The sequence below is a fragment of the Canis lupus genome, chromosome 27, assembly GCF_003254725.2.
Source record: "Canis lupus dingo isolate Sandy chromosome 27, ASM325472v2, whole genome shotgun sequence".
Taxonomy (NCBI): domain Eukaryota; kingdom Metazoa; phylum Chordata; class Mammalia; order Carnivora; family Canidae; genus Canis; species Canis lupus.
In genome coordinates, this window is record NC_064269.1 from 19263170 (window position 1) to 19335258 (window position 72089).

At 38.7% G+C, this 72089-nt stretch overlaps 1 protein-coding gene and 1 long non-coding RNA gene across 13 annotated transcripts in view; both read right to left on the minus strand.

Annotated features, from left to right (window-relative positions):
- Window positions 1–10545: 10545 nt before the first annotated feature.
- Window positions 10546–32128, minus strand: LOC118352579 (uncharacterized). Of its 6 annotated transcripts, none has more exons than XR_004809896.2 (5): window positions 31468–32122; window positions 26923–27120; window positions 20645–20958; window positions 13881–14002; window positions 10546–12127 (listed from the first exon to the last, which is right to left on the minus strand). It is a non-coding gene; the product is annotated as an uncharacterized LOC118352579 (long non-coding RNA). The 6 variants fall into 6 exon arrangements; XR_004809895.2 differs by having other exon boundaries at window positions 10546–13066; XR_004809894.2 differs by lacking the exons at window positions 10546–12127; window positions 13881–14002 and having other exon boundaries at window positions 15947–20958; window positions 26923–27117; window positions 31468–32128.
- An 18240-nt stretch (window positions 32129–50368) lies between these two features.
- The window catches only part of CCDC91 (coiled-coil domain containing 91), a 332348-nt gene continuing 310627 nt past the window's right edge, over window positions 50369–72089 (minus strand). For all 7 annotated transcript variants that reach the window (XR_003140462.3, XR_007406415.1, XR_007406414.1 and 4 more), the window contains one exon: window positions 50369–51483. Coding sequence is in view for 4 of the 7 variants with exons in the window: in XM_049102557.1 (XP_048958514.1) it covers window positions 51373–51483 (111 nt within the window). In the remaining 3 variants the exon portion in view is untranslated. The remainder of the gene's footprint in view (window positions 51484–72089) is intronic.

The following is a 72089-nucleotide window of genomic DNA, read 5'->3' on the forward strand; positions in this document are numbered from 1 at the left end:
TTAAAGCTTTAACCTTGAAAAACAGAACTTTCCTCTAAAAAGATTTAGGTCTATGTATCCACACACATATACACAGGTAAAAGACTAGCATAAAATGGTTTCATGAGGTAGGAGAAAGGGGAACCTCTATAGATGTTCAGTAAATACTTGATTGATTTAAAAAGCTTGTCCAATAGAACACAATAGTCTTGTAATATTATATGAAAAGAGTAATGTGGAAAGTTGTGTAGTAGACACTAATTATTAAGGCATTTGGTGAAAACAAAGGATAATGATTTTTTTTAATAGAGCTGGTTAATGATTTCAACGACAGCAGGATATTCCAGATGATGCGTTAAAACACAGCAATGTGCTCCTGATATTTAAAATGGAACAGCTATTAACCATTTTCTCAGTTCTGCCGATACACATGGTCATGAAAAATTGTGCAAGGTTTATTGCAAATATATCTTGTAAGTGAAGTTACATGAAGCAATAAAACGTAGCAGTCCTTGCTTTACTAGGCCACTCTGGACTTTACCAAAACCCTCTTTTTCTTACACAGCAGCCATTAAGGGGGCAGCCATAACTTTGTGTAATGTAATTAAATGGTAAAGGACTTTTAACATTCTTTATAGGCTTATGAAATATTATTCCCCTGGATCTTTGAAATCTGAAAGTAGCAGCACATTGGCAACTCACAATATTGAAGATTCTTTTAATTAGTCACTTGGCTTTAGAGAGAAACAGAGAAAAACAGAGAGAAACATTAAGAAAAATGTTAAGCAATCAAAACTCTTTGCATTATTTCACTAAGTGCTGTGAGAATTGGTTACTTTGGACAAGCCACGGTAGATAGGGTTGGAAATTTTCACTTCTGTGACCACTTGTGAATCTTCCAAGGTCTTCTTGATATTCTGGGTTCGGATCCTATGTCTTTATCTTGTGTAATCATAAACAGTAATAGCTGGGAAGACCATCTACTCCTGCCCTGTACTCTTCTTTTCTTTTTGGAAATTTGCAGAATACAGAGTACAAAGAATTGAATGGTAGACATTTATCCTTACCAATGGCAACTAAACACTACTAACTTTTTGCTTTGTTTGCTTTCAGCTTTTTTCCTATGAATATATGTTAAAAGACACTACACTACTGTATGATTACACTATCTTCTTAAAAGAAAAAAAATTAAAAACTTACAAATGAAAATAAGAGTACTCTTTAATTTGTATCTCTTTTGCAAAATAGTCTCCATTTCTAAGAGATAATCAGTATTATAAATTGGTATCTAGCCTTTAAGACTTTTTTGAAAAATTCTTTTACATATTTGCATAGAGTAACTATGGCATCACTTTGTATATATTCTAAAATTACATATAAATCATATCAGGTTGTTTATTTGTGATATAATTTGTTTTACTTACTAAATAGTATGCTTTTGAGATCTGTACTTATTGCTACATGCAGCTATAATTCATGTGTTTAAATGGCTGTATTATAGCCCAACATTAAATTCCATTTTATTTTGATGGATATAGATATTGATGATATCAGATTTCCTTGGGTTAGTACATCTGCTATAGCCTTATCCATCCTTTATTTGCCTTTTAGTGTCATTTCACCTTAACTGGGTCTCTGGTCAATATCTTAGAACTAGATTTTTTAAATGATTTTTTTTAATTTATTTGACAGAGAGAGAGAGAGCAAGAGAGGATGAGTGGGGTGGGGACAGGGAGAGCTGTGGGGAGGGGCAGAGGCAGAGGGAGAAGCAGACAAGCAGAGAGCCTGGCTTGGGGCTCTATCCCAGAACCTTGGGATCATGACCTTAGCTGAAGGCAGACAGTTAACTGACTGAGCCACCCAGGCACCGCAGAGGTAGATTGCTTTTTAAATCTATAAAGAGTGTCCCTCTATAACTAGACAAACTTACTCCATTTGCATTTATTCATAAAAAATTTTAACCCTTATTTATTTATTCCACCTGATTTTTTTTCTCATTGACCATGGTTTCTCTGTTTTTTTTTTCTACTTTTAATCCTCCTCTTCTCCTCTCTTCCAATAATCATACTTTCTTGAATCTATTTTTCCACTTACTGAATTTGAAGTTATAATTCTATTTCCTATTTTTTAGTGATTACATTTATTTATTTATTTATTTATTTATTTATTTATTTATGATTTTATATATTTATTCATGAGAGACACAGAGAGATAGAGAGTCAGCGACACAGGCAGAGGGAGAAGCAGACTCCATGCAGGGAGCCCGATGTGGGACTCGATCCTGGGACTCCAGCATCACGCCCTGGGCTGAAGGCAGGCACTAAACCGCTGAGCCACCCACGTGTCCCTAGTGATTACTTTTAAGGGTGTAACATGTATTATAGCTCACGTTTTCTTAGCAAAGTCTCATGCTTATCACTACCCCAAACTTCCTCCACTTTTAGGTCTGCTTTTAGTTTCCTCCACACTGCTTTTCTCCATCTGCTTTGTTGTTTTTTGAAATGTTAATTTATCTTTTATCAAAAACACAAAGTAGGGGTGCCTGGCTGGCTCAGTCTATAGAGCCTGGGACTCTTGATCTGTTATCAGTTTGAGCCCCATGTCGGGTATAGAGATTACTTAAAAAATAAAATATTTTTTTAAAAATCATAAAGTAAATATTGGGACTATTGCTGTCTTATTATTTTTCATGGTCAGTGTTTATTTCCTCCTGCTTCTTTATGACCTAGGCTAAGGCATAGCTTGTGTTTTCCCATTGTGCATGTCTATGCAGGACCAAGGCACCACTACCTTCTTGCTGGCCCTGCTGGTGACCAGGTTTACTGGCTAAAACTGAACTGTGGAAACAAATATTTCCATTCTGGAATAGGAGGGTTGGAATAGGAGGATATATTTAGCTTCATGCCTAAGATCCATTTGACAAACTTTATTTCACCAGAGAATTCCATGATGGGGATTATGCAGTGCTAACCTGGATTAATAATATGAGTATTGGTTTGTTTGTTTAATTGATGGTGGATGAATGAATGAGGTGCAGATATTCCATTAAAATATGATTACACAAAGAATTATTACCCGAATTAAACAGAAAACAGTGGATGATCACAGGAACTGGAGTGATAGGGATCTCATTTTCTCAGGGAGGTCACAGATGTCTTCTTAGTGAGGTATATTTTGATTGGCCCTTGAGGGATGATGGTGCATAAGCCAGGCCATGCATTGCTGGTTGGGGGAACAGCGAGTGCAAGGTCATGGAGATAGGAAAGAGCAGGGTCGATCCTAAAAATGGCTCAAAGCTCTACATGATTGGAGAGAAGGACAGGGGAGAGGAATGGTAAGAAAGAGATGGAAGAAGTGAGGACGGTGGGCTGGGGTCAGGTGCTGACTGTCCTGCGTGCCACAGAAAAAGTCTGGGTGTTACACGTGACCATGGCTGGTGACAACCCAGCACATCATCTCACTTCCTTCCTCAACCCTGGCAACACTGAGTTAGTCATTCTACTTTTCCCACTCAGACTAGGCACGGCCTTAGAAACCTTTTCCACATGACGCTCCCAGGGAATGGTTTCCAGTGAAAAAGAGTTGGCATGTCTATTTGTCACCTCTGCTATTACCAGTAGGAAACCTCTGAAATAATTCATCCTTATTTTAGAAAAACAGCTTCACTGAAGGGATGGTCATAAAAGATGGAGCAGGAAGTGGTTGCAGACCAGAGATGGTGAAGGTTCGAAATCAGATATGCAACGGATATAGAGTAAAAGAAATATGTTGGAGAAGAAAGTTATCAGGGGGGCTTCATCCCAATTTGGCACTAAGAGGAGGAGAGAAAAGGTTGGAAACCTAAGAGCAAATGCAAGGACAGCTTCAGGCTTTCTGACTTGGATAGCTGGGCAGGGGAGGTGAGGGGGTGGGGGGGTGGGGCGAGTACCTGGGTCCACATCCTCCTGGACCATCTTGATTTGGGCTCCAGCTGTGGTGAACAGTTCCGGTCATGCTGTCAGCATCCTATATCAAGTACCTGCTAAAAGCCTTTGCTTTCCTGCCTTGTGGTTTTGGAAATTCCTAGCACGGAGATAGCCCAGAAATGTGGGAGAATTTATGACTTCGGGGTGGAGAGTAATATCAACCCAAGAAAGAATGCACATTAGTGGATAAATGTCCCAGCCTTCTGCTCTTTGGAGGGACAAATCTGAAGCACATGCCGTGCGGTTCCTGAGGAGCCCCTGTGGGACTGAGGCTCTCATCTGCCAATGGTAGCAATCAGATCAATCAAATGTCCTTCATTGGCCTCTCCTCCTTTCTTGGCTTATCTCAACTCCACACTCCCCCTTGTGGGATGACCCCTCAAATCAGCCACCTGCACCTTAGTCCTTGTTTCATCAAAAAGGCAGTGATGAAAATGCCCTTATTTGGAAGGGATGGAGACTAGAACAGAAGGCTAGGAGTGGAGGTTATGGATGGCAAAATAAAGCAGTTAATTCAGAAAGTGTTAAATGTGAGGTTCCTGTGATGACTCCAAATGTTAAGGAACAGAGCATGGCATGTAGCAGGCCCTCAGCACAGGCAGGCCTCTTCTACTGTACTTTGCTTTTTTGCCCTCCACAGGTATTGTGTCGTTTACAAATTGGAGGTGTGTAGCCATCCTGCATCCAGTGAGTCTATGGGTTCCATTTTTCCAACAGCATGTACTCACTTCATGTCTCTGTGTCACATTTTAGTGATTCCCACAGTATTTCAAACTTTTAAAATCTTTATTATATTTGTTATGGTATCTGTGATCGGTGATTATTGATGTTTCTATTTTAATTGTTTTGGGACCCTGTGAATTGTGTTCATATAAGATGGCAAACTGAATCCATAAATGTGTGTGTCCTGACAGCTTCACCATCTACCTGTTCCCCTTTCTCTCTCCCACTCCTCGGCCTCCCTGTTTCCTGAGACACAACAATATTGAAATCAGCCCAGTTAATAACCCTATAATGGCCTCTAAATGTTCAAGTAAAAGGAAGAGTTGCATGTCTTTCATTTTATTTTAGTTTTAAAGATTTATTTTAGGGGAGGGAAGGGGCAGAGGGAGAGAATCTCCAGCAGAGCCCCCACTGAGCTCAGAGCCTGACTCGCGGCTTGATCTAACCACTCAGAGATCACGACCTGAGCCAAAATCAAGAGTGGGACACTTCACAGACTGAGCCACCCAGGTGCCTTACATGTCTCTTATTTTAAAATCAAAAGCTAGAAGTGATCAAACATAGTGAGGCAGGCATGTTGAAAGCTGAGATAGGCTGAAAGCTAGGCCTCTTGCAGCAAATGATTAGCTAAGCTGTGAATGCAAAGAGAAAGTTCTTGAAGAAAATTAAAAGTGCTACTCCAGTGAATACATCAATGATAAGAAAGTGAAACAGCTTTGCTGCTAATATAGAAAAAGTTTGAGTGGTCTGGATAGAAGACCAAACTGGCCACAACATTCCCTTAACCAGAGCTTAATCCAGAGCAAGATTCTAACTCTCTTAAATTCTGTGAAGGCTGAGAGAAGTGAGGAAGCTGCAGAAGAAAAGTGTGAAGCTAGCAGACATTGGTTCATGAGGCTTAAGGAGACAATTTGTCCCCATAACATAAAGTATAAGGAGGAGCAGCAGGTGCTGATGCAGAAGCTGAGGCCAGTTATCCAGATGATCTAGCCGAGATCATTAATGAAGGTGGCTACACTAAACAGATTTTCACTGTAGACAAAACAGCCTTCTATTACAAAAAGATGCCACCTAGGACTTTTATAGTTAGAGAGGAGAAGTCCTGCCTGGCTTCAGAGCTGCAAAGCACAGGCTGGCTCTCTTGTTAGCGGCTTAAATCAGGTGGTGACTTAAAGTTGAAGCCGATGTTCACGTTACCATTTACCATTCTGAAAATTATGGGGCCTTAAGAATTGTGTTAAATCTACTCTGTCTGTATTCTATTAGTTGAACAACAAGCCTAAATGATAGCATATCTGTTTATAATACAGTTTACTGAATGTTTTGAGCCCACTGTTGAGACCTACTGCTCAGAATAAAAGGTATCTTTCAAAATATTACTGCTCATGGACAATGTACCCGGTTACTGGAATTCTGATAGAGATGCACAATGAGATTCATTTTGTTTTCATTCTGTGGCCTGTGGATCAGGGAGCAAATTTCATCTTTCAAGTTGTGCTATTGAAGAAATACATTGCATAAGGCTATAACTATTACAGATAGTGATTGCTCTGATGGATCAAAGTCCATTGAAAACATTCTGGAAAGGATTCGCCATTCTAGATGTCATTAAAACTACTCATGATTCATGGAAAGAGGTCAAAATATCAGTACTAACAGGAGTTTGGAAGAAGTCGATTCCCACCGTCACAGATAATTGTAATGTGTTCAAGATTTCAGCAGAGGAAGGAACTGCAGATGTGGTGGGAAGAGCAGAGAACTAGAATTAGAAGCGGAGCATGAAGCTAGGACTGAATTGCTGCCATCCCATGACAAATGGATGAGGAGATGCTTCTTATGGATGAGGAAAGAAAGCGGTGAACTTGCTTGTGATGAACCCACTCCTGGTAAAGATGCTATGAAGATTGTTGAAATGACAAGGAAGGTTTTATTTTTTTTTATTCTTTTATTTTTATTTTTATTTTTTTTGACAAGGAAGGTTTTAGATTATTATATCAATTCAGCTGATAAAGCAGCGGCAGGGTTTGAGAGGATTGACTCCAATTCTGAAAGAAGTTCTCCTGGGGGTAAAATGTTATCTAACAGCATCACATACTACAAAGAAACTATTTATGAAAGGAAGAGTCATTCAACGTGGCAAGCCACGCTGCTGTCTTATTTTAAGAAATTGGCATAGACACCCCAGCCTTCAGCAATCACCACCGGCATCAGTCAGCAGCCATTAGCACAGAGGCAAGACCCTACACAGGCAAAAAGATTAGGACTTGCTGAAAGCTCAGAGGATGATTAGCATTTTCTAGCAATAATGTATTTTTTAATTAAGGTATGTACATATTTTTAGGCATGATGCTATTGCACACTTCATAGACTACAACATAGGATACAGATAACTTTTACGTGTCCTGGGAAAACAAAAAAAATCATTTGACCAGTTTTATTTCAATATATCTTTATTGTGGTGGTCTGGCACCAAACCCACAATATTTCCAAGGTATGCCTGTAATGAGATGGACAGAGAGCATTTAAAATCCTTGAGTAGATGAAATCTTACGTTTAAGGCTAATTCAACCTGAAAAGAGACCAAAGGCATGAACTAATGCTTCAAGAGATGTTTATGGAGCCTGGTGCTCTGTTTGCTTTTTATACACTAATTGGCAAATTTATTGGGTTGCCAAGATGGCAAGTTTATGGATTAAAAAATATATATAATTTACTAGTAAATGTCATCTGTGTTGTATTTGAGTGGCTCTTTTTCTTCTTTGAAGAAAGTTAAACTTAAGAAGAAAGTAAAAATTACAGGAAATAATTTGCAAATGGATGGCATTTGTGAAGACTTTTGAAAGACCAGTGGAGCGGAGGTTGGGACCTCCTTCCCTCCTCCCTGTTCAATGACTATCATTGTCTCACTGGGGCGAATAGTTTCTGTATTTTGCTGAGCTGATGTGAGGTGCAGCTTATGAGTTAGCGCCTTTGTTCAGAAAGCTGTGCTGTACAATACGCCAGCTATAGTCACATGTGGCTCCTAAGGACTGGAAATGTGGCTAGCGCAACCGAGAAATGCTTTGACTTCTTTTATTGTAATTAATTTAAATAAAGAAGCTTAAACAATGTAAAATATCTTTCCATGAAACACAAGTTTGTTTCAATAGGAAGGACTACATCACACTTTTTGGAAAAATTTACCATTTGAATGGACATTTCTAAGTCCTAGTGTGATAATAGAAGTGCCTCATGAATACTTTTAAAAAGCTTTGTTGGGGAACAGTTGAGATACAGAACACCTATTTAATATACACAATCTGATAAGTTCGGACACATGCATAAAACCAGGAAAACATCACCACGGGATCAGGATAATAGACACATCCATCACCTCCATAAGTTTCCTTGTACCTGCTCTTTTGTGTGTATGGTAAAAACACTTAACACAAGATCTACCCACTTACAAAGGTTTTTTTTTTTTTTTTTTTCCCCTTGAGATTTAATTTATTTGAGAGAGTGAGAGCAGGAATGGTGGGGAGGGGCACAGGGAGATGCAGAAGCAGACTCTCTGCTGAGCAGGGAGTCAGATACAGGGCTCGATCCTAGGACTCCGGGATCGTGACCTGAGCCAAAGGCAGATGCTTAGCCGACTGACCCACCAGGTGCCTTAAAAAGTTTTAAGTGCAGTATACAGTGTCGTTTACTACCCCATATGCCATACAGCAGATCTGTAGAACTAATTCATTTTGTAATTTTATGTAGTATTTTGGAATGAGCATATTTTAGGTGTTGTTGGGTTAAACAAAATTTATTATTTAATTTAAAGTTATTTCATTTTTTTTTCTTTTCGCATTTTTTCATGTGACTATTAGAACATAAAACTAGATATGTGGCTAATATTATACTTCTATTGACAGGGCTGGTATAAAATGTCCTGAAAGTATAAGCCACAAGATCTCCAGTTAATGGAGGCCTCTTCTGGGCATAAGGATTAAGGCTGAGGCACCCCGCTCAGCAGCTTTTCTTTGGCTGTAAGCGTCTCATGTGTCTACTACACTGATATCTCTTACCACATTGGGGGCTGAGAATAAAAGGCACAAATCCTATAACAAAAGAAACGTTCTCCGGAGTTTTGTTTTGCTTCGATTTCTGACCCAGACTTGGCTCTTTAGTGTATTTGTCAGTTTGTTTGTTTTATTGAGGCCTAAAGCATTGGATTTTCTTTCAAAATGGCAGGAAGAGGGTAAGGGTGGGACCTGAGGAGGAAACCAAACCAAACCCAACCCAACCCAACCCCTTGGCCCTGTTGAGAAGTGAGTGAGGGTGTGGCTGGGACTGAACTGGCACCCACTCCTGGAGCCCAGAGACAAGGAATCAGGTAGAAGACAGCCTGGGGCTGGAGGGTTAGAGAATTGGCGAGGGGAAAATGCTCAGCCAGAGAAGCAAATGTGGTTCCCAACAACAGGGTCCCAAGACAGGAGAGGAGGCCAAAAGCAGCAGGGGCCAGGGAATCATGACAGACGCAGGGACAAATCACCACAGTGAAAGTCTCACAAATGAGCTGCTAGAGAAATGCAAGGGTGAGGGGCAAGCCAGATGGAGGGCAGGTGCACGGGGACAGGTGGACTCAGAGGTGTCCTTCCAGGGTCCAGGTCACTCGGGCCAGGTGAGAGGACTTCACTACATGCCCCTTGTCTGGAATACTCCTGTTGCCCCACTGCTGACAAATGGGTTTACTTCCCCAGCCCTAGCCTTCAAAGCAAGCTCTGCTGGGCCCTCTTCAAACTGGTTGGTTTTGTTGACTTTTTTTGGCTCCGCCTCATAGATCACACAAAGGTGCAGCTTCATTGACACTGTGTCCTCCTCCTCGCCTGGAATGGCCTTAGTCCCCTCTCTATTGCCAGCACCTCGCCAAGTCATAAGCTACCAACAAGGAGCTGGAGTGGTGGGCGGGCAGTGGATGTGGAGTTGGAATTAGCAAACCATGTCACTCAAGGATATGTCATTCCTGGTACATCTTTTAGAAGTTCCCCCAAACTCCCTTTGGGGCACACAGATGTGCATACAGGTATTAAAACCCAGTATATGAGATAATGCCTTCATTTTGTCAGTGTGGGTAAGAGGCCCTCGCTTCAGGATGGGCCGGGGAGGCTGTTTGCAAGAGCTATTCTTTGCGGCTGGATTGTTCACTGACTCGATGGAGCGAAAACTCTTCCAAAGAAGTGAACTGTCCTCACAGAAATAGCTGACAGAAACACACCAAGTTTCTTGGCATGATGCAGCCGGGCAGGCTGCAATAGATTAGCTCTGCCCTTAACAACAAGTTTCACTGGGCCGATGAGAGATGTTATGGAACCGTATCAAGGGAAAGAGGACTCTAGCTTCAGCTGGCCAGCAGACCATAGGGTAATCACTGCAATGAAAATACTGAACCGGCACCAAGACTCACAAAGCAGCTTATTATAAGGATTTAATATACAGTATTATGGAGAATCTGGATAGCTCTGGTAATGGGATACGGAGCCTTGCTCCTCTCGGTCCCTGGTTCAAATTTGGATGAAGTCCATTTCAACTAAAATTAGTTGCCATTTGAGACAATTTGGAGGCCTTGGCAAAACAAGTTGGTCATCTCATCCCCACTACCAGGAGAGCTGACCTCACACGCAGGGGCTACCTCCCCAGAGTGAAAAATCCCAACTGCAGTCATGCTATAGGTTTCCTTTAAGAATAGAGATAGGAGTCCCACTAACACCGTTTTAAAAATGCTCAAATCGCAGACTCCAACCAGAGGGGCCTCATTCAGTTCTGGAGAGTCAAGATCGCAAAGGTTAAAAACAAAACAAAACAACAATGCCACCTCTTATTTTTTTAAGATGTTATTTATTTATTTGAGAGAGCATGAGTTGGGTGAGGGGCAGTGGGAGAAGCAGACTCCCCAGGGAGCAGGGAGCCTGATGCAGGTCTCAAGGATGCTGGATCATGACCTGAGTGGAAGGCAGTCACTTAACCCACTGAGCCACCCAGGTGCCCCAACAAACCGTCATCTAAGGTGAGTCTAGTTCTTCAGTCAGACTTCTTTAAGAAGGCAAACTGGTGGCTTGATAACTATAAGCTACTGTAGACATCAGGGGGTCCTTCCTCATGGGCCAAGTCTGTCCTACGTTCACGTGTAGTTGAAGCTTCCAGGGCAGCCGTCTTCCAGGGCTACTGCTTTTATCAATGCCTGTCTTCCCCGGATCCTGTTCTGTCTTGCTTGTCCAACCTATCAAGTGGCTGAATTTGTGCAGCAACAGGCATAAAATGAAGTCAACAGGGTCTTGTTATCTCTTTCCATCTATAGAGAAAGTTATTTGCTGGCCAGCTACAAAAACCTGCATTGCAACACCCTTGTTTTGCGGGAGGTTAGGAAATATGAGGTTATCAGAAAGGGCCTGAGAGCATCACGGTGGCTGAGGATGCCAAATTCCCAGGGACACTAAAGCTCTCTAAACATCGTGCAGTCCACGGTGCAGTACGTCTGCCCATCATTGATTCGGACTCTCTCCTGCGCTGCCTCAGCCAGAAAAGTGAAGTCATAGGTAGAACTGGATAAAAGGCTGATGTTCTGTGCTTGTGGGCTCCTGGGTCTCTCTGCATTCACTGCCACTATCTGGCATCTGAACTCTTTCTTGTGGCTCTAAGCTCCTGGATGGCACATACACAGGTTACAAAAATTCTCTGAGTGCTGTGTTCCAGGAAACAAAAATCTAGATGGATATATGCTTTCCAGATTGTGCAGCCAAAAATCACATAGACGTAGGCCGTCACACCTATACCCCTTCACGTGTCTGGGTTTCTCCTCAATCTCTCATCTTCTCAAGCCAGAGTCATTGAAACAGGAAAAGAGAAGACCTGAAAGCACCTCTGTCCTGCCCAATTCTGTAGGGGGAGCCACAAAAACTGTCAGCTGAGGGACACTATCAAAGGCATTCGCAGACACTAGAGAGAAGAAACAGTACAATTCTCTGCCTGGTCCTTGAGATCTTGTTCACTTTCCTTTGCAAACCAGCCAGGAATGAAAATCACAGGTAAAATAAGCTAGAGTTAATCCATTGTCCTAATATAACGGAGTAATAAAAAAATAATTTATATTTTAAAATGAATTTTGATGCACCCACTTGCTCCACCTTCCTAAGGTAGCTCTAAATGTAACCCGATAGAGTTGTGTTTTATTGGCAGCATTTCTATCAGTGGCATGCTTTTCTGAAATTGCAGATGGTGCTCGTAAGTTCTGAACAAAACATGATGTCATCTTCTGCATGGATTCATTCCTTGAACATTCCATATCTGTTTAAGCTACACAAATATACTTCATGTAGACCTGTAAGTGAAGGTCGAGTCCAGACTTGGGTAATTCGGCAGGTTTTTCACCTTTGTGAATGTCCAACAAGGACTTAGAGGTCACAGAGGATGTAGGAGAAATTCCCTGTATTGAGGGGCTGGACAACAAAATACAAGACACTCAGCAGCCTTGCTTCCTGGTACCTAAAGGCTAGGAGCTTCCCTCTAGCATTATAACCCCAAATGTCTCCATCACTTTCCAAACTACCCTCATCAAAACCTACTGAGTTAGAATATCAATCTGGTCACTTGGTTCCTGGTGAAGTTCTGTGGTGTGTTCCTCCATAATTTACTCTAAATACTTGTTCAACGTCTGTTGCACCCAGGAAATTGTAAGTGCTGAGGGAGCCAGGGCCATGCCTATCCTGATCACCACTGTAGCTCCTGTCATGGACAAGGTACTCGATAAGGTCCATTGAATGAATCAATGAGGAGATGAATGAATGAATGAGCACACTATAGTCATCAAACCTTCATTCCTTTATAAGCACAGGCCAAGTCTAGATTGTGATGCTTCAAGACATTTGCCTTTAAAGATTTTATGTTGGGCTTAGTATCTACTTATATTAGGTATAAATGTAACTCCCATGGCATCTCGTGTGGACATAAGAACACTCCTAGCTCAATATCTGAAGCATCAGGGTGATTTCTTGGGTCGGAATCATGGGGCTTTGTGTCAGAGAGTTAATATTTAGAGGAAGCAAAGAGGCAGTGTCCCAAAGATCTAAAATCTTCCTCCCTTTCTTTGTGGCTGCCTTTTGTACGTTCTGCCTGGAGTCTTGCAGTGGCTTGTCACATCTTGGGGAGGATCTCATGTCGTATGTACTATCCGGATCCCGACTCTAGACTCTGGGGTGCTGGGAGTCAGGAAGTCTGGATTTGCATCCCAGTTTTGTCATTAATGAGCTGTGGGAACTTATAAAAGTTCTCCACTTCTCAAAGTCTCTGTTTCTTTGTTTATAAAAGGAAGGATGGGACTAAGAGTTTCTGACTGTTCTTCCCAGCTCTCATAGTGAACATTCAGTGATATTTCATACCTGGAAATAAACAGGAACAGGTAGATTCAAAGCTGTGAAAAGGCTAGAATGTGGTTTAAAAAAAAAAAAAAAAGCGAAGGTTGGAAACGGAGCTTTGCGTAGTTGACAAAGTACCCTTGGAACTTCACAGAAGAAAAAGAAGGAAAACAAGTCTGTTTAGATTGTGCGGTTTCTGTAAAATGAATTTAACTAATTTCTCTCTGTGTCTAGAAAGTTTTCTATTTCTTCTTGTATTACCTGGCAGATATGTTGCATGACATATTTTTCTTTACTTTCAATGTTCAAAGGTAGGCTTTACCAGTAAGTCCTAAGCTGTCCAAAATAGGCACCACATTATGATGGTGGCTGTTAACTATCAGAAATGAGAACCCAGATTTCTCAGTGTTCATAATTGCAAATAAATAATTTTCTCCCATCAACTAAATAATTTTCTCCCTTGCGGAATCCTTAAAACTCTGAGCTTCAGTTTCAAGATCAATTCCTGTAAACTTTATCATATTTAGGCCTAAGCACATATGAGTTTAATACTGAAATGTTAAAGAGCTGTAATTTGGGGGTTCTAAGATCATCTTATGGTTAGCCCGTGAAATCAGGGAATTACTCTTTTTGGAAAGAAAGGAACTGAAATGCATTCATGTGGTGACAGGATTTTTTTGAACAGTGTACAGCCTCCTGCTAGGCTTGCTTTTAGAAGAGGTATCCTCTGCGCTGAGGCAGCTCTAATGAGATAGAAAAGCATCTCATCGCCCCCCGCCCCCCTATTCAGCACCAGCTTCGGGCCCACTCTTTGAAGCATCTCCTTGTACCTACTGACCTGCTTTCCTCCGAAGGTGCCAAGGAATCCTAGGGCTGCGTGAGAACTGTCTCCACAGCAAGGACAAAGTCTAGCATGTGTTAACAAGCTCCTGTACACAAACAACAGCCTTACTTCTTGAACTAAAAAAAATCAAAGAAAGAACAGTGTCAATTGTTGTGCTTTTTATATCCACCTGCCACAGGATTTTGAGCTGAGCAAAATGCAGAGAATTTTTTTAGAACCTTTCTCATTTTTCAGTGACTTGAAATTGAGCATGAGAGGGAGAGATAGAATAGCACTCTGTGTGTGTGTGTGTGTGTGTTTATGTGTGTGTGTTGGCCTGCAGAAGGGTACAGGCTTTTGGAAGGCATCACTCATCCCTGAACTCTAAGAGCAAGACTCTGAACTGTGAGTACTTTAATATGCAGAGAAATAGGACATCCCTGGATGCAACTAAAAAGCCCCAGACTAGATTCTTTTTTAGCTTTACCCAGGAGCTCACACCTTTGTTATATTCCACCGATTACCAAAGACTTGAGTCACCTCCACTAGGTTATAAGTGGTTACAGGCAAAAACCAAATTCGCTAAAGAGGCCTTTCCTCTGAGTCCAGGGGGAATAAAAATGGAAGAAACTGACGGCCAAGGCTGCTGAAGGGCTAAGGCAACAGTCTTGTCTCTCCCCATTAAAGTCTTTAAAAGCTTAACATAGTTTTCATTTTTCATCATTAATTCAAATCTAAGTCTCTTGCCTTCCTCACAAATCCCCCCTCTACCTTGAGTTGGCTGCTCCAGGAGCATCTTCCCTGTTATTATTAGTGGATAATTGCTTAACATTTTCTAGAGGTAATTAACCTTGCCTTTGAAATGAAAGAAATCCCTAAATTGAGCAATATGATGAAAGCCATTCTTTCACGTAATTTAGTCCCATCAGCCAAGTACATCAATTTCTAGCTCAAAGGCAGGGCTAAAGAATAAGCAGTGGCGATATTCTAAAGAAAAAAACTCAAGGTCTTAACACTGTCAATCTCAATTTCTTCAGAACAGGGCTCCCAAAGCGTCAGCCTGATTGCAAGAGGCCAGTGGTTCTGTTGAGTCTCAACATTGTGACCTGAACAAAGGGCATCTGTTGGAGTCCATGTCAGGCATGTTAGGGGCTTCTTGCATACCTGAAGATGATGGAAGCTCACCCAGGACTCCTAGTTCTGCATTAAAATATAATTTCTCTCAACATTTTTAGAAAAACAAATGTCCTATTGCAAAGAGGTCTGGTAGTCTCCATGCAGTTTGTCAATCCCCGCCGGCATCCATATGCCTGCCTGTTTCATAACTAACTGCATAAGCAGCTCCATTAAGACCATTGGTTTTGAGGTTATGAGTTCCCACAGACAACATGCTTGCCCCCCTGCCTCCACCTAAGGCTATGCCCAGCTGATTTCAGACTGATGGATATCAGAATTTTCCTCTCGCCAAGAGAAAGATTTCCAAGATGGGGACTAAACAACATCCCCTGGTATCTCGTTCCAAAGGTTGGGAAAGTTCTGTGCCAGCAAACCACTTTGTGGTTGCATTCAACGCTCTCTGCTGCCCTGTGGTTAGCTAGAAGTCAGTTTACCGCAGGGCTTTTATCACCCAGCGGCTGCATTTAGCTTTCTGGGTGACCGTGGCCCACACCCCAAACCAGAGGAAGGCCCTGAGGGGCTTTTTGAGGACCATCCAGAAACCCTCTGAGATGCAGGAGGTCCAGATCAGATCTACAGACTTAGATTTAAAAAGAGAGAGAGAGAGAGAGAGAGAGAGAGAGAGAGAGATCACTTTGGCGCCCTCTGGGGGCAGTTTGTTGCCATCCTGTAGATTGTGAAATCATACGTTTGGGTAATTTCATGTCAGTATGGAGACAAACATCTTGTTAGTGATTTCCTCATATGGCTTACCAGTACCCTTTCCTACATTCCTTTTGTTGATTATTTTACATGACCACAGGATCCCTTTTCTCATGGAAACTTCATCATAAAATCTTGTACCAAAGGGGAAAAAAACCCAACAACAACAAAATTAAAGCCAGAGATTTTGATTGTGTCTATCAGTTCTGTTTATTTTGATGCAAGCACTGAAGGCAGATCTTCAGCCATCCTTTTTTAAAAAAAGTTCAAGTTTCCCATTCACAAACATATGATTTGAGTTGGTTTCATTCCCCTTTAACAAATGGGGGAGTTCTAGGGGAACAAATATCATGATGCATAATATTGAAGAGCAAGGCGTTTAGAGTCTGACTATGATTCCCAGCACCATTACTGAGTCTTTGGGTAAGTTACTTAACTTCCCTGCACCTCAGTTTTCTCAAGTGTAAAATGGATCAGAGAAGAGTGCCTTCCCCATAAGGGTGCTCTGAGGACTAAATGAGATAGTGCCCATGAAGCACATTGTCGTCCTTCACAGGTATCGAGAGTCTTTGGCTTTCAAGAGAGTGCAGGAGACTCAGGAGTCACCTAACAAAGGCACCTGCCTCATAAGGTTAAAGGTGTAAAATTAGTTAATGAAGGCAAAACACTGGACTAAAGTTTAGCACCTAGGAAACAACTGAAATTGTTTGCTGTTATTATTTTCCTTGTCGATCTCCACTTTCAGTTGAGCAAACTAAAGCACACAGCGGTCAAGTAACTGGCTTAGGAAACGGACAAATAGTAAGCAGTGGAGTCAGGAATGCATTTGACTCCATGGCCCATGCTCTCTCTATGACAGGAACTATTACCATCAGTGTTATTTTGACAGGAGAAGTAATTTTCAAGTAGGTTTGCTGTCACCTACCGAAGAGAAGTTTCCAATTCTTCTGAGAAGAGCATACTCTGCAGCATGAGCCTACCTACACTAAGATACTAAAAGGGTAACCACACATGAACCAGTCTTTTGGTTTTGTTTCATAGTAAGAAAAAGGATATTTCCTGCTTGCTGAGATCTTTGACTTGACCTGGGGAAGTGGAGATAGTTGATAAGGAATTTAGAGGGAGGATCCAGAGGAGAGCCGGAAAGCATTCTTAGGGTCTTCCTGCTGAGGTGAACTGATTTGAATGCCTGGTAACTTCTAACCTTTCTCTAGAAGAGGCTCCAGGCCACCCCACTTTCTGATTCTTGCATGGAAGATGCTCTCTGCTCTTCTGAGAAGTGATTGGAGGATTCTTATAATTTCTGTTGAACTTGGATAGAGACCCCCTAGGCTTAGCATCAGGAGACTGTTCCTAATGTAGTTACAGTAGAAGTGCTCCCTGACACAGGGCTTTCTTCGGTTCTCTTCGTCCGCATATTACCAGCTCTGCTATCTAAGCTGCTAAACCTCAGAGTCTCCCAGCTCAAGGATTTCCCATTGATTTTAGCTTCCAAAAACAGATTTCCCACTGTACCACCAGATCGTGACCGTGGGCGAAGTCTCCTGCTATTCTGCTTACTGTCTGCAAGTGCTGAGGCTTTGGAAACTCAAATCTCTGAGGTCGTCTTATTTTCTCTGAGGGCACAGAGCTAAAAGAGGACGGTTTGTTGTTTTAGGGAAGACACTCACTCCTAAGAAATTTCTAGCTGTTGAGCAGGGGAAAATAAAACTGTTTTGGAAAAAGTTTTTCTGACGTCGAAGCGGTACAAATCTGTATTTTAAGGAGATGCTTTCCTCAGAGCTGTTGCTGAGATGTATCTTACATCTGAGCTCAGTTTGGCTCTGAGACTTCCTGGTGCGTTCTCCTGTCCCTTATTTAGGCAAAATGGTAAAATACTTCATAAGTTAGTTCCTTTTCTTATTCACATGCTCTACGAGGAGAAAAGCCCACTGGTACTGAAGTAAAACTACCTGAAAAATGTGTTTTCCCAGGAAGTGCTGTCCAGGTAAGAGGAAGATGTTTTCAGGTTGAGTATTAGTCTTGAAGCCTCTGGAAGACTTCCTAGTGCCTGAAAGCTGTCATCCTAGACACTCACTACTAACAGAGAAGCAATGCGACAACAGTGATAATGCCACTTACATTGGCCTTTATGTTGGTCTTTACTAAGTTCAAGTGCACCAGGCGAGGTTATCGATGGCCTCTCACCTGTGTTACTGCTCCCATTAACAGATGAAAACTAAACTTGCAAAGGTATCTGTCTCATGAAAGGGCCCAGAAATCACTCAATGGAGACAGAAAAATAAATACAACTTCAGTACTTTTACTATTACACCATAATTCCAAGTGTAGGGTTGATAAGGGTGGCTGTACACAATGTAATTAGTCTTTGAGTAGCAGGGAGGCCTGATAGTAGTATATTCATTCATTCAGGCACTGTTCATTGAGTACTCATTATTTGCCAGTTATTTTTTTTTTAAACTTTTATTTATTTATGATAGGCACACAGAGAGAGAGAGAGAGAGAGAGGCAGAGACACAGGCAGAGGGAGAAGCAGGCTCCATGCACCGGGAGCCCAATGTGGGATTCGATCCCGGGTCTCCAGGACCGCGCCCTGGGCCAAAGGCAGGCGCCAAACCGCTGCGCCACCCAGGGATCCCTATTTGCCAGTTATTGATCAGGGAGTGGGCTGTAGAGTCCCTAAATTCACAGAGCTTCCATTCTAGTGGCTAAAGACAAAAGAAAAATCAAAATAAAATATCAAATGGACATAAATACTATAGGGAAGCAAAGGAAGGGAGCTAGGAAATGCTGAGTATCTACACAAGGTCTTATTTTCCATTGCGTGGTCGAGGAAAGCCTCCACAGGAAAGCGGCATTTGAGCAGGCATCTGAAGGAAGTTAGGGTTCCATGAGAGTTGTTAAAGTGTAATTTTCAAAAAGTCAGAAAGCAACTCTCATATAAATAGAAACTGAACACATGTCAAAAATTCATTCTGCTTGGTAGTTAGTAAAGGATCAATAAAATGTTAAGACTGGTTTAAAGGGAATTCAAAAATCCAGTGTTCACAGGAAGTTTAATAACGGAATGCTCAACTAAGAAAAAAATGTTAGATTAGAGACAAATCTGGTTAAAGTCCTACTATATTTGATATAAACTCTATTCTTGGAAATTCTCTAACAGACAGAGATTATTTGGTGTCTCCTGGAAGAAAATCTACAAACTAACGAGAAACTTCACTACCTCTAGGCCTTTTAATCACTAGTAAACAGTGAGCCAAATAGAGTACATTTCCCTAAACCACCCTTGTGGGAGCCTATTAAACAAGGTACCTAAAGCACGCTGAAAAGACAAACTACTCACCTTTTTATTTTCAAGTTTGGCTTTCTTTTTCTTCTTCGGCTTTTTTGTTTGTGTGTTTTCGGTAGTGGGGTTTTTAAGAAAGTCATGCAGATAGCTGGAGGAGGAGCGTGGCAGGCAGAGACAAAGTGAATGAATCAGCCCATTTCCGTCACTCCAGGAGAGGCTCCCTACCAACGCAGACGCACACATTCACCTGGGCCTTATTTTTTTTTTAATTTTTATTTATTTATTTATGATAGTCACAGAGAGAGAGAGAGAGAGGCAGAGACACAGAGGGAGAAGCAGGCTCCATGCACCGGGAGCCCGACGTGGGATTCGATCCCGGGTCTCCAGGATCACGCCCTGGGCCAAAGGCAGGCGCCAAACCACTGCGCCACCCAGGGATCCCCACCTGGGCCTTATTATGAAGTTTGGTGTAAGTTAATAGCTGGGGGTAATCTGGAGAAGCTGCAAGATTTATATGGGAAAGAGAATGAGAATTGAAGTTGGGAGTTGAGAGTTGGGAGGATTTTAGAAGATATTAGGGAGCGATGAGTGTGAAGCATGGTGAATAAGGGGAGAATGGATTTGTGCAACAGGTTGCTACTTTTCTTGGGCATGAAAACATACTTCATCTATGCCAGCCCACCTTTGACCATCTCCTGAGAAACTGAGGAAAAATATGGATTGGTTCCAATTACTTTTGGTTTGCTTGTTGGACTGTGTTTTATAGGAGAAAGGAACCATGGTGCTTCCGGGCTTCGTGTCTGTCTGGCACAACCTTATTCTGTTTCTGAATCATCCACATGCATTACGGTGCTTCAGTATGGAAACATTGTCACTATCATTGAGACACAATCTCTGTTTTCCAAAACACCTCTTCCCCCCACGCTTCACACTGCATACAAACTCCTACGCAAACCTTCATGGTATTCATGGTAGCTCAAGTACCACCTAGGGAACCAAGTATCTCCAAACTCTTCACTTGGCCAAGTGGGCAATGATACCATGATAACAGAGGTCCTTCAGCAGGTATGGGTGTAGGGAGTGATTTTTTCAGATGGCATTTATAGTCCCTCTAGGATATCTAAGTAGAACTGTTGTTCGGTAGGCAATTTCCTTGTTCTTACTAATGGAGGAAGACAGAGCAGTGTGGGTTCCAGGCACCAGGCAAGAACCTGATGGAGGAGGAAAATAGCACAGATGGATGTCCTATACCTGCCACCAAGAAGGATATTATGTGGAGGGAGGTGGAGGAGGAAGTCGGGGAGAAAAGAGATGAGTTTATGACCCTAGTCTCTTTGCTTTTAGAAAGAGGCTCTTGCTCCCAAACATTTTCTTCTCATTGCCTCTACTACTTAGAAATTCATTTAGGTTAATATTCAAATTTCCTGAAATGATTAAGGAGACCACCATTCTTTCATTCCTTCCTGTAAGTCGGTTCAATAAACACTTGTTTACTTCCTGGTTTTACTGAAGTTTATGAGAGCATAAGAACAGGACCATACTTTGGGGACCCTAAATTAAAAGGGTGAATACAAAGGTGGTTTGGTAAACAGTCATTGAAAGTGATACTGACCACTCTTCATTCTGGTCTCAACTCAGAGTCCTGATGCCTGATGACCCTTGCATCTGAGCCCTGGCCTCAGGCGTGTGTTTCCAAAGCTCCCGACTTGGTTTTCTCTTTCTCTGGAGTACCAGCCTACTGGCTCCAAGTTCATCCTAGATATTGGTAAAAGCAGTACAAATATCCGTGCATGTCCCCCTTTTTATCCTGGGGGATGTTTTCAAATTTCATCCAGCTGATAGTGGTACCAAGAAGCATTCTGTTCTTTCTCCCATCTTCAAGGTCAAGAATTTGATTCCTGATTACTGAGAAAGGCCAGGCTTCTCCTAGAAGGAAATATTTTTGTTAGAGAAGTCTGTGTCAGATTATTTCGTCTGTTAACAGCAGAACCAGAAGATAATAAGGACTATTTGACAGAGACTAGCATTGACAAATGGTACACATTTTTGAACTCATTTCAAAGTACAAACTCCTATTTCATTTCATTTTCTAAGGCTCTGAGTAACTTATAGACAATTTAATTGCCTGTATTTGGAATAGGGAATTCCTAAAATGCTGAATATAATATTTGGATTTAAAGAAAAAGACACCATAATAGAGGCCATTGTTTGAGTAAGTAGAGACAGGTTCATGTGTTTCAAACCTTGGATAAAATATAAAGAAGATCATTGAGCTCTAATTTGAAAGAATTCCACTGAAAGACTCAGAAAACAATCCACTGTGAGAATATGAGACAGAATTATAATACTTACTGGACAATTGTTTGCTAAGAAGCATTTATTTTATATCACTTTTTAACAAGACTGAACTGTCAGATTGTTTAAAATTCCATTGGAAAGATTTGGATTATCACAAAAGTGTTTACTCTTTTTCCTTCCATGTATATTGGATTACTCATGGAAGACAATGGAAAGAATCTGAGAAATGCTGGTATTAACAGCAACTTAGACTCCATTTCAGAAATATTATAGACTATGTAAACGAAAGCAACTTTTGGACACGTATTAACATAGCCGTGATCCTACCAATGTAAGGCCCCAAGAAATGAACTATTCCAGCACTATCAGCAGAGATTATCCTCTGGAAGATGATGGTACAAGTGAAACATGCTTCCCATAAAACAATCGTACTTGCATAGGGGGAAAAAAAGAATCATCTTTATCTTGCTTTGGTAAATACCATTGTCAGCTCCAGCATCATGATTCAGAGTCTGTTTAATAAAATATGACCTTTTAAAGTCATTCTTGAACTATGGAATCATCACCTACAAAGACACTGCTATCGTATATATCATATATATCTTACATCACTCACTGAATATAGTTCCATTAAAAGCATGTTTAGGACAAAGCCTGAATTTCTTCTTGGCATTAGAATCACATTTGCTTATCCATTCTAATACCAGACAAGCATGTCTACTTTTTTTCCCTCCTTTTCTAGGGACATAGATGACTTCTAATGATGCAATAGTTCTCAGCTGCACGAGGGCCACCTGGAGGGCTGGTGGCAGTGGATTGTGGGGTCTCCCCTCCACAGTTGTAGAGTCAGTGTATCTGAAATGGAGGGCAGAGAATGCGTTTCTAAAAATGACATTGATGCTGCTTTCCGGGGAACCACACTTTGAGAACCACTGCACTAAAGGACTCTGGGCAGGGAGTGCTGAAAGCAATTTTAAAGGAAAAAATCTTTCATGTGGATCTGGCTGGTCTTGTGCAAAATGAAAAAAAACAAGCCTAAGCTTTCCCCTAAAGGCTCAGCCTCTCTATGGCCCCCATCTCCAAACAGAACCCTCAGCTTCCTATTTTCCATCTGCTCTTTGCTACCTCAAGTTCTCTAAGGTGCTCACAGATCTTGCTATCTTAATTTACCCCAAAAATGTACACTAATCATAGCAGTAATTCTTCTCAGGACTTTTCCATTTTAACATGGATCAAAAATTTGGACCTGATAAGTGAAATTTGAACAATGAAAGGCATTAATTTTATTTATTTATTTATTCATTTTTAAAGATTTTATTTATTTATTCATGAGGGAATGGAGAGAGGCAGAGACATAGGTTGAGGGAGAAGCAGGCTCCCCACAGGGAATCTGATGTGGGACTTGATCCCAGAACCCCAGGATCACGCCCTGAACCCAAGTCAAATGTTCAACCGCTGAGCCACCCAGGCATCCCATAAGGCATTATTTTTAAATGGGAAAAAATTTGTGACATTTCCCTTCCCTCACCTACATCACACTAGAGTGATCTAGAAGTTAAATCTCCTCTTGTTACTTTCCTGTTCAATATCTTCCATGACTATCCTTCTCCCAGAGGCAAATTTTAAATGCTTAACAAGGCTTCCAGACTTTTCAACCTCTTCCCCTGCCTACATGCTCAACTTCATTAGCCACCGCTCCTTCCTTCCATTTTATATAAAACAATACTGAACTACTTCAAATTCTCTGAAAATATCCTATTCTCAGGATCATCTACATCATTTTGGGGGACTCAGTGAAATATGGGACCTCTGGACCATGATGAGTCAAAGAATTTCAAGACAGCAACCACAGAGCAATTTATTGAAGACCAGAGGCTTCTAAACATGGAACTCTGTGTGGTTGCAGGTCACACACCCATGAAGCAGCCCTGACTATTCCAGAGAAAATAATCCCTAAGTCCCTTGACACTTGGAGTATCACAAAAACAAAAACAAAAACAGTCAAGGTGTATTATTTCCTTTTGCTCTGAGTCAGTATCTCTAGAGTTGCTGAACTTCAAACGCAGAGAAGCACTTGACCTTTGCCATGCATTTGTTCATTTTCCAGGAAAATTCTTACGTAGCCACAGAGTACAATGTACTACTTTGAACCTGACACTACTTGTTCTCCTTATGCCACGGTCATAATCTCTCACTCTTTGTGAGGTACTATTCCTTCCTCCCAAAATGTCATTTACTCTTTCTCGCTGATAAACTCACATTCAACCATCATCAGAGGCTCAGGTGAGTCTCCTCTTCTGTTTCGAGGCCTTTCCCAAAGTCCAAGGCACACCTGGGTACATGGTACACTCTGCACTTTAGTGGTTTTATCGGGTTTTAATTTGTTTGTGTGAACATCATATTCACTAGGTTCCAAGCTATTCCAAAGCAGCCAGCACGATGTCTGAATTGGAGGAAGGACTTCAGAATGCTTGTTGAATGAAATAAAATCATTTCTAAAGCCAAGAGGTAACTTAAATGTGATTCAGTCTTCCAGAACTACTAGGTGAGGTTGTCAATTTACTTCTAGTTACCACAGAGGGAAGAGGCTCTGGGGCAGGAACTGAACTCCTTGGTCTCTCGAACCTAATTGAAGTGGGGGTGCCCCCAGGGGCGTGTTCAGTCCTGCTCAGTGGAGCAATCTAACACATGAGAGAGTTTGAGAGAATTATCAAGAATGCCTTTCCTAGACTGGCTTCATATGGGAACTTTTATTCTTAATTCAAATATCAGAAACTATTGAGGTCTACACTCAACTCTCCCGGGCTGACAATCTAGTTTGTGGTTGATGTAAGTTATTTGCCGCTCCTCCTCCCCCATGACTTCTAACTACTCATGGTCCTTCTACTATGAGTGGGTGGAGAAATACCTTACAAGCTGAAATTCAAATGAATAAAGTCTGCTTTTTGTAAGTTTATGGTTTATCTATGAATTTCGTGTACCCAAGCTATCTTCATCCCTGGTTCAGACAAAATTTGAGCACTGGCAGGATATCATATTTACTCAGGTATTTTTCTCCAAATTGCAGGAACATACTATTCTGGGCACATTTTGAGAGAAGATCCAGGAAGATTTTTATCCCCCCCCCCGCCTCCCCAGCTGTATGATCTTTTTTAGTTGTCCTTTAGCCATTGGTATATACTTTGTCCTTGCAAACAGTCAAGGACTGAAGCAGCATCTGGGTTTTTTTTTTTTTTTTTTTTTTCCTGGCGAGGCAGGGGAGAAAAGAGAGCTAGTTGTTCCTATCTCTGTATATTGTTGATTCTTTCCCTCTTCTTTCCCTCTTTCCCTTCCACATCTCGTGAAGCTGATGAGCTCTCACTCCCTCTGGGTGCCTCCAGCCCTTGGACCTCATGAGCTGGGACAAAGGTGGTCAGGTTCAGACCTAAATCTCAAGAGAAGAAGTCCTCAACATTAGATCCCTGTTCCGCAGACACTGAAGCTCGAGTGCCCATTCAAGACAAGGCACATTTATCCACCTGCTCGAAAAGCAAACCCTGGGCTGCGTAAACCACACCCCTGGGAATGCACAGAGAAAGGCTTCCTTGAACCAGAAGCATGTCTCAATAGCCAGGCGACTTTATCTGGATATTAATGGTTCAGTTTTACTTTTAACTCGTTGGTGGACTTCCTCCCCCCTTCACTCCGAGCTTTGTCGGTGCATTGCCAAATACCACTCGTTTGCTTGGATACTTAATTCAAGTTGCCTTTATAGACCTAGAATCAGGGCCCTCAGCGTTGGGAGGGGGTTCAACAGGTTGGAGAGTCTCTCCCTTCTGACACCTGAGTCTGCCCTACCACCACCACACCTGGGGTTTGTACTACCTTTGCCTAAACACGACCAAGGATGGGGAATTCACTGCCGCCCAAGGCCACTCACTTCCTCGAGTAGCACTTTGAGAAATACCTTCTTTTCATATACCAGATGTTGGCTAAAGTCAACTTGCCCTTGCAGATTTAGATGAAATTGTTTTGAATTCTCATGCCTTATGAGGTAAGCCACTCAGCAAGTCTTTCAGACTCCCTGTTAATCTTTGACATGTGGGCAGGAGGATGTTTATAAGTGTCCTGGCCACCTCCAGCTCCGGCCGAATCGCTCCATGTATGGACGCCTCTCTTGTCCGTGCCTGTTCTCCTCTCTGCTCTCACCTCGTCCTCTGCACGAAGCAGTTCTTTTTTCCTGTTTGAGCCTGTCTCAAACACAAGGTTGTGCAAGTGTGGGTGACAAACTTTTAAAGGACAATTAAGGGAACTGCTGGAGTTAACAGTGAGGCAACCGGTCAGTTTAGGATTAAATGTTACACATTTCTATGCTTCTAAACCTCTCAGCTCCCTCATCTCCAGGACTTCGCTTCCCGGCCATCTCTGTGCTTCCACCTCCCACCATGTGCTGGGCTCCTTCTTTTCTTTTTAACTCTTCCCCTCTTGTTGAATTTCTTGCTTATGTCCCAAATTCTAGCTAACTTACTTTGTAGAGAAATTGGGTATTGCCTTTATCTTCTATGCCTTGACCTTGGGACCTCATGGCCCATACCCAGGGCAGTTTACCGACGTGTTTTCCTGAAGACAGCCCACCCCTAAAAGTCTTGTGCTAGATGTTACCCTGTCCCCGTGTGGTTTCACAAAGTCTAGGTCTGACTCCTTGTCAATTCTATCCGGTTCATTACAACCTACCCTCTGTTGGCTGCCTTTCTGCTCTGGAGTCATTGTGATGGAAGGAAGGAACACAGACTTTTGGTAGACCAGAGTCTGAATCCCAGATTTACTATTCATCAGTTGTGTGACATCCATTGGGCTAACTTTTTTGAGACCATTTTTCTCAGCTATGAAATGGTGATAATTATACCATCTACAGGATTTGATTTTCTGGCACATAATAGACATCCAACAATTTTTTATTTTAATTAAAAGAAAATAAAATGAAGACCAGGCTTGAACATCTCCTAAGAAGACAGAACTATTTAAGCCAAGTAAGCAAAACTCAATCTAGTTTATTCTATGAGCATACATGGAACTTACCTTGTAAATGCCACCAATAGTCATCAAAGAAAACATCTTCCTCAAACGGTATAAGGTAAGTACTTTTAACCAATGCCCTGACATCTGGAAACCTCCACCATAAAAACCAATCGTTGTGAAGGTTAAGCAACTTCCTCATTGTCACTTTCTAAGCCATCCTGTAACATCACACCTCTGAGCCTTGTATTCCTGGGTTGGAAGGACCCCTCGTTGTGACCAGTTCATTTCTCATTCAGTAAAATATTCATATCAAGGAAAGCTCTCTAAATTTTCTTTCAACACTTTCCTTTTCCCCAGTCTCCAAAAGCTTTGGCGTGGTGTGGATGAACCCTTCCCAGCCTGGTTGGATCCTTGTTTGTTTTGACCTCTGACCCCTCTCTCCTTGCTATCTTGGCTCTCTTGGCATTTCATCTGGTCTTTCCTCTCATCCCCAGCTTTGGCATTCATGGCTCAGTCACTCCCACTCCTATGCAGAAGGGAAAGAATTGTCTCCTCCTGCCTCTCCCTCTAAGTGCCCTTACGATTCTGACTAACCCGGAAATAGCTTTGGAGATGACTGAGATCAACTTATGGCTCACAAATATAGTCAAGCTGTTTCCAAATTTCCAAATGGCATCAGAAGTGCTGAGATCACCATGAAGATGCATCCTCTCTTTGTCGGAGGAGACTGAAGCAAACGCTGGCTGTCATATCTCATTTTTTGGCATCACACAAGTAAGCGTCTCGGTACTGCTGGAAAGAAAACAAGTCAGAGATGCCATGATGGCTCTCACAACCCAAATCTCACTAACACACAATATTTTAAAATGTTAAATAAACAAACAAAATATCTTGCAACATAATCTCTGTTCTAGTGCTCAATAACTCTGTTTTAAATACGTAAAACTCCACATAAAAGCCCTTAAGTGTAAAATGCTGGTAAGGAAATACTAAGTGAGATGATCATTTTTAAGATTCATTGACCTACCATATAGGTTACCTGAACCTCAAAACTAACTCAGCTTCTGAAGAGGTGGGAGTTCAGGATGGAAGTTAACAGAATGGACACTTGCCCACTCAACCAGGCAGATGCTCCAGAACACGTTTCCTTCAGATTTGGCTATTCCTTTGGTGTGGGGGAAGAGCTGCACGACTTCACTGGCATTTCCATATCAGAGAGGAATTCTAAGAGAAAGTATCATATTTGAGCAGCTTGAGGGGACTGTTCTATAAGCAGTTTCAGGCAAGTTATTTGTCTCTTTGAGGTCCAGATGCTCGTTTGCACAAAGGGTATAAAAATGAATGCCAGTGTTCATTAGAAAACAGGTCTGGCTATTGTAACAAAAGTCAAAATAACTGCGACTTAAGAGAGGCAGGATTTTCCTCTCTCATGATATGGTCTGAACACAGCCAGTCCAGAGCTGAGAGGCCAGCTCTCCAGTTTGGGACCAGGCTCCTGGGATCCTGTTTTGCATCTTCCACACTCATCTTTCACCTCAGGGCTAAACTGTCTGTTCCCAACTCTTGCCTTCACATTCTGGCCAGTGAAAAAAGGAGAAAGGGAAGGGCGAGGGCACAATCTTTCCCCCTTTTGGGGCATGAACTGCAAGTCGGGTACCTCTTTCAGCTCGCATCCCATTGGCTAGCACATGGTCATGTGGTCACAGCAATCTGTACCACAAAGTACAGGACCGAGCCTTGGGAAGGGATGCCACGTGCCCAGCTACAGTGCAGGACTTGTCTTGCTAACGAAGAAAAAGGGCACACAGACTCAAGGGCAGCTAGCAACCATCCTTAGAGCTTCCTGTGATCTTCTGCTAAAATAATATAGGTGGAATGTTTGACACAAAGCCGAGGTTCAATTGGTGGTAATGTGGGTGGCTTTTTTTTTTTTAATAATAAGCAAAAATTGGGATCCCTGGGTGGTGCAGCGGTTTGGCGCCTGCCTTTGGCCCAGGGCGCAATCCTGGAGACCCGGGATCGAATCCCACGTCGGGCTCCCAGTGCATGGAGCCTGCTTCGCCCTCTGCCTATGTCTCTGCCTCTCTCTCTCTCTGTGACTATCATAAATAATAAATAAAAATTAAAAAAAATAATAAGCAAAAATTTAAATCAGTCTATTTGATTTCATTCTAGATATAGAGACAAAAGACAAAGGTATGTGTGCCTTCGCACAGAGGCTCGCAAATGTGGGTCTGATTAAGAATGACTGAAGTTTGGAGATAAAGGGACAGGCACTGCACTGGCCTCCTGGCCCTGCTGGGTTTTAGACAGTGAAGGCTTCTCGGTGGCCTCAGCCCTGCCCAGTGCCCCAACCAATCCTGATCAGATTATCACTGGTGGCCTGTCTTTCGGTTCTCTATGCACAATTTGGTGTGTGTTGGGGGAGTCCAATGCCCAACTCATTTCTTCAATTCTGGCATGCATCTGGGCTTCTGGGGAATTTCTTCCCCTACTCCATTGGTTCAAACACACCTCATAAATGAGCCGACCCAAAACATTACACAAAGGAATGTTACCCACGTCCCTTGTACACACTGCCATGCTGCTATCATTACCTTTCATGCAAGGATTCTTTTTCTTTCAAGTTCTAAGAACAGAACAGATAGAAAAAAGAAGATGACTGGAAGCCAAGACAGTAGGAAACTATGCCAGAGAAAGATATATCCAGAATAGAAACAAGACAATAAGCATACATATGGCAGTGGGACTCTACAGTAGAGAGGGGTCACATGGTAGCGCTCCATCAACCCAGATCACAATATAGGAAGGCATAAGACACGTCCTACCATGTTGGAAGGGAGAATTGATAGCAGTGGTATGGGAGGAGGGTGATTTATGCATCATCCCACGCTCAGATGATTCTTACATTCAGCTGGACACCCAAGAAGGACATACCCTGAGTGAAGTTACTTGCCCATTTGGCACACTACTATGTACTAAGATAGTATTTCACTGACAACTAGAAAAATTTCAAATTAAACTGTGGAGCAATCCCCCTGTGGGTGTGTAAAGGAATATTTTACGATAAGTGTCTTTGGGGCTTTCTCTGTCAAAAATGAAATAGTCTGACCATTAGAACGAGAGTCAGGGGAGAAATTTCACATGGACTCTAATGAAAAAATAAGAATTCAATTCAATGTGAGAGATTCAAAGGGTCTAAGTGGCCATCAGAACACTGTGTGGGGGCAGCCCGGGTGGCCCAGCGGTTTAGCGCCTGCCATCAGCCCAGGGCATGATCCTGGAGACCCGGGATCGAGTCCCACGTTGGGCTCCCTGCATGGAGCCTACTTCTCTCTCTGTCTGTGTCTCTGCCTCTCTCTCTCTCTCTCTCTGTTTCTCATGAATAAATAAAATAAAAAGAAAAGAACACTGTGGGGTTTTTTTTTTAAGGTTTATTGAGAGAGTGTGTGTGAGTGTCCACGTGAGGGAGAGGGCAGATTGAGAGAGAGAGAGAATCCTCAAGCAGATTTCACACTGAGTGCAAAGTCTGACATGGGGCTCGATCTCACAACCCTGTGATCCCCACCTGAGCCGAAACCAGCTTCAACCAACTGAGCTGCTCCAGTGCCCCCGAAACACAGTGTTTTTTAGTTGAGAGGGCTACAGATTGCTTAGCCCATGTGCTCAGACAGTGGTAGAACCACAACCTACGTGCTGGAGGCTCCTGGTCCAGTGAGCCTTGTCTGGAACTTTCTGACATCAAAAGAATCTCTTACTCTATTAAAAAAAAAAATCTCTTGTGGGAAATCGTTAATATGTTCTTAAACTGATCTTATCAAAAAGGATGAGACCTGAGATGGTGAAACAAATTCTAAGTGTATAAACAATGTCATCCAACTGTTGTATAACGACCACATTCCAGAGGAGTTTTCAGAGTGACAAATGACTTCAGGCAAACATTTGGTTCTGGCGGCACATTTTGTAAGTGGCTTTAGAGGAAACGTGGAGCTCAGAAGAATGCAGAAGAGACTGGTGATCTAAATAGGCCGGGAATGAGGAGAATCCTGTGTTAAATGAGTGGAACAGAGACTAAGGTAATGTTTCTGAAATCCCCCTTCCTATCTGAGGGGACAGTAGGGACCACCTACACCCGGAGATGCTCCTCTTAAGTGAAGAGCTGCTCCGTGTGACCCAAGCACAACGGCAGGGATCGGGGTGCATGTGTAGGAGAGTGACCAGTGACCATCCTAGCAGTAAGGAGAGAAGGCAGGAGCTGGCAGGCAGTGGGCCGTGGCAGGCAGCAGGTCGAGGGGAAGGCACACCAGGATTCAGAGGACTTGCGGCCCAACCTAGAGCTGTCATAGTTGTCCTAGTTATGCCCCCTTGGGCAGGTTATGTCACCTCTTCGGCCGGGCTTCAGTCTCCTACACCATTAGAGGGGGTTTCACTTCATCTTTGCCAGCTCTAGAATGCTGCTTTCCAGGGTTCGCTACTCAAATGCCTCCAGCATGGTTTGTCAAACCTCCAACCTGAGGCAACGTGCCCCCCCCCCCCTGCCCAGGGTACATGTGGCAGTGTCACAACTGGTTGTCACACAGTGGGAAGGTGCTACTGCTCTTGGCATCTGGGGGTACAGGACAGGGATGCTATGAAACATCCCACAGTGCAAGGACAGCTGCCCGCAACAGAGAACTGTACAGCCCCAAACGTCAGTAGCGCTGAGCTTGAAAACCACTAACCGAAAGGACAATATAATGACAAACCCATTTCAGCCAATTGTCATGCTGCCGGATGCGGTTTTTTTTAAGAGAATCTGAAAATGTGGATTTTTATGTAAAAATATTCCCAACTGAAGATATTGCAACACTTTTTTTTTTTAATATATAGAAAATACTCAGGGAGCCAAATAAAATGGGCCCTTAGGACCAATCCTGTCTGCAAGCTAACAGTTTCTGAACTCTTATTTAGCCACATACTGTCCAAGTCATTAGTGTAGTTTAACTGAAAGCATGGATTTTTTTTTTTTTCATCTGTACCCAGATATGTGAGCCAGAGTGAAGCAGGTCACGGTTAATCCATGTGTGGGCTCATACAGCCTGTGTGTGATATAGTGGAAAAAAAACTCTACACGAAGTGTCCAGAGACATTTCCACTTACCATCTGGGTAACTGTGGGGTCAGAATCATTACAGTCTCTGCCTCTCCCAGAAAAGCCCTGTGAGCCCACGGCGGTCGGTGCTTCCTGGGGCCGCTGTGAGAAGCCCCAGTCACGGGGCCACGGGTACTGCAAGTGCAGCCACTTTTTCTTCGTGTGTTGCCTGGGAGCTAGGGCCGGGGGAGACCAAGCTGCAGGGCCAAGCGGGGGCTGCAGGCCGCACGACGCTTCCCGGCCTGCCTCCTGAAGGGCATCTTGTTTGCTTCCAGGTTTTTACAATTATGAATCGAGTTGATGCAAACGTCCATGTGCAGGCTTCTGTGTGGACATAAGTTTTTAGTTCCTTCGGATAAATACCAAGGAGCACAACTGCTGGACTGTCTGGAAAGAGTATGCTTAACTTTGTAAGAAATCACTAAATTTCCAAACTGGACTGCATCATTTTTGCATTCCCACCAACAATGAATGCTGCTCCACATCCTTGTCAGCATTTGGTATTGTCAGTGTTCCAGATTTTGGCTATTTTAAAAATGTGTAGTGGGATCTCCTAGTTGTGCATTCCTCTGAAAACATGAGGTAGAGCATCTTCCCATCTGCTTATTTCCATCAATATACCTTCTTTGGTGATGTGTCTGTTAAGGTCTTTTTTTTTTTTTTAAGATTTTATTTATTTATTCATTGAGACAGAGAGAGAGGCAGAGACACAGGCAGAGGGAGAAGCAGGCATCATAGAGAGAGCCTGACGCGGGACTCGATCCAGGGTCTCCAGGGTCACGCCCTGGGCTGCAGGCGGCGCTAAACCGCTGCGCCACCGGGGCTGCCCTGTTAAGGTCTTTAGACCATTGTTTAAATGGGTTGTTTTCTTATTGAGTTTTAAGTGTTCTTTATATATTTTGGATAGTGGTCCTTTATTCAATAGGTCCCTTGCATATATTTTCTCCCAGTCTGTGGCTAGTCTTCTCAGTCCCTTAACATTGTCTTTCACAGAGCAGAAATTTTTTATTTTAATGAAATCTGCTTATCAACTATTTCTTTTTTGGATCATGCCTTTGATGTTTTATCTAAAAAGCCATCATGAAATCCAAGTGTACCTAGATTTTTCTCCTATGCTATCTCTTAGGAGTTTTATAGTTTTGCATTTTTACATTTAGTTAATTTTGAATTAAGTTTTGGGAATAAAGCCTGTGTCTAGACACTTTCTCTTTTGCATGTGTATATCCAGTTGTGTCAGCATCATTTGATGAAAAAACTATCTTTTTTCAATTTTATTGCCTTTGCTCCTTTGTGAAAGAGCAGTTGACTGTATTTATGAGGGCCCATTTCTGGGGTTTTTATCTGTTCCATTGATCCATTTATCTATTCTTTCATCAATACCGCACTGTCTTGTTACTGTAGCTTTCCTGTGAGTCTCGAAGTTGGTAGTGTAGTGTTCTATCTGTCTATGTTTTTCTCTTTCAATATTGAGTTGGCTACTCTGGAGTTTTTGCTTCTCCATATAAACTTTAGAATTATCCATTTCTATAAAATAACCTACTGAGATTTTAATTGGGATTGTATTGAATCTATAGATCAAGTTGGGAAGAATAGACATCTTGACAATATTGAGTCCTTCCATGACTTGAAATATCTCTTTTTATTTAATAGTTTGACTATTCAGTTTTACGGTTTTCCTATCACATAGATCTTTTATTTGTTAGATTTATAACCTACGTATTTCATTTTGAGAGGGTGCTGATGTAAATAGTATTGTGTTTTTATTTTTAAAAAGATTTTATTTATGTATTTTTGTGAGAGAGAGAGAGAGGAGAGAGAGAACGAGCACAAGCTGGGGGGAGGGACAGAGGGAGAAGTAGACTCTTCGCTGAGCAAGGAGTCCAATGCGATATGGGACTCAATCCCAGGACCCCAAGATCCTGACCTGAGCTGAAGGCAGATGCTTAGCCAACTAAACCACCCAGGCATCCAGTATTGTGTTTTTAATTTCAAATTCCACTTGTTCATTACTGGTATATAGTAAAGCAATTTATTTTTGTATATTATAATTGCATCCTATGACCTTGCAGTAATTGCTAATTAGTTTCAGGAGGTTTTTTGGAGATTCTTCCAGATTTTCTATGTAGAAAATTTGTCTAGTGTTTTTCTGAATCTACTGATGTGATCAATGATGATATCATCAATAGCATGTAATATGAGGATTATACTAATTGATTTTTGAATGTTGAATCAGTCTTGCATGTTTGGGATAAATCACACTTGGTCAGTGTGTTTCTTTCTAAACTTTTTTTGGTTTAATTTGTGAATATTTTGTTGAGGATTTTGCATCTATGTTTATGAGAGATATTGATCTTGTAATGGCTTGATTTGGTTTTGGTATTAGGGTAGCACTGGTCTCCTAGAATGAATTAGAAAGTATTTCTTGTGCTTCTATCCTCTGAAAGAGATTGCAGAGAACTGGTATAATTTCTTTCTTAAATGTTTGGTAGAATTCACCATGAACCCATCTGGACCTGGTGCTGTTTGTTTCGGAAAGTTATTATTTATTTAATTCCTAACTAAATATTGGCCTATTCAGATTGTCCATTTCTTCTTGTGTCAGTTTGGACAAATCGTGTCTTTCAGGGAATTGGTCCATTTCATCCATATTATCAACTTTGTGGACATAGAGTTGTTCTTTGTTTTCTTTAGCATCCTTTCAATATCCACAGGATCTATAGTTATGACCCCTTTTACATTTATGATACTAGTCATTTGTGTCCTCTCTTTTTCTTGGTTAGCGTGAATAGAAGTTTATTATTTTACTCATCTTTTCAAAGAATCAGCTTTTAATTTCACTGATTTTAATTTCATTGATTTTGTATTTTCAATTTCATTATTTTCTGCTCTAATTCTTATTTATTTTCTTCTGCTTACTTTGGATTTAACTTGCTCTTCTTTTTCTAGTTTCCTATGGTAGCCATATAGACTATTGATTTTTATGTCTTTCTTCTATTTTAATATATGCATTAATGTTATAAATTTCACTCTAAGCATAACCTTTGTTGCAGCTCACAGATTTTGTTGTATTTACTTTCTAATTCTTAGTGGTTCCAAGAATAAGTTTGACCTTAAGAAATTTAATGAATTTGGTGAATGAATCCTGGGGTAATAAACCTTGTGGATGAGTGAAGTTTTGCAGAAAGCAGGTGTCACTTTCCATGAGTAAAGGAATAAAGAAGGGCTTTATATTTAGGAGAGAAAAGTAAAACTGGGGTCAAGACATAAGGTTAGGAACTGGGGTGGCTATAGTATATTGCCTGTAAAGACTTAGTTTGGGGGATTTTTTTGACTATGGAAATATTAGGTGGATGACCAAACAATTAAAACAAATAATTAAAAATAGAACTATCATCAATACCCAGCAATCTTGCTTCTTGTTTTTATTCAAAGAATTGGAATCAGGATTTCAAAGACATGCTTTGCACTCTTATGTTCACTGTGGCATTATTCACAATGGCCAAAATACGGAAACTACCTGAATATCCATCAATAGGTGAATGGGTAAAGAAAATGTGGTATACACATACAATAGAATATGATTCAGCCTTAAAAAAAGAAGGAAGTCCTACCATTTGTAACAACATGGATAGACCTGGAGGACATTGCACCAAGTGAAGTAAGTCAGACACATGAAGACAAATACTGTATAATCTCACTACATGTAAAACCTAAAATAGTCAAACTCATAGAAACAGAGGTACAGTGGTGACTGCCAGAGGCTGGGACTGAGAGGATATGGGGAAGTGGTAACTAAAGGCTACAAAGTTTCAATTATGTAAGATAAATAAGTTCTAGAGATCTACTATACAGTAGCAGATGATTACATAACAAAGATATTATTATTATTATTATTATTATTATTACGATATCATTATTATCACAAAGTAGGTGGGATGCCTTGGGCAATGATGAGTATGTCTATGACCTTGATGGTAGTGATGGTTTCATGAGTGTACATTTACATCGAGACTCTTTGAGTTGTATACATTAAATATGTATATAGCCTTTTACATGTCAATTATACCTCAACAAAAAAGAAAGAGAGAGAAAAAAATATAGAAATGAGAGAGCAATGAAGAGAAGTGAGGTTCACTTTTTCATCTTTTCTTCTATGGAATCCTTTGAAAAGGTGGCAGTGACAGATCAAAGAGAAGGGAGGAGAACTATATAGATCTCAGGTGAGTAGCAATCAGGGATGATTCAGAAACAAATATAAACTAAAAAATCTCTTCTGTTTACTAAATATACCATAGGGAGATAACTTTTAATGGGAAGAAAAATCTGATTCTTGGGTCATTTATGGAAAGGACACTGCTGCCTTCATAATACAATCATCTATTTTCTTTTTGTATTGTAGGAGGATCCATTCCATTACAGCTATATTATATTTCTTTCTAAACATAGATATGAACTATCAGCAAGTAAGGGATGCTCAGTGATTCTTTAATCACAGCATATTGCAGAATTACTTCCTTTTCCTAATTTCTGTTTCTATGAATGATTTACAGAGTTGTGCAACACACAGATGACACATGGAAATCAGAATTATTGTTTCTACATAGACCACATTGTTTCTTGCCTGTAAATTGTCTCCAACTGGCTTTGAAAAGAACATTGCTTCACACTGCTTTCAATCAAGGGAAGCTACCTGAGAGCATTTACACTGAATATTCAGTAGAGTCTATTTCTGTGCTTTTTCATCATGCCATTCAGATGGACTTTATCAGTCAGTGTTTCTTCAAGAACGGGTGCTGGAGAGTTTAGAATTCTTGCAATGAAAAGATAGAGGAAGAAAAATACAAAAACCAAATGTTTAGAAGAAATCTGGGGCATCCTAAAAGTCACCGTAATTAAAACACAGCAGTTTGTAATTATTCTGAAGGGGAAAAAACAGTAAGAAAGGCTCAAAAATACTAATGTGGTTACCCAAGGTCCTGCCACATTAATTCAAATTGACTTAGATATGATATCCTCAGATGGGCTGAAAACTAGTTGGAAGGCTTAAAACAAAAGAAAAGCAATATAATGAGGTGGAAAAAACAGTGGGTTTGGAGTCACTGGAGTATGGTTGGTTCTGCCATTGACTAACCGACTGACCTTTGGCAATTCATGGAACTTCTTTGTGACTCAAATTTTGAAACTGCAAAACAGGATACTACCACTTAACCTTGGGTTTAAAGAATGTGTGTGAAGGTTATTTTCTATTTTCAAACGTTGCTCTCCACACCCTTCTATCCCATCTTTCCATCCATCCAGGACAACCTCCTGCCTCACTTCTTCACCAGCCACCTGCTTCATCTTCATGTGTGTATTCAAATTCTTCCTTAGCATAAGCCTCCAAATTTACATTTTTAAAAATATTTCCTAAAGCCAGCATTCAGTGTCATTTAAGAAACAACCCATGAGGGAAAAAAACAAAACAAAACAAAACAAAACAACAAAACCCATGAGTATATTTATGTTCAGTGTTTCTTCAAATTATACTTCAAGTTAAGAAAAAAAATGATTCCTCTCATTATTTCTTGCTGTTAATTTACCATTCACAACTCCTTGGCTCCTACCATTAGCTAAACTTAATTTGCTGTTCAAATTCTTGTTATATGGGGAGAGGTTAACATAAAGGGGCTTATTGAAGTGTTGCTTTGATAAAGTCAGAGTCCTCTCTGTCATGGTCGAGAGATGTTCTCCTAGTGCTCAGGAATAATGATTGTAATTGTGTTTCAGTAGAAGTTCTCAAACTTTATCATGTGTTAGAGTCATCTGGAAAACAAGTAAAAAATGAAAATTACTGACGCCTCTTCAGAAGATTCTGACTTGGAACATTTAGGTAGAGAACCAGGCATTTGCATTGTTAACAAATATCCCTGGTGATTTTGATGCAGGCGATCCACCGACTACTCCTCCAAAAGTGCTACTAGAGATTATGTAGGCTATTCCAAGAGCAGTTGGGAGTTTTAAATCCTTGTGGCTTAAAAAAGAATATTTTCTAAAGAAAAATATTTGCAAAAGGAAGGATTTTTTTTTATATTAAAAAATGTGGTGTCTATCATCAGAGCACAGACTGGAGTTTGGATGGTATTTGTTCATGTGATTCCTATGTGTCTCAAGAAGTTAATTAATTTTACGGTCATAATATGTAGCGTAACAGCATTATCCATTCCAAGCAGGTATCATAGGGATGAAATGCATGTAAAATGAAAACACCTTAGTTGTAAAAAGTACGATGGTATTAAGTATTGATAATTTCAAGAGCTAGATTGTTCAACTAAATGAAGAAAAGCTAAGACCAGGTTTTCCACTAATTAGTGTTTTCACCTACATAAAGTACAAAGGGTATGTTTGTCAGCACCCAGGGTCAAACCTAGGCCAGAGACAGGCTCAGATGCAACTAAGAAACATCTATGTGATTGCTTAGCAGTTTTCTGGCATTCACAGTAATTTAATAGAACCTGTGCTTGACTTAGTACAAAGAATTACCAAAACAATGTAATGCAACGTATAAATACAATTTAATGGCAATTTTTTTTTCTTATTGCACTAACTCATTTCAGACAACTTCAGTCCATCCTTCAAAAGAAAGAAAAGTTACCAATTATAGACTAGCTGGAAATGAATTCAATGAGATTTTCAGATGATCTGGGAGCCATTTTTTATTCTGTGCGAGATAGTGGCAGAGAGACCACAACAGCACTGATTATAAATTTATTCTGTCTGGATTTGGGAATTTAGTGAAAGATCAACTGAAAAATGTGGTGGCTTTTATCTTTCTCTCTCTGCCTCTACCGCTTCAAATGTACATATATATATATACATGCATGTCTGTACCATTCACATAGGCCGAATGCCTGACAACGCATGTCATATACACCCACTATGTGTGTGTGTCTACCTGCCATTTTAAGATGAACATATATTTTTTGGCAAGAGAATAAGTTTTTAGTACAATTTTTCAACTTTGAACGCTTAAACACAATCCTGGGAAGTACTTTTATAGCAATCTCGAGGCAAAGGTTTTATCCTCACCATGTCAATATCCCTGCTATCTTGTGTAGTGTCTACAAACATCAGACCTGGATCAATATTAATAATTGTTGATGCTGATGTGATCTTCTTTGGAAAAACAAGACCCCAGATAGGGCTTGATAAGATACTCAGGGAAGTTATAGGGTAAACAGGCCAGATTTTCTCCTGAGGTGTGTTTTATCTTGTCTATTTACATTAAGATAACCAGGTTATGAGGCAACAATAGAAAGCTCCCAGAACTCAGTGACTTGCACAAAAAAAGGTTTAGTTCTCATTCAGTTAAGATAATTTGCGGATGTAGGAGACCCTTCAAGCCAACTCTCCTTCATGTGGCAGCTCTGTGACGTAGATCCACAATCTCAACACTAGGTCTCTGGCCCTGCCACTCAGCATGGGAAGACAGTGTTGGGTGGGCGGCAGGAGTTCAACGTTTTGGCCTGGACGTGGTGCACATCACCTCTGTGAAGCCTATGATGAAGCCCGTTAGCACCGTAGCGCTGCTCCACCTCACTCCCGTGCTTTAGGGAAATGGATTGTAGCCTATGTCCCAGAAACAGAGGAGAATTGGGTAGAATAAGAGCAGAAGTCTCTACCATAGAGTTTATATGTGTTCCAAGGAAATATGTAACAGAGAAATAGGCTTCTTTGAAGAGGGGAGAAACATAAAGAAAAATAAAGAAACTCCTTACTCATAAATGAATAACTGATTTTAGATGATGATTATTAAGAACTTCACAATTTGAATGAATTTTTTAATCTAACTAAAGCCAACTTTAAGCTTAATGTGAGTTTGTTTTAAAACAACAAAGTACAAAAATGCCATGTATCTGGGGCTCCTGGGTGGCTCAGTGGTTGAGCATCTGCCTTCGGCCCAGGGTGTGACCCCGGGGTCCTGAGGTCAAGTCCCGCATCAGGCTCCCTGCAGAGGGCTTGCTTCTCCCTCTGCCTATGTCTCTGCCTCTTTGTCTCTCTTGTGGGGAAAAAAAAAAAAAAAAAAAGCCATCTATTTAACACTTTAAAGCAATCTCTTTTCTGTTTATAATTAAATAAAAAATGGAAATAATAGTAGAACCTGGGAAGATAGAAGGCCCAAAGGGGAGCTGATAAAATGCTATTCTGAGGTAAGTTTTCATTCCTTCACTGAATATATGGTCTACAATCATGGAGACTTCGATTAAAGCAATTTTCCCTCCCTTTGATGCTATACATTTTTTTCCTTAAGGAATTCTTAGAAAAAAATGTTATAATGTAATTATGATTTAAATTCACGTTAGATCAAAGCTTGAAGTTTTGTACCAGTGTACTTTCTGGTCATCCCAGAGTTTCTATAAAATGGTGGCCCGAATTGAGCTGATTCTCTGAGAGTCCTCTAGAATAGTTTTCTCTGGGACGTTTTACCAACACCAGAACCTTCATGGATTAAAAAGTGGACTGATCCCAAGCCTGACACATAAAGCTGACACAAATAATTTAGAATTAAATTGTTAACATAATTTATGACAGTTTCCTCCTTAGTCACAGAAGTGTGATCAAACTTAACTGGTCCAGCTATTGGAGTTGGCTACAGATTTTTGAACGAGAAGAAGAAATCGAATGAATTTATAAGAAATGGAAGCCTAGCTTAATTTTAACTTTTTTTTGTGAAAGCACCTTTAATATTATATTTAATCTTCTTGTGTGACTATCATTTAGGATAGTTTAAAATACTGTCTGCCATGGGAGAACTCAAATGCAATACTTTCTGTATGTGCTGGACTAGGTCAAGTCTGAATTCCCCTCCAGACCTAGGATTTGATGTGTAGACAGAGCGTGCAATTTTGCAATCTGCCAAGCCAGAAGAGGATTTAATATTACATTCAAAACTGTGCTCAGATCGTCAAAAAATGTTCAATAAAATAACATTGCAAATCATACTCAGTCAAACTAGCTGGCAAAGGTAGCATGACAAAATTGAGAAATAAAGCATATGGGATGTAGTGTTATTTACATGTTTTTAGGGCTTACGCTCTGGGTGGCTCGCTATTTACAAGACAGCAGTTTCCACCCTTCCCCTCTGCTTTAGGTTTGAGACAAGGCCAAGTTCTCCATCTGACTTCATATGACTGTGGTCTAGTTCAGATTAGTATTTGTCACCACTCTTCACAGTAGAAGGAATGCAGCAGACTGGGCAAAGAAGAGGAGGAGGGGGGCTGAGATTAAGAGACTCACTCTGTTGAAGGTTAACATACCTGAGACATTCACAACAGTGAATTCTGGAGGCTGCATGGCAGTCAGATGTTCACAGTTAAATTTCAGGGAAAGAGTTGAAGGAAAGAGCATTTTAGGATTCTCAAAATATTTGCTACCACCAGAAGAAAAAGTCGTTCAGTAAAGCATTATTATGCTCCCTCTCTGAAGATGTTTTGCAGAATTCTAAGCTGCTTAGAAGCTAATGAGACATCTGGCTGAAAGATGGCAGATCATAAATACTTTTTAAATAAACTGAGACATGGTTTCTCAGAAGAGAAAAACTACCATTCAGAACAAATGAAGCAATATGACACACATATTTCTAAAAGCTAAAAAATGACATCCTATCAATATGAAAAAAACATTAACAATATGAATATAACACAAGTATTTCTAAAAGCTAAAATGACCTATCACTATGAAAAATATTAGCAAAAATATTAAAAAAATTTTTTTTAAATGAGAAATTTTAGAGTGGAGATCATGTAAACACACAGCACTTTTTTTTTTTTTTAAGATTTTACATATTTATTCATGAAAGACACAGAGAGAGATTGGCAGAAACATAGGCAGAGGGAGAAGCAGGCTTCCTGCAGGGAGCCTGATGGTGAACTGGATCCCAGAACCCCGGATCACACACTGAGCCGAAGGCAGAAGCTCAACCACTGAGTCACACAGGTGCCCACGTGCTTTTTTTCCTTTACAAATACAGAATATAAACTCTTAATTATGGGCCAGGCATTGTTTTAATGGCTTTACATGTATTAATCTTCTAACAACCTTATCGAGTTCTACTGTGTTTCTAAAATGGAGGAAACTGAGGCATGGTAAGGTTAAATATTAAGCTGGCAAATGATGAATGTGAGACTTAAAAGTAGATAGCCTGGCTCCATCCTGAATAAACTACCAACGCACATCTTCTCTCAGTGAAGTTTTGCAATGAGGACAATATCGAGTATTTCCAAATTACTAAATATGTGATGGAATTTATGCTATTAGTATCACTGGTGGGCTAAATCAATTTCAATTAATAGGTAAGATTTGAGGAAAGGAACTTGTCATCCTTGGCTCTCTGTTGTGATCTATGACTAGGATTTAGAACAGAATTACATTACATTATATAGCCATTTCTACTTTTCTATGCTGAAAATGTAAGGTTATAATAATGCTCACCATGCTATTAAGTTATTGATTTGGACTGGTGATTTCCCTTGAGAATTGATTAGAACTTGAGAGAAGATGAGTTTTTTGGAAGAACCTTTATTGCTACATTTATGTGAGCTAATCTTGTAATAGTTGATTTCCTGATTTTATATTCCAGCCAGGCTTTCTTATCAGCTAGCTAATGTTACTGTATTAATGTTACTACATCAGAGTATTAAGCAGTATTGATGTGCTTGAGCTGTGGAACATGTCTTTTCCCACCAGGTAAACAATAGCAATTAAATGGAATTTGGCTTAAAAGGGAAATGATTTTCCCACCACTATGCCCTATCAGCATAAACTTGGGACACTCCAAGAAGCCACAGGGTTTAGAGCAGGCTTTGGTGATACACCACTCGGCATAATCTGGTTGCCAAGAGACTGTGCCTCAAGCTTGTACTGAGAAAGATCATCAGCATCCTTTCAAGGGAGATACATTACTAAAGTGAATCCAAACAGATTGAGTGGCTAGATTACATAAAATAGGTGAATGTGGCTGGCAAAAGGAAAGATCTCCCCTTTGGAAAAGCATGGCTTTGGCACTGGGTGGTCCAGGGTTGGAACTCCGCTTCATGCTTTACAAGCTGTGATCACTGGTGAGTTGCTGAACCTCTGTCAGCTTTAGTTTCCTCTTCTTTAAAAGAACTGTTAAAAGTATTAAGTGGATGTAATATGTCTAGCACAACGCGTGACACGTAATAGGAACTCAATAAATTATTTTTAAGTGAGAAGCTACTTCTCCACAAACTCAATGACTGGAAAAAGGGTATGAATAAAATATTTTTGAAAACTCATAACTAATTAAGACCCTTTTTTTTTTGTTGTTAATCTGAAATCCATTTTGGAAGTCTGAATTCTTATTATTCAATTTTTGAATAATGACTAATTTGAATTATTCTAAATTAATTGAATAATGAGGCTTTTCAATGTGCTTAATTTAAAAAATTAAAGTCATTTTGATCCTCATCACTCTCGAAAGCAAACCAAGACTGGGTCCATAGTAGTTCCTCAAATTTAGGAGATGAGTTTCTGATTTTTAGGGTAATTTTGGCCAAAGATCAGATAAACCCTTTTTATTTGCAGGCACAAAACTAGATGTTCCTAGCTCCAAGACTCATGCATTAGTCAGAATGGTTATTCAATAAGGTCTCTTGACTTTTACTTGTGATAAAATTAAATAACATATCAACAGCACAGATTCCCAGCCTTTTAGTGGTGATATGCCTTTCCTTAGAGTGCTTCACATGCCTTTATACTGGTGACATGTGTACTCCCAATCTTAAAAAGGGTGGAAGGAAACAAATTTAACTATGTTAAAAATCAGGAGAAATAACCTGGTTATTACTTCTTCCCTGACAAGGGAATTTCTAGATTCATATTCTCCAATATGGTAGCTACCAGTCACAGGTGGCTATCTAAATCTAAATTTAAATTAATTAAAATAAAATAATTTAATTTTCTCAGACACACTAGCCACATTCCAAGGGTTCGAGTCACATACACCAAGTAGCTACCATATTATACAATGCATATATAATATACAGTTTCCACCATCTCCATAAGTTCTATCAGGAAACATTGCTAAATGATTGGCAGTAAAGGTATCCAATTATAATTTGTCTTAGTCATTGAGCATGCTAAGATACAGGCTTCCTTTTATTTTCTCTTATTCTTTAAGAAGTTTGTAAAAATACTTACAGCACAAAATGTAAGCCTGGAGACCATCTTGTGCCTTTACTCTCATCCGTGTTTTGACTTACTTCATGGGAATGGAATTGCTCCAAATTTGTACTCCGTGTTCTAGATTTCATAAAGGAATGAAGCGTGGCCACCAGACAGTGATCTCAGTTTGTTGAAGCAAAGTTGATTGCCCAAGGGTTAACTGACACATTCCATCTCTCTAGTGTTTCTATTAGTCAATTGAATATATGCCAATTAGGACAGCTATTCAGAAAAGAACACGCTGAAACTGTTACCTAAGACAGGCAGTAGGCAACGAGATGGCTCTTTTCCTTCCTACTGCTCCTATTTGGAATCTCTTGGATTTTGCCATTTCCCTTCCCTCATGATACCAATCCCATCTTATTTAGGCTTCCTTCCTTGTTATTTGTCAGTGTGCACCACAATGGCATGATTGGCGGTGCCACATGGCAAGGAGAAAAAAGAGAAAATAAACTTTTCATGAGGGCTGAGGAGCCTGTCTCTTCTCTCTAGAAGGCTAATCAAGGCTGAGAAAATGTTGGTTCACTGTGCCTCAAACCAGGGCTTTTTTTTCCATTACCCTGTACCTACATCCTATTAACTCTACACCTGAACTCAGTCAGAAAATGCACAGAATAGCCTGGAACTGCATATTCTTTTGTAGTATAGATAATTCTATATGAAAAGGTATATGATTACCTCAAGGGCTAGGGGGATTAAAGAGGTACCTTTTCTCCTTTCACTTTTCCCACCTCATGAATACAATTCCTGGATAGGGTTATATAAGAAATTATGGATTATTTATAATGTTGAATTCTGTCCCACAGTAAACCATCAAGAAGAGACACTCTGCTTTGCACAGTAAGTAATAGTAGAGAGGCAGGCAGGTCACGGTTGAAGCCAAATAGAAGAGGGTGAAAAAGGAACCAGCTGGCTCCTAGAAGGTTACATACATACCCGGAGACTTGCAGGTCTCTTATCCATTCATTTACCAACTTTCTCCTTGTCTTCTCAGTCTTTTACCACCTGCAACGCATCCTATTAGCATTTCTGCCCCAATGACACAACCACAACCAACAACTTGATTCTATTCCTACTATGTTATGTTCTTAGCATTCAAAGTGAAATTATGAATGCATTTTTGCATAGAGACGTTGTTTTAATAAACTTAGGTCTTAGGAGACCATTAGCTATAATGTGGAGAAGTGATTATTGGGGAGCGAGAATGGAAACAAGGGGTCACTTAGGAAACTATTTCAAAAGTCTAGGCAAGATATGATAAAGGCTTTGGTCAGGGAGGTAGTAGTGAAATGAATGGGAAAAAAGTAGATGGATTCAGGAGAAATCTTCAGGTAAAGCTGACAGGACTACTTCGAAGTAGGGAGTGAGGGGGAAAAAGGGATAGGGGAGATGATAAATGATATTCCTTGGTGGAGATGGGGAATATGACAGAAGACAGAGAAAAGACCTCTGGGTGGTAGAGGAGGAGGGGTGGTGATGAAGAGCATTGGTTTTTACTAGGTGAAGTACCACATCCAAGTGGAAATATTAAGTAGGCAGCCGAATATAGGGCTCTGGACTTCAGAGAACTGGGCCAAAGACTCAGATTTGGTGTTCGTTAGCATACAGACAGTATAAAAAGCCATGGAATCAGATGAGATCATGTAGACAGACTAAAACAAAGAGGGCACCAACCCTGTTAAGTTTAAGGTTTATCTAACATTGTGTTATGGGTTATATAAAATTTTTAGCCTTACCTGGTTGATGGGAGTATGTATATCAAATTATAAGGAATAGGGAAAAAAAAATACTTTCTGTACAAAAGATTTCTTCAAGTGAGGAAGTGCCAGCATAGCAAAGGGTCTTATTAGGTAGATTACTATAACGCTCTGAAAAAATTTCATTTATATAAAAGTGAACAAATCTTACTCTTTGTAGCTAGCTGGTTATGTATCTCGATTGCTTAGGAAAAACAGACCAGAGTTTTCTAAAAAGTATGATTTGATATTTCTACCTAGTTTACTTCATTTTATTCATTTGCTACCAACATGCCAGTTTTTGATACAAAGTAGAAAAGTCTTTTTCCCTGCTTTCTGAGACAAGAAAAGTGTAAGAAAAATATGTGTTGCTTACCTATAGCAACCTGAAAGCTCATGAACATAAATATTGGTCTGCCTATAAAGTTATAACATAGAATGTATTTTAAAGAATAGCTCACTGAGACAACTAAAATTTTACTAAATGAATTATTGTCTAAAATTTTTATAGTTTAAATTAAAAATTTACATTTTGAGCAGTTAGGGAAAGCAGGTGAAAATAAAGATAAAAATAGGATATAGGAAAAATATGTTTCAAAGAAGGCAGGGCTTTCCAGTGTCCAGTAGTTACTAACATTTTACAGAACAGTACCAACACACAAGAGCAAAAACCCAAAATTCTTACTTATAGATCTTGCCACAAGGAATTTTCTATAATCTGTTGCAGTATCTGAGCTGTGTTGAAGTCAGTGATTTGTACATTCTGTGGCTTCAGATTTTTCTTTTTAAATCAGCTCCCAGACTTTTGAGAACTGAATGTTTGCCAGGACTGAGTCAAGTTTTCCTACCTTTTGAATGAGTTTGTTTCTTGATTTCTGTGTATTTCTTAAAAATACAAGACCAGTTTGTATCACAATTAGGAGTCAGAGGTGGATTTTTAAAAATCTATCAGATATTCTTTGGCTTCCATGATCAGAAGGACTCTCAAACCACATTGCTCTGGACATTCCCTAACCTAACTCACTCCCAAACATCTCTCATCTCAACCACAACTCCAACTGGCCCTCTGAGTCTTTTACTCTTGATCACAGAACACTGCGCATACAAACTCTTCTTCAAGCTTTCTTCTTCCTCTCTTTTTGTGACTGAAACCAGATGTACTAGGATCAGTGAGTCTAATATTTACCCTACAGCCCTCTTAATGGAAGGCTGTTTCTTACTTTTACAGCTAGGCACCTCTTAGAACCGTAAGAAATTATTTCACACATCATTTTCCAGATGTTCTCCACTCATACTTTTAGGAGAGCTTCTAAATTTGGGTAGCACATTTCTACCAATTGAGTAGCATTTAAGTTGCTATGATATAGTGATTTAGTCATTCTAGTAGCATTTGGAAGTGTAGAATTCACTTCAGAGTATTTAGAAGTTTTGCTGAGTCATAGAAGGCTGCTTAACTTTTTCATGAGAGGTAACTTTCCTACAGAATCCTCATTTAGAAATCCAGCAATTTTGGCTAATCTTTTAAATTAGTAGTCAGAAGCTACTAGCTTGGAAATAGTTGATTTATTATATTACAAGTGCAATGACTGATTTCTTGATTGAGATTTATTATATTACAAGTGCAATAATCGATTACTTAATTGATTTCATTATTTATGAACTCACAATTATGTAAGAAGTCCACACCACAGGCTAGGTACCATGGAATGCCATCAAGACACAATGAACAAAACAGATTCGGGTTCTCCCTTTAGGAGGAGGGGTTATATACAAAAATGAGAACACAAATTATGAATTAAAAATATTAAAAAATAATAAAATACAAATAAATATTGAAAAATAAAAAAATAAAAACGACAATTAACACAAAATATTATTTACTTGTACAAGTGCGCATAGGGAAAGTCCAGTACGTAATGCGCACTGTGGGGGTGGGGGGTAAAATTTAAAGGGAATCAACTTGTGAAGAATGAATGCTTCTGAGAAAAAGAGAACAGAAAACTAGAGGAGAGCAAAGAACATTTTACCAGCGTTGTTCCTTCTGTTTTTAGAGAAAGACTGATGCCCAAGTAGCTCTGTATTGTGGCAGATTAGGTGTATGAAAATGTTTTTATTTTTCAATTAAATAAAGGAACAGTTTTAGTTTTGCCTGGCTTCAAATGATTCTGGCAGTCACAGCTGGGAGTTCTTATACAGTTTCTGCCCACTTAATATGATGCTGGTGGTGATGCTACAAGTAAGTGGCCCATGGACTCAGAACACGTTGGCTTTCTGCTTCTTGTTAGTGGAGTCTTTGGAATCATGGTAGAGTTGTTTGCCGGTTATGTAAACAGAAGACTAGGCGCTGAGTGCTTTGATCCAACTCTCCTTTTTCCTTTGGAGTTTTATAAATGTTTTCCAGGTTTTTACATATAGCTTTTTCTTTTCTTGTTCAGGAATGAATTGGCAAATGCCATATTTTAATTAAGTGAATAGATAATTCTTTTGCTTTTATTGCTCTTTAAAGAACAGACAGCATTTCCTGATTCTGTTCAGTTTAACTGCCAGATTAAAAAAAAAAGTTATAATTATAGATACTTGACTCAGTGCAGAATAACACCGATCATAGGGACATTGTTCTGGTTTTGATTTCAAAGCAATCACTGAGCAAGGCTCCTTTGAATTGGAACATGAATCAGCATTTAGCAAGGCTGAGTTTAAACCTCTACTCCAGATTCTGAGTGACAGAGAACTTCTAAATAGGGCACTGTTTGTTCATAGTTTTAGGTATCTGTGATTTACTTGGCTTTGTTAGACAATAGGGGCTTTGGTTCAGTTATATTTTTAACATTCCTTAAAATAAATCAAAGAGTGTTCCCATTTTGGATGTGGATTAGTATGGTGGAGGAAATGAAGAATTTACAAGTGCCGAGTATCCAGGGATTATGCACTGGGCTCTGTGCTGGATTGCCTTGATTAATATTCTTTTGGTTGCATGGAATAGAAACTGGCTCTGGCTAGCTTAGGGGAAAAAAAGTAAGTGGTGTTGGCATGCTGGAAGAATATTTGGGTATCTCACAGAATCCAGGACTCGGCAAAGCAGGGATCAGGGGACTTCTGACCTCAGAAGTTCACATGTGTCTCCCCAGGGTAGTAGTTGAAGGGTCTCACTGGATGATTCTTCACAGGAGGCCCAGTGAAGTCTGGTCTTCACTTGTGCGTTAATCAAGGTTAGAGGGGCTAGATAATATGTTTAACCAGTTGTTTGTGGGCAACCACACCTGGATTTTGTGGGCAGCTCCCAGAAAAGGGGGATGATTGTGAACTGGTGGCCACACTAGCAAGGTTTACTCTATGCAGCATTTTAAAAGCTTAATTTAATTTTCACAAAGAGCTTATAAAAATCACTATTTCCACCTCACAAAGAGAAAACTGAGACTCAAATTGGTTAGGTAACTTGTCCAATGTTCCACACTTAGAATGTGGCAGAGCCAGGACTCCCAAATAGTTTTATAAGGGAGAGTAGTCTTCTTCTTAAGATTAAAATGTTAGGAGAGTTCATGAAGTAAGAGTTCCAGGTATCTTCTCATGGAGAGAATATTAGTACATGGAGAGGTATCTCCAGTGTACTAGAAAGAGTAAAACTGCATGTTGAAAGCTCTGGGATTGAATCCCAACTCCACCTGGTCATCATGGGCAAATAAACACCTCTCCACTAATAAATGTGGATACATCATCTCCTTCACTAGGTATTGTAACTTTCTAGGGTCATTGGTATACCATGTGAGAATACTTGGCACAAAGAAGATACTCATTTAGGGGGGAGGGAGAACTTATTTATTAATGAACCCTCAAGCATGCTATTAAAAATGGAGTCACAGTTTGAAAATGGCTTTCTTGTTCCAAAAATCTAACTGCTGTCTTATTCTCAGGCTTTTCAAAATAGTACCTTAGTCACCTAAACATAAAAGTAGAAAATGCTACGTAAAAAGAAGTAAGAAAATCATAAAGAAGGCAAAGAAAGTTTTATACACAAAACATTGACTACTTTTCTTTGAGACTCTGGGCTCACATTTTTGGGAGAAACTCTTACCTTTAGACACGGCACAGTATTTACGCATTTAATTCTCTTAGGACACCTCTGTGGGAAAAAAGCACTCTAGCAATCCGAGAGCTTATGGTTATGCTTGCTAGGTGTTCTGCAAATATTTGTAGATTGATCAGTTATCAATTTGTTTCAAATTACTTCGGACAACAATTAGTCTAAGTCAACAGCAAAGCTGTAACCCCAAATAGAAGAAGAAAAAGCCAATCTGGTGGTAGGGGGTAAAAGAGGAGTGTACACCATTATATTTTCTTGACATTTCTACTATCTCTGCATCTTAATCTCTCTGGATCTAGTGAACTTCTATGCTTCATTTTCATCTAACTCATATTTAAGTGACTTATAAAATATCATTTTAAATTCAACAACACAGTGCCAAATGATTTTTTTTATTTTTTAAAGATTTTATTTACTCATTAGAGACACAGAAAGGGGGGGGGGCAGAGAAAAAGGCAGAGGGAGAAGCAGGCTCCATGCAAGGAGCCCAACATGGGACTTGATCCCGGATTGCGGGATCAACGCCCTGAGCCAAAGGCAGATGCTCAACCGCTGAGCCACCCAGGCGTCCCACCAAATGATTTTTAAAGATGATATAACATTGTGTTACTGGCTTGTTCCTAAATTAAAAGCCCTCCTCCTCTATTTACTATGCTGCATGTCAAACAAGTGGCCTGTTTAATTTCTTTTTTAAATTTATAAGAGGAGATTAAGTAGTTATCAACATTTAAAGACTGTTCATAAACATTATTTTAGATGTTTGGGGGATCTATATCAAAAACATCATCCATGGATATAGAAGTTTGAGTAAGAAAGATTGTTTAAGAAGAATTAGCTTTTTAAAAAGATTAAAAAAAGAAAACTAATAACCAAGTGAGTTTTTGGAGTTCTTTTTATTACACTGAGAAATCCCAGAAAAGTACAAAGCCCATGGAAATAGAAGCATTTCAGAAAGCAAGACAAAATGTTTGTATACATTTCAATGACAGTATTTTAGTCTTGATGTTAAAAAAACTCATGATTTTGCATTAAAGTACATTGCTCATGATTAAATACATTCTGAAGTACTGGGAAAGGATTTTATCTCTTTTATATTTGAACCTGAATTTCTACAAAATGGCTAAGTTATAGAGATTTAGAGATTTAGTCTAGAGATTTAGTTCACGATATGATTAGTAAGAAAGATGATTTTATTGATTTATAGTGACTTCGAAGAACAGAAACAGGAAATAAGCATATATCACACACATACCCCTTTAAGCAGTACCTCAGATCAAAGCTGAATTAATATAATAATGTTCAGTATTTTTAATTGCCACCAATGAAAATACATAGATCCCACTACAGAAAAGGGGTCTGGTAATATCAGAATGTTTCTTTGTCCTATCAATGTTTTATATCAAAGTTACATAGATAAATAAGTGATGTTGAAGTCCATGCTGTTTCTATTCTCAAAATCAAATAAATGTACGATTACATTCTAGAATCTTATCAAGAGTCACTGTGAAGCAATAAGTGAAGATATTTACTACTTTTGCCAAATATGGTATAATAGGCCACCAGCGGCTATGAAGTTTAATTAGCTTTCGGTCATGTGGCAATTTTCAATGGCTTTTGGGTCACATACTTTCTGTTGCTGCTACTACTACAATTACTGCTACTAAGAAAATGACAGTAAATATAAAGGAAAAAACAAAAGAAAAATAAATTAGATCTCGTGATAGTTCTTCTAAATATTGGTTTGGTTTACCCTTGAAGTGGAAATCAATTCTCCAAGGTTTGGAAGGAAAACAAAAGCATCTTTATAATTCACAGCATGTATTTTAGAGGTCTAATGATTTATCCATTGCCAGTGTGGGTTAGCTTGTCATGTTCTCTTTATTCAATGTCAACTGGTTCTGTAGCTATTAAAGCACTTAACTGTTTCTGAGCACAAGAGAGGAACAGTTCCAAACTGGACAGGCTTCTTTGGCGGATGACTTGATCAAGCTGTTGGTTTTTGTTTTTGTTTTGTTTTTTTAAAGAGAGAGAAAAAGAGAAAAAAAAATATACTTAGTTGACAGATAAGGAGTATTATACCACTGAAGTCTACTAGAGAAACCTTTTAGATGATGATTTACAAAATCCACTAGTGCTTTAAATTCAGAGACAATGTAGTCACTAATTCTGGCCTACAATATTTAAAGTGAGATGATAGTTATTACAATTTTAAAATTGATATTGGTTGATATTCAATTACTGGAAAATATAAATTTGATCAGTGATTTCAGAAAATAAAAATATAAAAATGTCAGTTCTTAATGAATATACAGACCAAATACCCACAAAGATCATAAAAATATGACAAATGTGAAAAACAAAAGAAATACACAGTACAAAAATACAGTATAATTACATCATGCATAGAGTTTAGCAGAATAAAGAAAAAGTAAAGAGATCATGTCCTGAGACTGAAGGTAGAGAAAGTTCTTGGGACAGGTGTACTTTAAGAAATACTTGATATTGTTGAAACTTATTTGATCTGGTCTTCCTACTGAGTTAAAAGACTGTTTTAATGTATCAATAACAAATTAATATAGTGAACAAAAGTTTAATAATAAAAGTCATATAAGAAATAAATTTTTGGATGGTAAGGATTATTGAATATATCTAGATAGTTTCTAACTCCCTTTCTGCCCTAAAATATTTGCCCAGGGTCCAACAGATACATGAAAAGGTGCTCAACATCACTCATTATCAGGGAAATGCAAATCAAAACCACAAAGAGTTTTCACTGCACACCTGTCAGAATGGCTAAAATTAAAATCATAAGAAACAACAGGTGTTGGCGAGGATGTGGAGAAAAATGAACCCTCATGCACTGCCGGTGGGAATACAAACTGGTGCAGCCACTCTGGAAAACAGTATGGAGATTCCTCAAAAAGTTAAAAACAGAGCTGCCCTATGACCCAGCCATTGTACTAGTGGATATTTACCTAAAGGATACAAAAACACTAATTCAAGGGGATACATGTACCCCTATGTTTATTGCAGCATTATTTACAATAGCCAAATAGTGGAAGCAGCCCAAGTATCCATCAATGAATGGATAAAGATGTGGTTTGTGTGTGTGTGTGTGGGTGTATGTATATATAAATGGAATAATATATAATAATATTATAATAATGGAATATTATTCAGCCACAAAAACGATGAACTCTTGCCATTTGCAATGATATGCATAGAACTAGGGAGTAGAACGCTAAGTGAAATAAGTCAGGGAAAGACAAATACCATATGATTTGACACATATGTGGAATTTAAGAAACAAATGGACAAAAGGAAAAAAAAATATGAGACAGAGAGACACACCAAGAAACAGATTCTTAACTATAAAGAACAAATTGATGGTTACCAGGGGGGAGGTAGATTGGGGATGGGTGAAATAGATGGTGGGGATTAAAGAGTATATTTATCATGGTGAGAATGAGTAATGTATAGAATTGGTGAATCACTATATTGTACACCTGAAACTAATAGAATACTGTATGTTAACTATACTGGAATTGAAATAAAAAAACAATAAAAAAGTCAACTTGCCCATGGTGTAAAAATAACCAATGACAACACATTGCCTATAGGTTATAGAACAATGAAGGAACAAAAAAAAAAAAAAAAAAAAGCCAGGTAAATTCCATTTCACAGTATATACCTGTCATACTTATGCAAAAGCTGACATAATCTTCCCATAAGCTTTCTTTAACATAAGAAAAAAAAAGTCCAAACAAGAATTCTGTTAAATTCCACTTTTATAATCCACTGATATTCATTCAAAATGACTGAAAAGCTGGAAGGTTAAAATGTTGAAATATCTGAAAAATTAGTTAATAAAAATGCATTTAGCAAAATGCTCATGTAAAAAATGGAACACTACTACTACTACTCCTTTCAATTCTAACAGTTTGGGATTTTAGTGAACATACAGAAATAGGATTTCTATTTATCCTTTTTCCTCTTTTTTTCCCTTCCTCTCTCAGATGATCCCTTCAGGTGAATATATGCCTCGGCTTACACATGTCTATTAAACAAGTTGGTTCATTACAATATAAACCCCAAATGAGCAGAGATCTTGTCTGTCTTGCTCACTATTGTATCCCAGCATCTAGAAGGGGGTTTGGCACATGTTAGAAACTCAAAAAATATTTGCTGAGATAGAATGAATCAATAAATTATGTTATTTTAAAGATTTTATTTATTTATTCATGAGAGACACAGAGAGAGAGGCAGAGACACAGGCAGAAGGAGGAGCAGGCTCCATGCAGGGTGCCCGATGTGGGACTTGATCCCAGGACTCTAGGATCACTCCCTGAGCTGAAGGCAGACTTTTAACCGCTGAGCCACTCAGGCATTCATGAATCAATAAATTCTTAAACAAAGCTAGGCAATCAATCCACCAGGAAATGACAGATCCATGTTTAATTCTAAAAGCAAAAATGTGCTTGACCTAATCTAAAAGTAGGAGATGAAGGTGAATTTTAAAAGTTTTATTTTAATACATGTAAAACAAATTGAGATATGAATATTTATATTCATATTTGTATATATATTAAAAATTTTGTACTTGGTCCAAATTCAAATAGTACAAAAGAGTGTACTACCCAGGTCTAGTCCATTCCCAGGGGTTTCTACCTAATTTTCAGATGCTTTCAAGCATGTAAAGACAGGATTTTAAAAATATTTGGTCCAGAGACGCCTGGGTGGCTTAGTGGTTGAGCATCTGCCGCATCAGGGCGTGATCCCAGGATCTGGGATTGAATCCCACATCGGGCTCCTTGCGGGGAGCCTGCTTCTCCCTCTGCCTGTGTCTCTGCCTTTCTCTCTATCTCTCATGAATAAATAAATAAAATCTTAAAAAAATATATTTGGTCCAGATCTTACAACTGTTGACTATGAGAGGGTTCACACAATCACTTGTTTCAACTGTTATTACTGGAAAATTTCCCTCATTTTTAAGAAATTGCTTGACTGTATTCCACGATTTATGTAGCCACTCTCCCCACTGATGAAGACATGTAAGTTTGTTCCAGTTTTGTCCCGTTTTTGAAGCATCGAGGAAATTAACAACCTGAGTGCACTCCCTTCAAAAGATATTCAAGGGTATCTCTTGGACAGATTCCAATAGGTGAAATTTCTACATCATAAGATTTGCATAATTTTAAATTGTGATAGATAGTACAAAGCTGCTTTCCAGAGTAAGGGTGCTAACATATTAGTCCCTTCTGCAGTGTTTGAGAGGATCAGTTTTCCCTGTTTTTTCTTTCAAATGGCTGTATACATTTTCCACTGTACATTTATAATTATATATACATTTATAAAATAGATATTTTATTATTTATTTAAAAATTATTCTATTGATAGACATTTGGATTGCTCCTAATCTTTTGCTATTAAATCAATGCTATAATGAACATCCTTCAACACAGATCTCTGTATACCTACGTTAGTACATCTTATAGAGTTGGTTAAGCCAAAGCATATGTTATCTGCAATGTTACTTCTATCATGAATCAGGTTTCCAAATAGGGCAGAAACTGTCTTTGGGTTCCCTATTCTGTTCTACTAGACAATTCAACTACCCCCACACAAATATAATGCTGGCTTAATTACTACAACTTTATGATAAATCTTAATGTATCACATATTAATGAACATATTACCAACCATACCATCAAATATTTCAGGAGAATATAAATTAGTGAACATTTGTAATGAAATTGAATTTAGAAGGGAAATGGTCAGACTAGAGATAGTCTGATATCCTTTTTCTTATAGCACAAAAGCCAAGCAAAATTCAAAAGTGTATTTTTTTGAGTTAACATCAATAAGCAATAGAACATTTCTTTTTGAGGCAAGGAAATTATGTAATCAGGGAGGATGGTTGTATTCGGAATTGTATGTAGAGGATGGTGTCAGGCAGGATAAGACACATGGATTCATTTTGGAGGGGGCTTCAAGGGTGTTTTACAATGTTTCATAAATGTTAGCTTTAATAGTTCAAAGTCTTCTAGAAGCCTCCTAGAATAATCAGGAGTTGCACTAAAATAAAATTTGAATATTTTAGAATTTATGAATATTAGAGGAGAAACTTCTTCTGAGGGCCTATTGCACAAACACACATAATTAACATGCAACCTGTGATTGTTGCTAAGTGACAATAATCATCTGTATTTAAACGTTCAGAATGAATACTCTGTAATTTTTTAAAAAGTAGGTGTATACATAGGGCAAAAAGATTTATTTAAGCATAACAAGCACTTCTCTCTTTTTTGCCTGTGGACTTAATGGATTATATGATGATGGATATACTGGTTTTGGCTTTAGGCAGCTCCAAGGTTCACTTCATATCTTTCAGCATGCCACCCCAGAACCCTCTGAAGGCAAGGATCCATTAAATCAATGGGAACTCAACACTTTAAGGAGCAATGGGGATCCCCTATGGGAAGGAAGATAAATTGGGCCATCCCAGAGCCCAGAGCTGATCTTCCAGTTTTGGTGAGTCCTTCCTGGACATGATACAAAAATCATGTCTGTGAAGAGGAACACTTGAGATCTTTTCACTTATAAAGATGGCAGATTCCTCTCTCTGAAATAAGTCCATCAAGCTGACGTTTTAGGCAAGTTCCTGAATTTCAACAGTTTCTGTTTTATTAGGCATTACTTTATTATCCTTTATTGAGACAAAAGAATTTTGGTAAAATAATTCAACTCTTTTTGCCCCTTGAAAATTGGGGCTTAGTGCTGTATTTGTGGCTTTCATTTCAAAGTGAGTCAAAGATTTGTACTCTATGACTTCATCCTGACAATATTATGTCCAGAGTAGTGGTGGCAAGCATTTCTGAGTATGGGTTTACAATCTTTTCCTAAAACTATAGCTCTAACTGTTTTGTTTTCGCCTCCATTTTCTGTTGTTTCAGCTGAAAAAAACCCTGGAAATTCTGAGGTCTCTGAAACAGACACCTCGGCCTTTTAAATCTTTCTTCCCTCTTTGCATCACTTCAGTTTGCATACTGCTGAAAACCATTTCAAAAGGTACGATTTGCTAAAAGTTAATAGGTCAGGAGGAAACAAAAAAGAACACGTGACTTCCTAGTAACTCCTTGAATTAGATTTACATTTCCATTAGTATTTCATGCTGTAGCAAGAAAGAGAAAAAGACCTCTAGGTCTTAGTTTTCATTTCAAAATACAATATGATGGATGGTAAACTTCTATTGGTCTGAAGAGCACAATTCAGTCCATTACAAATAAATATGGCTCTTTTTAATAGAACTGTTAAGAACACTGTTTACATCCCAGAAAATCTGAAACACTGTTTTTGTGTATGTATGTATTTTATGTGTAATATATATACATATAATACACTTAGTACTAATTGTGGTTTCAATATCTTTTGGGGCTTCTACCAACAAGATATAGAAAGAGATGTGAAAGTATTGAGTTTACCTTTATCAGTGTTACTTCTCAATATGCCCTCCACTATATTAAACTATTCTTTAAAAAGTGATCTAATTTTTTCAAAAAGCTACAATGGATATAAAATTCACTGAGGGGAAAGTGATTCCATAAGCAAATGTTATCAGTTTAGTAAGTTTTATCGGTTCAGTTTTCACATTCATTAACAAGCTCTTTCATGAGCATTAAAGAAAGGTCAAGTATGATGATCTGAAACTGCAATTACTCAGACAGATTTTCCAGTTAATATCATCATACTGGATAAGAAAGATTGTTTACCTTTTAATAAGAAACGAAATAGTTCTTCAGTCACTTAATTTATTATAGTGCTGACCTTTTAATGGTGTTATTTGGATATGAATGCCTCTCTTTTTCTGACTTTATTATATATCTCCCCAACAGACGCTAATGCTGTTGTTTCATTTACATATTTGAGATTGAGGCAATCAATTAATCGATTACTCAATCAGTTGATCAATAAAAAAAAAGTCAAGATTTACCACTATTTGTACATTATTGCTCTGAGGCCTGAGCAAAAAAAAGTATATTATAATATCCTTGTCCTTAAGAAGTTTACAATCTTTTTGGAGAGACACACATGCAAAAATTGAAGAGAAATTAGGTGCTGATATGTAAAGACAGAGTCCAATGGAAGATCAGAGACAGGGAGGGATCATGGCAGGAGGATAGCAGTGAAAAGTTCATGAAGGCAGGACTTGAACAGGCGCTCAGGGTATCAAGAGAGTCTCCTTAGACAAAGAGAAGATGGGTTAGAAATTGTAGGAAAGCAGATTAGAACAAAAAGAGACTGTCACAAAAAGAGACTGTCGAGAGACACTAAGGAAAGAAGCTTGAATGTAGTGGAGAAAGCCTGCTTAGGAGTATTCATACATTCTTTCATTTGCTCATTTATTCAATATTTCTCCAGCACCTACTATGTGCCAGACACCATTTTAGGAGCTATAAATACAGTGGTGAATCAGACAATTCTCTGTTCTTACATAATTTATACAATAGTTTGAGGAGACAAAAACTACTTTTCAGGTAGAGATCAGTACTATAAAAATGACAAAGTAGCATTTCACCAAGACAAGGGGAAAGCTTTTGGGGTAGCATGAATAGAGAACAGCACATGGACAAAGTGGTCATGAAGAGAGCTGAAAGAAATGAGGGAGGATAGGAACCACACAAAAGCATCAGGAAAGAAAGAAATTTTATGGCAGATGAAATTTCAAGAGCAAAGTCCAAAATGTGGGTTCAGATCTGGTTTGACTGGAGTGGCAACACATTTAATAAAACTGGAGCAAAATGAGCAAGGGGGAGAAGGAGGAAGGATCAAGAAGTAGACAGTAGCCAGAACATGTAGGACACTTTAGGTCATGGAGGACATTGCAGAGTTTTGAAGAGGAGTGTGATCATACTTAAGGTTTGAAAAACATCACACTTTGTTTCTGGGGACAACAGACGGTAGTGGGACAAGAGTGGAAGAGGAAAACCCAGTTGGGAGACTTCTGGTTTGGGAAAGATATAACATTAATCAGACTGCTGGCAGTGGAAGCTTAACAGCACATCAGGCTGGGAACATATCTGAGAAAGGATCAACTGGAGCTGCTGATGGATTAGGAGTGTAGATGAAAGGAAGAGAGAAATAAAAGGTTATTCTTAGAATAATATTGCCATTTATTGGTGATGGGCTGCAAGTGGAGTAAGGTGGCCACAGGAAAATGAGAATTTTGTTTTGGACAGGGTTAGTTTGTATACTCCTATCATATATGGCAGATATTGGATATAAGACTGAAGTTCAGGGACAAGATCAGGACAAGATCAAATTTGGAAATCATCTGTATCTAAAGACATTTAAAGCACAGAAGACTTTATGGAATGAATGTAGATGAGAGAGAAAGGTCAGAAAATTGAGACCTGGTGCACTGTAACACATGATCTGGCTAAGGAGCAATGGGAATATGAGGTTTGACAGATAACTATTGTAATGGGTTGAATCGTGTCCCTCCAAACGATGTATTTAATTCCGAACTCCCGCATCTGTGAGTATCACCTCATTTGGAAAAAGGGTCTTTGCAGATATAATTAGAATGTAAGATGAGGTCATACCAGATTAGGATGGCCTCTACATTGACTCACTAGTGTCCTAATAAAAGACAGAGAAACACAGAGATAGACATGGGGAAGAATACCACATGAAGATGGAGGTGGAGACTGGGGTGATGTGGCTATTAACGAAGGAATGCATCAGATTGCCAGCAACATTGGAAGCTAGGAGAAGGGCATAGAACAGTTCACGCCCTGGAGCTTCAGAGATAGTGCGGCCCTCCCAACACCTTGATTTCAGACTGCTAGCCTCTAGAACTATGAAAATAAATTTCTGTTGTTTTAAGCCATCCAGTTTGTGGTACTTTGTTATAGCAGGCCTAGGAAACTACTAACAATGATTTTTCCAAATTGTTGAGGTCCTTACATACTGGAGGAGTGTTTCCCACAATGTACAAAACACCATTTTTATGTAGCACATGTCCTGGTTTTTTTTTTTTTTTTTTAATGCTGTTTAGTTAAGTAAGCTTGAGAAATGCAGGATTAAAAAGAGTTTCTTTTCCTTAGAACTTCTCAGAGCTTTTGTGCTCATAAGCATTGTTAACTGCCAAAATGGCTACAGTAGAGTAACACTTGTCATACTTTTTAAACTTTGAAATTATCTGTGCATGTGCATAAAGCATACTTTGGAAAATACCCCACATATTAATTTTTCTTGAGAACTTCTGTAGACTGAAAACAAACTGCAAATATTGGAAAAAGACTATATTGATTGAGTTTCCTCTTAATGAATAATCGGAATTTTAGTGGAAAGACATTATGAGACTTCTTAGTCTAACATCTGCATTTTATACTTATGGAAAATTGATGCTCTGAGTGGTTAAGAGATGCATTTCACAAACTTAAATGTCCTCCTACAATTAAAAATCATAGTTTTAAAAATATATTTAAATGTATTAACCTGAGTTTATGTTTGCTTAAGAAAAACCCTCCTAGGTAACAAGTGCGTTCTAGGGTCTCCCTGAGTTTTTGACAATGGATAGGTAAGACTCATCCCTAGTAGGTGCTGAGAACTATTCTGGGTGCAATGACATCACCACTCTTAGCCCTGGTATAGACATGAAGGAAGTGGATTATGGACTGACTTTAAAACTTAATATGCGAACATAACTATAATGGTCTGGTATGTTTTATGAAATCATCATAATAAGGGCTGATAGACTTGAAGAAGAGCAAGTTATTCTTGAGTGGTGATTACTTTTATTGTGTAACATTTAAACATTTTTGCTCTAAACACTACCCTCTTTACTTTTCTTCTGTATCCTCAAATTCTGCTTTTCATCAATTTAGCCTAAGGAAATATAGACTTCTCTGTAATATTACTAGTTGCATTAAGGGAGGTTCTATGGTATCTGTTTTATTATTAGTACACTAACCATATAGAGTTTCTCTTTTAAAATAGTCTTTTCTTTATATTTTCAGAGAAGCAAATTCAATTGCAAGAGGGATATACTGTATATAAAGCTTGAGTTTAGACATGAAATCTCCTCTCTGGGACTATAGCTATGTCATTATTTTAAATCATGTTGAAAGAGACTTTGAACCAACTTTAGGATAATAATGTTATATAAAGTACATGTTTAGAATAACTCTGACTCTAAAAGTTTCGATATAATGTCAGGACAGTGGTTTGAACTAAGGCAGTGCCAGTTGCCTCAACCTTGAAGTTCAGAAATGTAGGCCCAACCTCTTTCGCAGAACATTTGCAGGCCATCATTCATGACCCATGAAGACTTTCAATCCAAGGTTCACATCTCCTTTTCTCTTTGAGAATACTTTTCAATTTTAAAGGGTATTTCAAGTCTATCTGACTATTTATAGAGTTAAAAAATGTCAACATATAAAGAAGTTGTGTAATTTTCTACCATGCCCAAGATGAATTACAGATGCTCTTTTATAGTAAATGAAAAACGGGTATAAAGAGACTTAAACTCTATTGGCCACAACTAAAGGATTGTTTTTTTGCTTTGTTTTGTTTTGTTTTAAGATGTCTTGGGGTAAGTAAATTCTCTGTATTTGAATCATCTAAAATAAGTTCTACATATTTGGGCAGTTCTGCCTTTTTATCTCAAACTGCCATAAGAATCCACTGGGAAATGGGAATATTCATTTCTGCTCTTCGCTAAATCATCTGGACAGAATAAACCAATATGCATTCCAGACTCTGATGTGCAAGCAAACCACCTTGGAATACAACCTTATTCGATCTTAAAACAGTTGGCCAGAAAAGGATGTACTGTAATAGTGAGTAAATATTTAAAAAAAAAAGAAAAAAAGATTTTACTCTGACTTGCCTGGTAGGCAATAGACTTTATGGTATGAACTTCTATATGTGAAATTCAATGAATTTGGGGTGGGGGGAGGGATTCTGGTAACAACTGCTTTACTCCTGTGACAATTTCCAAAGAAAACCTTAAAATTTCCAAAACAACGTAAAAAATGAAAGCCATTGATCTAGGGAAATTTTGGAAAAAAGGTAAAGGTAGATAAACTGTAATAGTAGTTATGCAGAAATTCTATCTTAGGGCTCTAAACTATAAGGTTATATTTCCCCATTAATAAGTTCCATATTCTACTTTCTAGAATTCATTGGCAAGCAGAGTGTTTATCTCAAATATAAGATAGATTGATTCTGGCAAGGCAGACTAACTGATTTTAATATGACATTCCACACAAAGTTTTTAATACAATTTGTTACATGCTCCCAAACAGTGAAATAATCTTTCTCTACATATTTTTTCAAGAACTTGGTTACTGCAAATATTGCAATATGTAGGATGACCTTTTTGTGAATTAAATAAACATGAGGATCCTAAACAAATACTGTTAAGTAATAAAATGTTTAAGTAACAAACACAAACTCTTGTATTTTTATCAATTCTTCTTTTTAAATATTTTTAGCAATTCTTTTGTGTTACTATAAGGAATAATATCTGCTAATTACTCTCTATCTCCTCTTTTGTTTTGATCTTCAGCAACATATATTTCATCTTATTTTGAAGCAGAAGAAAGAATTACATGACCTCTTGTTCCTGTCTCTCCATCCTATCTTAAAATCTCAGATGACTGATACAATTTGCCTTATATGTGTCAATCTACAAAAATAGGCAAGTGACTGTCCACAAGGTTTATTTGGGAGCTCTGTGCACACATATACTAAAGATGATTTACAATGCATGATCGATAACCCTGTAATGTGGAATTAAGTATTATCTTTTCTTGTTTTGAGATTAGTGTTACGAATTCTCGATAGGTAGTGCTTGCTACCTGCCATGCACAGGTGAACCTCTTTATGTGTTGTATTAGTTGTCTCTTATTGTGTAACATATCACCCCAAATCTAATGGTTTAAAGCAAAAAACAACAAATATTTATCATCTCACAGTTTTGGGCAAGGGAACTGGGTTCTGCTTAACTGAGTGCCTCTGGCTCATGGTCTCTACTTAGGGGTTGCAATCAAGTACTTAGCTAGGCTGTAGTCAAGTCAAAGTTCAACTGGGCAAGAACCTGCTTCCAAGTTCCCTCAGTGGCTGTGGACATGCTTCAAAATATACATTTGTAACAGAGCTCAGGTGAGGCCCCTCAGCAAAGTTGCTAATGTGATGGCAGCTGACTTCCCAAAGCAAGCAATCCAAGAGAGAATGAGAGGGATCAAAAGAACACCAAGAGAATGAGAAAGCACCCAAGACAGAAGCTATATAATCTTTTCATTTCCTCTCAGTCCAGCCCAGGCTCAAAGTGGGGAGATTACATTAAATGCAGGGCATCAATGGGAAACATTGTATTGTGTTATTTTTATTCTTTTGGAACTCTATGAATGAGGACACTGAGGCTTAGAGACTGATAACTGGGGTGAGTGGCAGGGCCAGGATTCAAATCCAGCTGTATGACACCAAACCTATTCCCTGAATCACAATACCACATTGTCTTCTCAGATAAGAACTTCAGTTATGACTCGGGTCCTTGCCATAATATCTGTTGTGCTATAAAACATGCAAGAGTTTCTTGCATTGCATACACTCATGCAAAAACCTGTCAAGATGCCTAAGCCCCACAGATAGTCATTAAACCATGTAATTATCTTCTCTTTCTAAATAGGTTCTGGAAAGTTTCTCTTATATTAATATACAAATACTTCCCTGAAAATGCAACAGAAGTGTTTAAAGAAAAACTAGCACATTAAATACATCATATAAGAAATCACTGCCTTAATTTACAAACCTCAGTGACCATATGTAAAAACAACAGACTACTTCCTGCTAGGTCCGTAACAAAAGAAAAGGCAAATGTAATTCATAAAGGCATTGTATGGTACAGATCTCACCTAGTTTTACCTTTGAGACTAAGACAGTCTTCATTTGCTTACTTTCACATCCCCATTACTACTAATACAACTGGCCAAGTACACAGTGTGAGATGCGCTACAGCCATGATGCATAACTGATTCCCATTAGGAAATCCTCAGTATTCAAAATCAAGCCAATGGAACAAAACACCATTTAATTAAATGGAAGTTAGTGTGAATAGACTTTTTTCTCTCATTTTTAATATACAGGACTGCTCCTACTCTTCATTCAAAATTTTATGATGTGTACTTGATCAGTGAGGTCTTAAGGAAAAAAATACCATCTGTCTGGCATATTTTAAAACAGATTTATCCTTCTGAGGAAACCAAGTGGGAAAACACCAAGTCAGTCCTCTTAAAATACCTTGCTGCCTCCCAGCTGGATCAAGGAATGTAAGAAAACCCTCACCATCCTCCTTGTAAACGAGTAAAGGAAGTTTGCTTTCAATTAAGAAAGCTAAAGTTGGATATTATTGCCTAAAAATGGCAAGAGCACCTGCTCAAATAGAAGATGCTGAAAAATACCTAACATTAAACACCCACCAAACAGAAGATATCAGAAGTCAGGGATTATGGCAAAGCGTATGAACTCTCTCTCCAATAAAATTCCAGTTTAGTTCCAGGAACGATATGAACATCCTCAAGCCATCACTCCCAAGACTCCCTTCCAGCTAGGGGTAGCTCAAGACATGAGAGTGTAAGTTGCTGGGTAGGATCTCTTAGAAGAGTTCCTTAAAAATGGGACAGACACCTGTCCCAAATTCTTTTTCCTTTAATTTTTCCATTTTTCCTTTCTCCTTCATCACAAATGTGTTTACTGGAGCTCCAGCTACTATTCTGTAGCCTTAAAAATGTAAGCCAGTGCTAAAGATAGAAAAAGCACAAAAATAGAAGGATCCTGAATCATTTTATAATTTTGTTAAGCTTCCGTCCTAGCTCTAAATTGCTTGCCTCTGGACTTACTGATGCTGTTATTTCTAGTTTTTCTTATTAGGAGACAAATATAGATCCCAGTGAGATATATACCAACTTTATACTGTGCATGACTACCATCAAATCAGAAACCAAAATTTACTTTTTAGAGTATGAGCTAAAGAATTTGAGGATAAGCTCAAAATATTAAGTGAATGAGACTAAAATTTCCAGCAAGTTGGCCATCGTAATGTGGGGACTGAAGAACAACTGATGAAATAAAATCTCCTGTAATAGCTTGAGTATATGAATGCTAAAAATTAAAAATAAAATAATCATAATGATCAGGTTATATTGATCACCTTAACATATATATATTCAAGTTTCAATGGCAAGTGTCTTTTTTTCCTCTGCTACATAAGAGTATTTGCATTCACAAACTAGAAGTGTAAAAAAGAAAAAACCCTAAAAATATTGAAAAAGCATGTAATGGGGATAGATTCTAAACTATAGGAATAAAATTTTGCCTAGACAAACAAGTTCACTTAGGATGTCTGGAAATATAAAACTCCTAATCAATTTAAACTTATGAATATTATATGTAAAATATGATAGTTTTGTTCTTAGGAAACTCCAAGCTGATTCTGCAGATTAACTCTGATAAGCAGAACAGACCTTCTGATACGTACATATTTATATTAAATCTCTATCAGTTTCACACTCGCTATTTGACGCTCATTTACTGTTCATCATGCTTTTAGTTTTTTATTTTATTGTTTTAAAGATTTATTTATTTGAGAGAGAGAGAGAGCAGAACAAGAGAGAACACAAGTTGGGGAGAGGGGGAGTGAGAAGCAGACTCCCCGCTGAGCAGGGAGCCTGATGTGGTGCTTGATCCCAGGACCCTGACATGAGCCACTTAGGTATCCCTCACCATTATTTTTAATAGTATGTACATATATATGTGTATAAACACATATAGGTATTTTTAAGGTTTAATTTATTTACTTATTGGAGAGAGAGAATCAGGGGAGGAGCAGAGGGAGAAGGACAAGCACACTCTATGCTGAGCATGGAACCCAAAGTAGGGCTGGACTATTATTGGCTGAGAAACTGGGAAAAGTTAGGGATGATATTTAAGAGAGGAAGACCACCACACTAACGCAGATTTTAGACACTCTGCCATAAAAGTCTTCCTCTGATGTAGCATTGAATCTGGAATTGCCAAAAGTCCATTAGTTCGTGGATTGGTGTAAAAATGACCAAAGCAGTATTTATTTTTAAAGGATTTTTGAAACCTAGTTAAGAAAAGACATATTTGAGTCTTATTTAGGTAAGGGCAGCAGGAAAAGGACATTGGGAGTATCATTGACAGTTTCTACATGTACCCTACATGTAGGAAACAAAATTACAACTGCTCTTTTTGACTGAGGAACCATGTGGAGCAATCATCAAAAAGTGGGGATGAAGTTCCAGAAAACAAAGAACTGACTGGCATTTACTTCTCTTGGGGAACTTTATTTCACTATTTGATGATCATTCCACATAGCTTCCTTGGTCAAAAAGCTAACAACCTACAATGGTCCCTGGTATAAAACTCTGCACAAAAAGTGGCACAAAGTATTAATATTAGGACTTAGCATTTCTTCCCTCATTTCATCAGGTTAATTTCATACAGCTGACCCTTGAACAACACGGGTTTGAAATATATGGGTCCAATTATATGTGGATTTTTTATAGTATAGTACTGCAAAAATGTTTTCCTTATGATTTTCTTTTTTTTCTTTAAAGTTTGTTTATTTATTTTTAAGTAACCTCTATACCCAGTGTGGGGTCAAGCTCATGACCCCTAGATAAGTTGAATGCTCTTCCAACTGAGCTAGCCAGGTGCCCCCTTCTTAATAACATTGTCCTTTCTCTAGCTTACACTATTATAAGAGTATATAATACTCTTATATAGTACACGTAACAAGGAAATCTATGTTAACCAACTGTTTATGTTATTGATAAGGGCAACAGTAAGCTATCAGTGATTAAGTTTTTGGGAAGTCAAAAGGTATATGTGGATTTTCAACTGTGTGGAATGTCAACACCTATAATCTCTGCATTCTTCAGGGGTCAGCTGTATTTTCAGAAGAAGTCTCAAAAGTAGAATGGAAAATAAGAACTGACTAAATTATGATCATCACTTCTATTTTACAGATGAGGAAATTAAAATATCAAAAAAATTCTGTATCTGAGAATTGGTATTAAAAACCATATTTAGAACATGTAAGCCCCTGGCTTCAGAGTGTAAGCTCAGACTGTTACACTGAACTAATGTACAAGTAAAGGTTTAATGAAAATATTTGTGGGGGGAGGCTATCTTTTTAAATCAACCTTAGTAAGTTGTTTTGGAAGAATGAATAACACTATTAGTAAAAGGCTATTCAGGTCCTAGAATATATAAAAACATTTGATAAATTGTTAACAAAATATGTGTGTGATAAAGACCACAAAGTATACTTCTGTCATTCTAATCAAAGAGTGAAGATGTTGGAAAAGCTAAGGAAACACCTTTCAAAAAAAGTTTGAAAAAGAAATCACAGCAAAGTAACATTGTAGAATCTGATTCTCATTACTCTATTTTATCCAAAAAAGTTAAGTGGGAGGGGGAGCACAGTAAATAAGTATTAAAGATCCTCTTAATGGCTATATTTTCCATATTCTCAAGTTCTTATAAAGAGAACAATATAATTTTTAATTACATACATCTCAATAATCTTCAGTAATGCAAAAAAGGGAAAAGTAGAATTGAGAAATATATTTACCAGATAATCAAAATATCAAAACTATAGTTACCAACAACAAATATTTAAGTGTGACTTACTGAAAAAAATTAATCATAAATTAGTTGACAAATGGACACAAACTAGAACAATTAGTTTAGAAGAAAATATTCAAAGATAGTACACAACCCCACAGGGAAGCAAACTATTAATAGAAGGTAGAGTGAACAAATTTAATGTAAAAATAAAGATTACTTGTGTTGGAAACTTGCTCCTAATGAAAGAGATTACAGGTGTTCGATTTTGAGTATGAATAAGGCAGTTACAATTCTACGAATGTCAAAAAAGAGACTCAATGAAAATAGTCTGAAGTAGAATTATACCATAATTAAAAGCAAGTAACTTGATTAAAGCTTCATGTAGACATGTGTTTTGCTTATAAGTAATGTATACTAAATATTAAAGAAATGCATTGGTATAATTTCCCAGATAAAATATGGAATTGGGGCTATCAAAACTAATTAATGGTGTCCAAATATTACATACTGCAAGGCAATAATAATTATTATTTTTTTTAATTTATTTTTTTATTGGTGTTCAATTTACTAACATACAGAATAACACCCAGTGCCCGTCACCCATTCACTCCCACCCCCCGCCCTCCTCCCCTTCTACCACCCCTAGTTCGTTTCCCAGAGTTAGCAGTCTTTACGTTCTGTCTCCCTTTCTGATATTTCCCACACATTTCTTCTCCCTTCCCTTATTTCCCTTTCACTATTATTTATATTCCCCAAATGAATGAGAACATATAATGTTTGTCCTTCTCCGACTGACTTACTTCACTCAGCATAATACCCTCCAGTTCCATCCACGTTGAAGCAAATGGTGGGTATTTGTCATTTCTAATAGCTGAGTAATATTCCATCTTCTTCTTGGTCAATATTTAATAGTTTGCTGAAAGAAAGAATGCTACTGACTACTGCTTCAAGGAGTTCTTCAAATAGAACTTACACTGCCCCATCCCAATATTACTTTCTTGGACACACATATGGCCAAGGATACCCATTTTTTTAATGGCTGATAAAGGTTAGAGATTTATCATGTTACATGGAATAGAGAAAACTAACTACACATCAGTACCTTACAAATCTGTGACACTGTTTTCAAATTGGTTTGATTTAGAGGTCTCTAAAATTTTAGTAGATTTGCTGCTGAAGCGAGCACGAGGTCTCTAAAATTTTGGTCCTGTATGCCCCCTTATGCATTTTTAAGTTGCTATCTAAAGTTTTTTTTTTTTTTTAAGATTTTATGTATTTATTAATGACAGACACACAGAGAGAGGCAGAGACATAGGCAGGGGGAGAAGCAAGCTCCTCGCAGAGAGCCTGATGCGAGACTCAATCCCGGATGCTGGGATCACACCCTGACCCAAAGGCAGATGCTTAACTGCTGAGCCATTCAGGCGTCCCATTATCTAAAGGTTTTTTTTTTATCATAAGTTACATGGTTATAAAGGATGGAATTTCCAGTGTATTATACTTGACATCATAAATAGAACAATTAGTTATGTTTTTAGATGTATCCCAAATATATCCCACATCATTTATTAAAAAAAAAGTACAAATGTACTCTTTAACAATCTGGAGTTTTTACACTATTCCTTCTCTTTCTTTAAACTTCTATACTTAACCACTGTTTCCTTATTTTTATCTTAGCAATATCTTATGCTTAAAACTTGTACTGAAATACGTATATTTAAAATTAAAAAACACTAATTACAAATCTGATACCTTGTTAGAGATTAAATTACGATTTTAAAGTCCCTTCAATGTGAGCTCATCTGATATTATATTAGTTAAGGACTGCTCATTTTAAGTCCACATTTTACTGGACACATCAGCAGCATTTGACAGAGATATTCGTAACTTGGACGGAGTCATTTTTTTTCACTTTCCTTTTGGCACATCTTTCTGATCTCCCTGCAGTCTTCCCCTTGCTCACTTGGTTCCAGCCACCCTGTCTTCCTTGCCCTTTCTCAAATATAAACAAGCGCCCTTCTACATCAGCCCTTTGTACTTGGTGTTCCCTCCATGTGGAATATCCTTCCAGATGACTGTGTGACTTCATCACTCTGTACATTCAGGTCTCTTCCTAAATGCCAACATCAGTTCATCACCGAGGCCTCTTCCATGCACTTTATCTAAAATATAGCACACCTGCTCTTCACTCTGATCCCCAAGGCATTTAACATCCTCAAATATCACACATTTGTTTATTGTCAGCCTTATGCTTCACTAATATGTAGGGTCCCTAAGAAAACCCTAGGAAAACAGGGACTTGATGTATATAGTTCTGTCTCTCCAAGGTCTAGAGCAGTACCTGATACATAATAAGGACTGACTAAATGTTTGCTGAATAAAGAACAAAATAAGAATGGGTAATTACTAAATTTGTTTTCAAATTTTTGAACAGTCAAATGATATTTTTTTTTAAGATTTTATTTATTTATGCATGAGAGACACACACACACACACACACACACACACAGAGGCAGAGACACAGGCAGAGGGAGAAGCAGGCTCCATGCAGGGAGCCCAACATGGGACTTGATCCTGGGTCTCTAGGATCATGCCTTGGGCCGAAGACGGCGCTAAACTGCTGAGCCACTGGGGCTGCCCCCGCTGAGCCACCGGGGCTGCCCTCAAATGGTATTTTTGCCTTCACAAAAATAATATGTACAAGGGATTTATTTATTTATTTATTTATTTATTTATTTATTTATTAAGAGAGAGCGAGTGAGATAGAGAAGAAGGCAAGAGGAGGGGGGCAGAGGGAGAAGGAGAGAGAGAATCTTAAGCAGACTCCCTGCCTAGCATGGAGCCTGATGCAGGGCTTGATCTTATGACCATGAGATCATGATCTGAACTGAAATCAAGAATCAGATGCTTAACTGACTAAGCCACCCAGGTATCTCTATGTACAAGAGATTTAAAATGAGTAAAAGAAACTGCAAGTTATTTTATAAAGTGCTCAGTACACTAGTTATGGTATTCTTTAAATTTTCGTCATCAATTAATAAAATAGCATGTGAAAAAGATGTTTGCATCCATAAATAATGTATAACACAGTGCCTTTATCTTTACAGTACATAGATATAATCAAGATGAATGGGGGAGTAAAAGAACTAGTAACAATAATTTATGAAATTACTTGAAAATTATACACATTTTGAAATTTATAACAAAACGATAATATGAAAAACTCTGTCCAGCTTCTTCATTTCTATCACTGAAAATTGTTTTGAGAACCGTTCATTTTCTCAGCTTTGTCAGATTTAATGCAGCGAGAGCTCCCAGCTGCTTTCTAGCAGTGCCCATTTTGTACTTCTGAAACTAGAAGAATTAGGTAATGGCATGTTGAAATCTCTGAAAGGCAGTATTCTGGATTGCTCCATCAGTCTAGATAATATTCCAAATCCTGAAACAGCCTGGAATCACAAGGAGCACCTAATGGGACCTAATGGAGACTTTTGGTGGTTTCTGAATGCATAAGATCTGTTTGCTCAAGTACTTTTTAATAACCAGTCCTCTGGTCATTCTTCTCTGTGCATTGCCACATTAGCTACATATGCTTTTAAAAAATTACTCTTTAAATCCAAGCCACACCATGGAGATACAAAATTATCTCTCAAAAAGAATTATGCCCTTGTCTACAGATACCTTCTTCTCTAAGTGGAGAAGTGGCCCTGTACCAGTTACTATGGTGGCGAAATAAATTATCCTAAAACAACCATTTATTATGCTCATGAACTCTGTGTATTAGTGATCTGAATATGGTACAACTCTAACAGCTTGCCTTTGCTCCATAATATTTGGGATCTCAGCTAGAAGACCTGAAAGTTAGAAGCTAGAATCATCTGAGGGCTCACATCTGGTGGTTGATGCCGGCTGGAGGTTGGAAGTTTCAGCTCCTTTGCATGTGGGTTTTCCATGTGGTTCCTCCAAATAGGCTAGCCTGAATTTTGTCACAGCACAATGGTTAGATTATGCCAAAGGAGAAAAATGGGTAGGTGGAAGCCTTATTGCCTTGTTTGATCTAGCCTCAAAATCACTCAGTGTCACATCCATCAGATCCAATTTGTTGAGGCAGGTACAAAGTTCAACCCCAGGTTCAAGATGAAGAGAAACAGACTCTGCTTATTGACCATATAGCAAGAGAATGTTGGACTGGGAACATGGCTATGGTCATTTTTGAAAACTACAACCTGCCACAGGTCCTAATTAGGTACTATTGCTTAGCGTTGTCAATTTCCCGAGGGTGTTAATCTTATCTCCAGTTCAGATAACTGTTGAAGCAAGTCAATATTCACCTAAATTACAAGAGGCAATATGAGTCTCTGAATTGCAGTCAGAAAAAAGAACTTCAATCTTTCTGGTACTCTAAAGGCAGGGAAATGCACAGTTGAAAATGAAGAATATATGGAAGATGAAGCAAATACAAATAAAGATAATATTTGAGAGGCAAATTATTTTCCACATCAGTCTTGTTTTCAATAAACCACTGGTGATTGGACTTGCTTTTTGTCTTAAAAAGACAGAACTTTAAGTTACATCACATGTTTCCCTGAGAAACATGCCCTTGCCTACACATATTATGCATGTGTCCCCACTGTCTTGGGGTGCTTTCTCAGCAAGGAGAAAACAAGGTGCACTCATTTTACCCTACTGACTTTACATAAATCCCATCCTTAATCTTGTGGCTTTATATTGTTCAGTGAGTTAAGCAGTGTGAAAATTCTCCTAAAGCCTCAGTGTAAATGTTTCTTTAATCCTATTAAAGCTACAAAACAGACCCATATGAATGAGCAAGAAACTGAGCTAAAGAACTCTCTGACCTTCATGCCACTGTCAATCTTGGCATTGACTTCATTGGTCAGCATTTCCTTCTACTGTGGAATGGTTCAAATGGAAAA